General features: G+C 42.8%; 1 protein-coding gene across 2 annotated transcripts; it reads left to right on the top strand.

Moving 5' to 3' along the window:
* Positions 1-2,761: 2,761 nt before the first annotated feature.
* On the top strand, positions 2,762-51,211 carry LOC132892064 (nectin-4-like). Of its 2 annotated transcripts, none has more exons than XR_009655397.1 (3): positions 2,762-2,818; positions 32,510-32,618; positions 49,243-51,211. XR_009655397.1 is itself a non-coding variant. In XM_060930427.1 (3 exons), the coding sequence occupies exons 1-3, from the start codon at positions 24,497-24,499 to the stop codon at positions 49,412-49,414; spliced, it is 363 nt and encodes a 120-aa protein (XP_060786410.1). In that variant the 5' UTR covers positions 24,416-24,496; the 3' UTR covers positions 49,415-49,419. The 2 variants fall into 2 exon arrangements, 1 of the variants encoding a protein (XP_060786410.1); XM_060930427.1 differs by lacking the exon at positions 2,762-2,818 and adding an exon at positions 24,416-24,578 and having other exon boundaries at positions 49,243-49,419.
* Positions 51,212-72,089: the final 20,878 nt, after the last annotated feature.

Below are 72,089 nucleotides of genomic sequence, written 5' to 3' on the forward strand. Positions count from 1 at the left end.
GACAAAGGGCAGCCCTGCCGGAGTCCAACATGCACTGGGAACATGTCTGACTTACTGCCGGCAATGCGAACCAGACTCCTGCTCCGTTTGTACAGGGACCGGACAGCCCTTAGCAAAGAGCCCCGAACCCCATACTCCCAAAGCACCCCCCACAGAATACCATGAGGGACACGGTCGAATGCCTTCTCCAAATCCACAAAGCACATGTGGACTGGTTGGGCAAACTCCCATGAACCCTTGAGCACCCTATGAAGGGTATAGAGCTGGTCCAGTGTTCCACGACCAGGACAAAAACCGCATTGTTCCTCCTGGATCCAAGGTTCAACTATTGGCTGAATTCTCCTCTCCAGTACCCTGGAGTAAACCTTCCCTGGGAGGCTGAGAAGTGTGATTCCCCTATAATTGGAGCACACTCTCCGGTCCCCTTTCTTAAAAAGAGGGACCACCACCCCAGTCTGCCACTCCAGAGGCACTGTCCCCAACTGCCACACGATGTTGCAGAGGCATGTCAGCCAAGACAGCCCCACAACATCCAGAGACTTGAGATACTCAGGGCGGATCTCATCCACCCCCGGTGCCTTGCCACTGAGGAGCTTACTAACCACTTCAGTGACTTCGGCTTGGGTAATGGATGAATCCACCTCTGAGTCATCAGCTTCTGCTGTCAAGACATGACAGTGGGATTGAGGAGATCCTCGAAGTATTCCTTCCACTGCCCGACAATGTCCCCAGTCGAGGTCAACAGCTCCCCACCCACACTGTAAACAGTGTTGGCAGAGTACTGCTTCCCCCTCCTGAGGCACCGGACGGTTTGCCAGAATTTCTTCGAGGCCGACCGATAGTCCTCCTCCATGGCCTCACCGAACTCCTCCCAGTCCCGAGTTTTTGCCTCTGCAACTGCCCGAGCCATGGCACGCCTGGCCTGCCGATACCCATCAGCTGCCTCAGGAGTCCCGGAGGCCAACATGGCCTGATAGGACTCCTTCAGCTTGACATCATCCCTTACTTCCGGTGTCCACCACCAGGTTCAGGGATTGCCGCCACGACAGGCACCGGAGACCTTGCAGCCATAGCTCCGAACAGCCGTGTCGACAATGGAGGCGGAGAACATGGTCCACTCAGACTCAATGTCCCCCGCCTCCCTCGGAAGCTGGGAGAAGCTCTCCCGGAGGTGGGAGTTAAAGACCTCCCCGACAGAGTGCTCAGCCACACGTTCCCAGCAGACCCTCACCATACGTTTGGGCCTGCCAGGTCTGTCTGGCTTCCTCCTCCGCCAGTGGATCCAACTCACCACCAGGTGGTGATCAGTTGACAGCTCAGCCCCTCTCTTCACCCGAGTGTCCAAGACATAGGGCTGGAGAGCCAATAAAACGACAACAAAGTCGATCATTGACCTCCGTTCTAAGGTGTCCTGGTGCCATGTGCACTTATGGACACCCCTACGCTCGAACATGGTGTGCGTTATGGACAAACCATGACTAGCACAGAAGTCCAATAACAAAACACCACTCGGGTTCAGATCGGGGAGGCCGTTCCTCCCAATCACGTCCCTCCAGGTCTCACTGTCGTCACACACTTGAGCGTTGAAGTCCCCCAGTAGAACAATGGAGAACCCAATCTGAGCACCTCTCAGTACCTCTCCCAGGGACTCCAAGAAGGCTGGATACTTTACACTGCTATTCAGCCCGTAGGCACAAACAACAGCAAGAGCCCTCTCCCCGATCCTAAGGTGCAGAGAGGCGACCCTCTCATTCACTGGGGTAAACTCCAACACATGGCGGCTGAGCTGGGGAGCTATAAGCAAGCCCACACCAGCCTGCCGCTGTTCACCATGGGCAACTCCAGAGAAGTGGAGAGTCCAGCCCCTCTCGAGGAGCTGGGTTCCAGAGCCCAAGCTGTGCATGGAGGTGAGCCCGACTATCTCTAGCCGGTACCTCTCAACCTCCCACACAAGCTCAGGCTCTTTCGCCCCCAGCGAAGTGACATTCCATGTCCCAACAGCTAGCCACTGTGTCCGGAGATCAGGTCGTCGAGGCCCCTGCCTTTGACTGCCGCCCAATCCACACTGCACCAGCCCCCTACGGCTACCTCTGTGGGTGGTGAACCCACAGAAGGTCGGGCCCACGTCACCACTTTGGGCTGAGCCCGGCCGGGCCCCGTGGGCAAAGGCCCGGCCACCAAGCGCTCGCATACGAGCCCCAACCCCGGGCCTGGCTCCAGGGTGGGGCCCCGGCTGCGCCATACCAGGCGACGTCACGGTCATTGATAGATTGTTATCCATAAGGGGTTTTGGTGAACTGCTCTTAGTCTGGCCTGTCACCCAGGACCTGTCTGCCTTGGGAGACCCTAACAGAGGTGTAATGCCCCCGACACCATAGCTCCTTGGATCATTCAAGCACACAAACCCCTCCACCACAATAAGGTGGCAGTTCTAGGAGGGTTATTTATTTATTTATTTTAATTTTTTTTTTTCGGAAAGTGAGTTCAGTTGCACCAGTCCTCCCGGAATGAGCCGAGGGTTGTTGCTAAAACCCGGGACGGAATGGGACGGAACATATCGCTCGGGCAGTGACCTCCCTGCAGTTGTTGCTAAAACCAGTGACATCCCGCTCTGTCCCGGGATTTAGTAATTGCCTGAGCAGAGCAGTAATGGCGGAATACACCGTATGAAGAAAAGTGAATGAGTGGAGCAGCCATCTGATTTCTAAACTGGATTTTGCTGCTATCTTACCCTTATATGGAAGAAGTGAATGAACGGAGAACTGAAAGTCAGATTGTTTCAAAACAATTGGCCTTCAAGAAGCGAGAACACAGACAGGTAAGCTCTGACTCTCATTTGGATAAAAAAAAAAAACACCACGTTGTTTACCTGCCTTTAGATTAATACATGTAACTTGTATTGTGTTTAAGTTAGCGGTATAAGGTTATTTAATTTGCTTCAGAATGTGATTGTCTCAGTTCATCTGATTATTTAATTAGCCTTTTACGTTTTATCAGTGAAAATGCATGCGTGTACATGTATGCTGCATAAGTTATAACACCCATCCTGTTTTAATGAGAGTCAACCCACAATCAATGAAGTCAAATCAGTCTTTGTTGAGCAAGTCGGTAACGCTATTTCTTACTTTCACCATAAATTTTTACTCATATAGCTTTAGTCTATAGCTGTAAAAGGCCTCAGCCTTAAAATCGGTTCCTGCTGTGACGTCCCGCACTCAGGGCTGACGTCAGCTCCAATGCCAACTTTGCACTCGATTTGGTAGCAAATTTGAATTTCCTTCCGGGGATTAATAAAGTAATTCTGGTTCTGATTTTAACTCTCAAAAATATATTTTTTATTCCCATTTATGCAGCATACAAGAGTCAAGGATGGAGATACTATCCATTCAAATTAATTTAAAAATAAAGGCTCTGCGTATCTCCTTTAAGGAATTGGTCCCATTACATGTATTTAAAGTGATTTTAAATGATTTGCAGACAGAAACATCCAGCTGTAGGTGTTTTGCCTAAACTTTTTGGAATACTATTTTTAATGAACATTTGTTGATTACTTTTAAATTATCTTTATTGTGTAATTTATTCTGTAAATTGTTGCATGTTGTGTGTGTGTGTATAGATGTTTGTATTGGCTGTATATTTTGTTAACTGTGCCTCTGCCTGTCTTGGCCAGGATGCTCTTGTCAAAGAACATAAGCTTTCTTGTAATCTTTCCTGGTTAAATAAAGGTTAATAAATAATAAATGATTTCTCATAGGGAAATAATAATATAGGAACTCTTCTTAATAGAGAAAGAGAAAAGAATTTAAAAAAATTAAATTGGCATAAATTGGCTCCAACCATTTTAACAAAATTTCTTGTATATTTTACCCAGAGTAGTGAGAACATGCTAAAAATGTACCTTGTAAGGTTATTTAACCTAAGAAATAAAAAAAAAACAACTTTATTCATAAAATTTATGAACTGAAACTACAGGAGTCCGTGGTGTGTATCGTGTGTAACACGGTCATCATTTTGTTTGACGGACTACGACTTTCACCTACCTTGTCGCCATTGCATGCATCCCGAACGTCTCGCGCAGTGACATCACATGAGTCTGTCTGGAAATCCGCATGGCCTCGTGAGCTCAGTCTTAACACTTCCGAGTAGGAATTAGCGGGCACGCGTTACACGTGTAACAGTTGGACAAAGGGTTATGACCAATGGTGGTACAGTGTTTAGCACTGTCACCTCACAGCAAGAAGGTCCTGGGTTCTAGCCTGGATGGCTGGATGGATGTCAGAATTTTTTTGCCAAATAACTCAATAGCAGTGAGATGTACTGTATATCTATTTAAAACACACATATTCCCAGCTTTTATTTGATTTAAAAAAATCCTTTGAAACACTATCTGAACGATCGTAACTTAGATCTACAGAGGATGTTACACGCATGACGCAATTTTTGATTGGCGCTTATGTGGATCTAGGAAGAGTTACGGTACAATGAAAATATTTTTCTGTGTTTAACTTCAAGTTTAAGCCTTTCCATCAGTACACTGGAGTAAAATTTTAATTTTATCTTATTAGAGTGATACTGGATTCAAGTACCAGCACCAATTTTGTCATAAAATGGGTCTCCAAAACAGCGCGTTATTTGACGAAAACATTGATTTTTTTTTTTTTTAATTCAACAGGATGCCTTGCTCATTTTATCAATACTATCTAACAGACATGCACTTATGTGCAAAATAATAGCAGTGTGTTTAAAACAACTGAGAAAAAGCTCAATCCTCATAATAGCATTTATTTCCATATACACACAGGCACTGGGAGCGCTGCACATTCAATTCCAAATTAAAACATGAACAAAATATCAATTTTAAACTGAAAATGAAGAAAAAAGAATAATAGGCTGTTCAAAAAAAAATAGCAGTGTCTGCATTTTCGTTTACAAACTGGAATGTTTACAGTATAAACTGAAATTTGTTTACAGATTTAGCTTTTCTGTTAATCACTGGACTAATATTTAGTTGTATAACCTTTATTCCTGATAACTGCTTCAGAGCTAGTTGGCATGGAGTCAACTAACATCTGAGATCTGCGAAGAGATATTCCAGCCCAAGCTGACTAGACTACATTCCACAGTTCTTCTGCATTCTTGGGTTTTGCATCAAAAACAGCATTTTTGATGTCACTCCACAAATTCTCAATCGGATTGAGGTCTGGAGATTGGGCTGGCCACTTCATAACACCAGCCTTGTTGGTCTGGAACCAGGATGTTGCCCACTTGCTGGTGTGTGTTTGGAGTCAGTCAATGTCTTCCTGAAACACCCATTTCAAGGGCATTTCTTCTTCAGCATAAGGCAACATGACCACTTCCAGTATTTTGATATATTCAAACTGGTTCATGGTGCCTGGTATGCGATAAATGGGCCCGACTCCAAAGTATGAGAAACATCCCCAAACCATTATGCTTATACCTCCATGTTTTACAGTCTTCACAGTGTACTGTGGCTTGAATTCAGTGTTTATGGGTCGTCTCACAAACTATCTGTGGCCTTTAGACCCAATAAGAACAATCTTGCTCTCATCTGTCCATAGAATGTTACGTCACTTCTCTTTAGGCCAGTCAATGTGTTCTTTGGCAAACTGTAACCTTTTCAACACATCTTTTTTTCACCAATGGTAGCTTACAAGGGTTTCTTGCAAATAGTTTGGCTTCACATAAGCATCTTCTGATTGTTGCAGTACTCACAGGTAACTGAAGATCTTTGATTTCCCTGGAGCTAATCATTGGATGCTTCTTTGCCATTCTTGTTATTCTATGATCTACACAGATGGTAGGATTTCTTTTCCTACCACGTGTTTTGGGTTTTGTTTGCCATTTTAAAGCATCTGAGGTCATTTTAGCTGAGCAGCCAATTCTTTTCTGCACTTCTTTATATGCTTCCCCTCTCCAATCAACTTCTTGATCAAAGTTCTTTCTCCTTCGGTACAACATCTGGAACGACCTGTTTTACTCACTGAGCAAGGGCTAAAACCAGCAGGTACAACATTTGCTGCCCTCCTTTAAATAAGGGCCATAATTGACACCTGTTTCTTCACAGAATGAATGACCTCATTAATTGAACTCCACACTGCTATTAATTTGAACATGCTGCTATTAATTTGAACATGCCCCTTTCATTAAATGAATCAATTACACCCAATTAGCAGAGTGCATGTCATGACTGTTGATTCTGTTGGTTGCCCATTACTCGGCTACACCTATTTTTTCCCTATGTTGTATTATCCTTTCTGCCAAAATCAATAATTAAACACATTAGTAATGTTAGACTGCTATTATTTTGCACATAACTGTACAATGACGACAAAAATATAAATAATAATAATCTGTGGGAGGGCAGCACGGTGGTGTAGTGGTTAGTGCTGTCGCCTCACAGCAAGAAGGTCCAGGTTTGAGCCCCATGGCCGGCGAGGGCCTTTCTGTGCGGAGTTTGCATGTTCTCCCCGTGTCCGCGTGGGTTTCCTCCGGGTGCTCCGGTTTCCCCCACAGTCCAAAGACATGCAGGTTAGGTTAACTGGTGACTCTAAATTGACCGTAGGTGTGAATGTGAGTGTGAATGGTTGTCTGTGTCAGCCCTGTGATGACCTGGCGACTTGTCCAGGGTGTACCCCGCCTTTCGCCCGTAGTCAGCTGGGATAGGCTCCAGCTTGCCTGCGACCCTGTAGAAGGATAAAGCGGCTAGAGATGATGAGAATGAGAATAACCTGTGGGTGGTAGAAATGGGCAAGTGGACTTGCTTGAAGATTCTTGAAAATGTTTCACCTCTCGTCCAAAAGGCTTCCTCAGTTCTGTCTGACTAATAGTCACTCCCTTTTAGTCACTCCCTATTAGTCAGACAGAACTGAGGAAGCCTTTTGGACGAGAGGTGAAACGTTTTAAAGAATCTTCAAGCAAGTCCAGTTGCCCATTTCTACCACCAACAGTTTACTATGACCTGGATGATTGAGAAACTTCACAGACAAATAATAATAATAAGTTCAATTTATATAGCGCCTTTCACAAACCCAAGGACGCTTTACAAAAGAATTACCACCAAAAAAAAAAAACTAGGAAGAATAGTGTGAGGTAAAGAGAAAAGTTTTCAAGTTGGCTTTGAAGGAAGAGAGAGTGGAACAGTCACGAAGCGATTGTGGTAACGAGTTCCAAAGTTTAGGAGCAGCAACACTGAATGATCTGCCACCCATAGATGCCGGTTTAAAACATGGAACAGTCAGAAGTCCACAGACAAGATCTGAGGGAGCGGGAGGGACAGTACAAATGAATTAGCTCACTGAGATAGGAAGGGGCGAAACCATGAAGAACTTTATAGGTTAAAAGCAGGATTTTGTATTTGATCCGGGAGATAACTGGCAACCAGTGCAGTTGCTGTAAAACAGGAGTGATGTGAGCAGTGCGCTTGGTGAGTGTGAGGACTCTAGCTGCTGAGTTTTGGATGTACTGCAGGCGATTGAGCAATGTGGCAGGGAGACCATAAAAGAGAGAATTGCAATAATCAAGACGAGAAAAAATAAATGCAGTGACCAACATATTGGCATCAGTTTCAAAGAGAAGAGGGCGGAGACGTGCAATATTGCGGAGGTGAAAGAAAGCATTCTTAGTAATTAGTTAAGGAGTCAAAGAGAACTCCAAGGTTTTTTATAACTTGGGAAGGATGAATAGACACGCCATCAACATCAATAGTAAAACTGGAGAAATTCTGAACCTGTCTTTTGGTACCTACTAATAGAACCTCCGTTTTGCCAGCATTAAGTTTAAGGCAGTTCTTATGCAGCCACTGCTTGAGGTCAGTGATGCAAGTCCTCAGCAGCTGAACAGAGGCTATGGAAGGGGTGATAGTGATGTAGATTTTAATATCATCAGCATAACAATGAAAGTTAAGGTCATGGTTGCGAATAATCTGGCCTATAGGAGAAACATATAATATAAAAAGAAGGGGACCAAGGACAGAACCCTGAGGCACACCTTGAGCAACAGTAGCAGTGGATGATTTATGAACACCAATAGAGATGAACTGTTGCCTGTTTGCTAGATATGACTGAAACCAGGATAAAGCTAAGCCAGTAATACCAAAAGAAGATAGTCTGGAAATGAGTCTCTCATTATGTACAGTGTCAAAGGCAGCTGTGAGGTCCAAGAGAACAAGGACATTGAGATGACCAGCATCAGTTGAGAGCAGGAGGTCATTAACAACTCTTAAGAGAGCAGATTCAGTGCTGTGCAGATTGCGAAAGCCTGACTGAAATGGTTCATAGAGATCATTATGAACAAGGAAAGTATGAAGCTGAGAGGCTACAACTCTCTCCATTACTTTAGCTAGGAAAGGGAGATTTGAAATGGGTCTGTAATTGGACAGTGAAAGAGAATCTAGACCAGGTTTCTTTGGTATTGGTGTAACTGAAGCAATGTTGAGGGAGATGGGAACAGTGCCTAAAGCAAAACACTGATTAATCATATGAGCAATATAAGGGGAGATAGCAGATACACAAGATTTAAGAAATGCAGTGGGTGCAGGGTCCAGCAGACATGAGGAGGAGGAGGACTTAGTCATGATTTCCGACGCTTTAGAAGAATCAACAGGAGAGAAAGCAGAGAGACAGCAGTCAGCTTTATGAGAAAGAGCTACTAGCGGGACAGAAGAATGAATTTCAGAATGAAAGTGTTGGTAAATACTGACAATTTTATCCTTGAAAAAATCCAAAAAAGCCTGACACTGAGCAGGAGAACTAGGAATGGTTGAGGAAGGAGGCTGAAGAAGTTTATTTATTGTATTAAACCGAGTTTTGGGTCTATGATTGCCATTCTTAATGACGTTGGCATAATAGGAGGATCGGGCAGCATTAAGAGCATCCTTATAGACCCCTTCGCATGTTTGTAAACAAGCCGACCGTTGCCAGGATGCGCGCGCAGCCTGGACCCAGAAACAATGGCGCTGCCCATAGACCGGCATTATGAGCTGTCAGCAGAGGTGGAAAGAGTACTAAAATATTATACTCAAGTACAAGTACTGTTACTCTGATGAAATTTTACTTAAGTACAAGTAAAGTTACCAGACAAAAAATCTACTCAAGTAAAAGTAAAAAGTAGATCATTTAAAATGTACTTCGAGTAAAAGTAAAACGTTACTTTTAACAATGGGTGTTTTCTGCCTCCATTGTGTTGTGCAAAAATGAAAAAGAAGAGGAAACAAGGATATATGTACATCTCAACCCAGATGTTTTATTTAAAGGAAGTGTATCAAATTGAATGCTTAGGATAATGCTGCATTAAAACTGAGACAAACAAAAAAGGTCAGTACACACAGTCATGTCGTTTACATCGCCCTGACCACACACAAAGCATTGTACACAAAATATGAAAGTGAAATGTTGCACCGAAATCTCATAGCTTGCCTGTGTGCACTGTGTGTTATTGAACAATTCAATTCAAACATTATTTGTTTTGCTTAGTATTCCTTTCTGGCCTGTTGGATGTAGAATGGTAGGAGGACTGATCACGTCAGGTTGGCGAGCTAACTTGCTTGCATGATTAGCCAACCGAATAACAGACTAGTTACCGTTATGTTACAGTACCAACAGGTTGCTACTTCAACATTAGCAATGCCATCCACTATTTTTGGAATATAACCAGCCTATTGTCGGTTTTACTATGGAAAGGAAACATTATGATCAGGGGCGCAGATATGTTTTTTGAACTGGGGGGGACAAAAAACTGGGGGGACAAAGCTGCCAGCAAACCAACCCCAACCCCGATATGCCTGTCAAACTTGTTGTGGGTAACCATAGCAACCAAGCTCGAGCTCGAAACCTGTGCAGTCTGCGCAACTCAACCAACCGAATATCAGTCTTTGTTTTGTTTTATGTGAGTTGTTGCAACTATGTATACACTGCTGTGCACCTCAATAAACCGAATGGTAATTAGTCTTTTGATTTTTCCGTGAGGTTTGCCTTATGCAAAGAAAGACAGCATAGACGTTTTTTCCTCCCTATAAGTGGGGGGGACCGAACGAGGTGAATTTAAATCTGGGTGGGACGAATCCCACCCGTCCCACCCTCTATCTGCACCCGTGATTATGATGCCAATGACAATACTTACCTCAACATGCTTGCGCAGATTAGACGTTGAATTTTTGTATGCCACAATGGTTGTCTTCTTGGGCACACAATCTGCATTGCACAATGAAACTGTCACCCCTTTTCTCTACGAAGCTGAAGTGATCACGTATGTAGGGCCAGGGGTGCACTTCATTACTGGAAGAAATTGCGTTTTCTGCAGGGTCATCCACCACAGGTTCCTCGGTCTCCTCCATGTCCGCAGGGGCGCTTTATCAACACCCGTGGCCCAGGGGCTAGGCCCCTCATAGGCTACCTGTCAACCCTACCCTTACCGTTGGCCAGGAAAACACTCTTATTTTATTTGCAATACGTGTCAAGCATTTACAGTGTAAGCTCGTAATTAGCCTAGAAGCCTACGATAGGTTACGTTTGGCTCAGCGTAGCTGCGCAAGGCCCACGCTCACATCGCTCAACACATCCGACCACAGAGGGAGAGAAGAACGCGCGCATTATCATTACAGAGCCAGTTCTGATTATTACCACGGACAGGACAGTGATACTGCGTAACTTTCACGCAGGGGCATGGCCAGAGATAACCACACAAGCGCGCGTGCGCTAATGTAGACCTATGTGTTGTAAACATAAAACACAAACACCTACAGACAAGTCCTTTTAAAAAATAAAATACATCGGCGGCATGAAAACAAACATTCACTGCAAGACAAGGTGCCCTAGAATCGCCATCAGTTTTTAATATCTATATGGACTTTGTTGTCAGGATTGCACAGCATGAGATATCAAAACTGTACCCAGATACAGGCTTCAAGTTCAGATATTGCATTCCAAATGAGGTATCCACAAGAGAAATGCGTACGAAAGCACAAGCATCAGGAGAGGGTTGCATAACAGAGATTCTATACGCAGATGATCAGGCCATACTCGCTGGATCCATCGAGGAGCTTCAGAATATTCTTCAGTTGTATGATAAGACCTACACCCGCTTTGGTTTACAAAGATCATATGTCAAAACAGAAACAATGTCTTTTAACGTCAATGAGGATATCAAATGTAAACCAAGTATCATTTCCCTTGGCGGCACTAATATTAAAAACGTCCACACCTTTAAATATCTTGGTTATAATGTCAGCAACTGTGATGAATCCTCACACTTCCTGCATGCTAGGATAAGTGCTGCATTCATGAAATGGAATGAACTGAAACACGTTCTAACTGACCACCGAATGCTACTAAAAACCCGTATAAAGTTCCTAGTGGCATGCGTTCGATCTCGTCTCCTGTACAGCACACAGGCATGGCAACTATCATCCAGTGAAATTCACAAAATTGAGGTAGTGTGGCACGGCTTCCTAAGGAAAATGATTCAAGGTGGATATAAACGAAAGAATGCCCCTGACCAAAAGAACACTACAAATGAAGATATAGACTGGAGCTACAAGATGTCCAATGCTGACCTCCGGAAACTGACAGGAACCCAAGATATAAAACTATCCTGCTACGTACAACAACTAAAATATATTGCTCACGTTTGCCGGATGGGCAATAACCAAGTGCAAAAGCAGCTCCTGTTTGCCAAAAATGGTTACAAATGGACGAAATGGGAAAATCTGCTGGGCATAGACACCCAACAGATAAGACGTATGATGATGGACAAATCAAACTTTGAGCAATTGCTACAGCAGAAGCACCCCTAGAGAGTTTAACTTTTGACAGGGGAACATGATGATGATGATGAAGGTACTTGGCTCGGCGGCCACATGAAACGTAAACACCATGGACAGCGGCCAAACTCATAACTCTACAGACCGAAATACACGAAACCAAGTCCTACTAGGGTCTATTTTACCGATCTATGTTCAAGCATCATGCAAGTCTTCCTTCTCCTTGAATAAGACCGTGCATTCAACTGCCTTTTTGACATGACTGCATCGAAATACCACTCAACAATATTTCACGCACTCCATCAAGAAAAAAGTTAAACATGATTGTTGCGTGTATCGAGTGTGGGTGGAGCACAGAGGACGGCAGGACAGCGTTTGGAGGCAGACAAGGTGATTTATTTTTATAACTTTTCAGTCTAATAATCCTATTCATTCACATTCACATACACACACACACACTCGTCTGGTCCCGGGTTGCGCTCCCTCTCCTCTCTCTCTGCCTCCTTAAATAGGGAGCGGTTACTGGGAAAAAACACACACAAACAGGTTAATTATCCTCAGGTGTCACGATTCTGCCACTCACCTTCCCCGGCTCCACCCTCCTGTCACAGACCGGCGCTTGACCACGCCCCCGCTGCCACATACCCCCACCGCCCGACTCAGGCCAGGCGCTCATCCGGCCCGCAGCCGACTCCCCCCCCCTTGACGGGACAGGAAGTCCGCCACGACCATCTGCGCCCCCGGCCTGTGGACCACCTTGAAGTTGAAGGGTTGGAGTGCCAGATACCAACGGGTGATCCGCGCGTTGGCATCCTTCATGCGGTGGAGCCACTGGAGGGGCGCGTGGTCCGAACAGAGAGTGAAAGAGCGCCCCAGCAGGTAGTAACGGAGGGCGAGGACCGCCCACTTAATCGCCAGGCACTCTTTTTCAATTGTGCTGTAGCGCCCCTCACGCACTGACAGCTTCCGGCTGATGTACAGGACTGGGCGGTCCTCCCCCTCCACCTGCTGGGACAAAACGGCCCCCAGCCCTCTGTCCGATGCATCGGTCTGCAACACAAAAGGGAGAGAGAAGTCAGGGGAGTGTAAAAGTGGCCCCCCACACAGTGCAGCCTTTACCTCAGAGAAAGCCCGCTGGCACTGCTCTGTCCACTGGACCGGATCTGGCGCCCCCTTTTTAGTGAGGTCAGTCAGCGGGCTGGTGACGTCCGAATAATTAGGTATAAACCTACGATAGTAGCCAGCCAGCCCCAGGAACTGCCTCACCCCCTTTTTGGTCTTGGGCCTCGGGCAGGCCGCAATCGCTGCTGTCTTATTAATTTGGGGACGCACCTGCCCGTTGCCCAAGTGGAAGCCCAGATACCGTACTTCCACCCGCCCAATCGCACACTTCTTCGGGTTGGCAGTGAGTCCTGCCCGCCTCAGCGACCTAAGGATGGCCCTCAGGTGTTGTAGGTGCCGCTGCCAATCATTACTATAAATGATGATATCATCTAGGTACGCGGCCGCATAGGTGGCGTGGGGCCGGAGGACCCGGTCCATCAGCCGCTGAAACGTAGCGGGCGCCCCAAACAGCCCAAAAGGAAGTGTGACGAACTGGTGTAAGCCGAACGGTGTGGAAAAGGCCGTTTTTCCCCGGGATAATGGAGTCAAGGGGATCTGCCAATATCCCTTCGTCAAATCCAGTGTCGAGTAAAAGCGAGCCGTGCCTAGTCGATCGAGCAGCTCATCAATACGAGGCATTGGGTACGCGTCAAATTTAGACACCGCGTTGACTTTCCTATAGTCCACACAGAACCGGACCGAGCCGTCGGCCTTGGGAACCAAGACCACCGGGCTGCTCCAGTCACTGTGGGACTCCTCGACGATGCCCATTTCGAGCATGGCCTGAAGTTCTTCCCGAACCACCTTTTTTTTGTGTTCGGGTAATCTATAAGGACGGCTCCGCACTACCACCCCCGGGGGCGTCTCTATGTGGTGTTCTATGAGGTTAGTGCGACCGGGCAGGGGCGAGAACACATCCGAAAACTTGGCCTGCAACTGGGCGACCTCCGTGAGTTGGGTCGGGGAGAGGTGGTCTCCACAGGGGACCGGAGAGGTACGTGATCCCAATGACCCTTTTTGGACCTCCGGCCCCAGCTCCGCCTTCTCCGGAACTACCGACACCAACGCCATGGGGACCTCCTCGTTCCAGCGTTTCAGTAGATTGAGGTGGTAGATCTGTAGTGCCCCCTCCCTGTCCGTTCGCCTAACCTCATAGTCGACGTCCCCGACTCACCGTGTGACCTCAAAGGGTCCTTGCCACTTGGCGATTAATTTGGAGCTCGACGTGGGCAACAGGACGAGTACCTTATCTCCCGGAGTGAACTCTCTAAGGCGTGTGCCCTTGTTGTACAGGCGGGCTTGCCGTTCCTGGGCCTGCCGCAAATTCTTCTGAGTTAGGTGTGTGAGCGTGTGGAGTTTTGCGCGCAGATCCATAATGTACTGAATTTCGTTTTTGCTCGGTGAAGGTCCCTCCTCCCAATTTTCCCACAGTACATCTAAGATGCCGCGCGGCTTCCGCCCATATAATAATTCAAACGGGGAGAACCCCGTGGAGGCTTGGGGGACCTCTCGCACTGCAAACAACAAGGGTTCGAGCCACTTATCCCAGTTACATGCGTCCTCACTTACGAATTTTTTGATAATATTCTTGAGGGTGCGGTTGAACCGTTCAACTAAACCGTCCGTCTGTGGGTGATAAACGCTGGTGCGGATCGGCTTAATACCCAGTAGCCCATACAGTTTGCTCAGTGTTCGTGACATAAACGAGGTGCCTTGGTCAGTCAGAATCTCTTTCGGGATTCCAACCCGGGAGATGACGTGGAAGAGGGCCTCCGCAATACTGCGTGCTGAGATATTGCGAAGAGGCACAGCTTCCGGGTATCGCGTTGCATAGTCCACCAGAACCAATATAAAGCGGTACCCTCGTGTTGACCGATCTAATGGCCCGACGAGATACATCCCAATTCTTTCGAACGGGGTCTCGATTAATGGTAGGGGGCGCAAGGGCGCTTTTGGAATGGCCGCTGGATTTACTAACTGGCATTCGCGGCATGCCGTACACCACTTACGGACGTCGCCGCGAATCCCCGGCCAACAGAATCGGGCCATTATCCGGGTGAGTGTCTTATCCTGCCCGAGGTGTCCAGCCATGGGATTAAAGTGAGCCGCCTGAAATACCAATTCCCGGCGGCTCTTTGGAATTAGCAATTGGGTGACCCGCTCTTTCGTCTGAGTGTCCTGTGTCACTCGGTATAACCTATCCTTCAAAATGGAAAAATAGGGGAAGGAGGGGGTGGCGCCCGGCTGGAGCGTCTGACCATTGATTACTCTCACTTGGTCAAACGCGTGTCGCAGAGTCTCGTCTCGTGATTGTTCCAGTGGGAAATCCGCGAGGGATTCCCCAATAGAAAGAGGAGGGGCCGGTGGCTCCTCACTCTGTCGCGGAGATGACGTAGACGGCTCTGCGACCGCAGCTCCAGCCAAAGCGACACCGGGACCCTCCCCTGTTAACCGGCAGGACCCACTCTTTATTAGGCGTGCCATTAAACCCCGAAATCCCGGCCAATCAGTCCCCAAGATCAAAGAGTGGGTAAGGCGAGGATTAACCGCCGCCTTCACTATCGATTTCTCCCCTCTGAAATGTATGTGGACCGACACCAACGGGTAGCTGTGAATATCCCTGTGCACACACAACACCTTCACCCCTTGTGCTCCCCCCAATGCCTCGTCTTGCACCAGGCTTTGGTGGATCGAGGTCTGATTGCAACCTGAATCCACCAACGCCTGATATGTAGCCCCTTGTACACTTACCGGTATGCGATACGCTCCGGCCCGATCGAGGGCAGCCTCTGGCGCGTCGGGGATCCGCACCACCGCCCCCACCTCCATCGCTGCACACTGTTGCTGCAGGTGGCCCGGATCCCCGCAGCGCCAGCAAACCGGCCCGGGCCTTCCCTCTGCAGCTGTGTTCTGGGGCTCACTCACCTGAGGGGGGGGAGAGACAGACACAGAAGGGAGAAATGGGAGGGCACCACGGGTGCGGCGGGCCGGCTGGGGTGGAGCCGGCCCCCGCCTCCGCGGTGGGGGAATGGGGCGAGGACGGGACACGGGAGGAGGGGGGGAGAAAGAGAGAGAGAAGAGGAGAAAGAAGATGCTGTCGTCCGCTGTCCTGCTGCCGGAACAGCCGCCAGATGATCCTCCGCCAGTCCCACGGCCTGATCCAGCGACGCCGGGCGGTGGCACTGGACCCACTCCGCGGTTCCAGCTGGTAAGCGGGCGATGAACTGTTCCAGTGCCACCTGGTCAATGATTCCCTCGGCGTCACGATCTTCGGCCCTCAACCACCACCAGCAGGCGTCCCGGAGCTGCTGGCCGAACGCGAACGGGCTGCCGACTTCCTCCATCCGCAGCGCGCGGAAGCGCTGGCGCTGCTGCTCCGGCGTGCGCCCCACGCGCTGGAGGACAGCCCGGCGAAGGTCGGCGTAGGCCAGCCTGCGATCGGCAGGGAGCTGTCGTGCGGCCAGCTGCGCCTCTCCCGTGAGGAGGGGGAGGAGGCACGCCGCGCGCTGCTCCATCGGCCACCCCGAGGCTTCGGCGACCTGCTCGAACAATGTGATGAAAGCCTCGGGGTCGTCCTGCGGGCCCATCTTTGTCACGGTGAGGGGAGATGGGCCCGCGGCCGGGGCGCTGGTGGACCCCGCCGACGCGAGGAGACGCCGGAACGCCTCTCGATCTTCCTGCTGGGCCAGCACCAGGGCTTCGAAGCGGCGCTCCTGCTCCTTTCGGAGCGTGACAAGTGCCTGGTGCTGGCTCTGCTGAGCCGTGGCGAGGGCGTGGACCAAGTCCGCGAACGGGGAGGATTCCATGGGGCTGCTGTGTTGGTGCTCCACCTTGTCCCGGGTTTCGGCACCACTGTTGCGTGTATCGAGTGTGGGTGGAGCACAGAGGATGGCAGGACAGCGTTTGGAGGCAGACAAGGTGATTTATTTTTATAACTTTTCAGTCTAATAATCCTATTCATTCACATTCACATACACACACACACACACACTCGTCTGGTCCCAGGTTGCGCTCCCTCTCCTCTCTCTCTGCCTCCTTAAATAGGGAGCGGTTACTGGGAAAAAACACACACAAACAGGTTAATTATCCTCAGGTGTCGCGATTCTGCCACTCACCTTCCCCAGCTCCACCCTCCTGTCACAGACCGGCGCTTGACCACGGCCCCACTGCCACAATGATGAACACGGGCATACTGTTTTGAGCATACGATTTTTTAAAAAGAAACTAGCTACATCAAAGTCCTTCAATAAACCCATCCTTTAGCGCAAATGAGCTTAACCTAGTTCAAAGCATGACGCTAGCAGTAGCTGCATAAGGCAAAATCATGTGGGCCTTTCGTCAACAACAAGCCACGGCGGGCAAACATTAATAATCAAGCGTCCTTACCTTAAAACGCTGTCTTGACCACAGAACTTCTCAAGTATTTCACTTAAATCCACACGGGTTAACAACACACCCAACACAGCTAGCGAGAAATGTGGATATGCGCTAGCTTTGTATTGCTATTCCCCTCAGTATGCTTACTCTGTCTGCTGCCCGAACTGTGAAAATTATAGGCTACAATCTTTTCATCAATTTCTTCAGTAGATGCCGTTTTAGACATTTTATTATCCCCATTGAAATATGCTATTATACTAACAGGATTATAACTCAAATCACACGACACGTATTCAAATCACAACTGATTTATTTTACTGTTGGACAGATCATAGCATATCTAGCCTAGCTACACATAGCCTAGCTGCTGGTAGGCTGATAACTAATAAGTAGCTGATATTCTGAACAGATTGGTGATCCTTACCTTAAAAAAGTCTGTGACTTTAGGCAACGATTCTATCATTACCTGCATCTCTCTCTTTTTTCCTTTTATGCGCCCCGCTAACATGTGAACGCTTCATCTTTCAAAGCCTCTAAATTTGTGTCTCAGTAGTCTGCAGTCTTTGGCGCGCTTTCGTGCGTGACGTTACATTTTGTTACATTTTATTCTGGTCCAGTTGTGGGTGTTCGTTTCGCGAACGACATCCACCATGTCTCTTACAGCAGGCTACTGTGCGCTCATTTATTTCTAACCTTATTTCTATCCGTACATTAATGTAGGCCCACGATTCCGACAGTTTATTATTTTATTAATATTACAAGGCCCCTGATTGGCTGTGGCCCAGGGGTTTGAGCCCCCCGAAGCCCCCCCCCTTAAAGCACTGGTGCATGTCCGCCATCGTCTGCGTGAGACTCGCGCGCGCGACAACTGTCCTTCCCGTGATTCATTTCCAGAACGCATTTCCCCAGGGGCGTCAGAAGCATTTTTAATGTGGGGGGGACACACTGGCGGGGGGTCCTCCGCCAGAAAATTTTTAATTAATTTTCAACAATAAGTCCTCATTCAGCTAGTCCATATATTCATCAGCCTGTTTTTAAACCCACCGCTACGCCTAAGATAATGAGATGAATGTGACACAATTTATCACCAACAATGACTTTATGGGTGCATTTTACTTTTTATTTTGTGTTTTCTATTTAGTTTTAGATGTAACACAACATGCCACTGGGCCAAGCAATAGTAACACTCAACTGTATGTTTAAAAATAAGAATATTCATAATCTCACACAATGAACAGGCATGACATGGCATCATGCAAATTTCATAACAAAATCACACTGTGTCAAGCAACGGTGACGCATAAAAAATAACTTCACACAATGAATAGGTGCAATTTTGTTCACCACCAACAGTGACTTTAGTGGGTGCATTTTACTTTTTTCCGATTTAGCGATACTCGTAACAAAAATGGCATGGCATCATGCAGTCTTCATAACCCAAAATTACACTGGGTCAAGCAATGACACATAAAAGAGAACTTCACACAATGAACAAGTGCAGTTTTGTCAACCTACATGCAATGGTGGTGCTACAGTAACATTTACAAATTAGTATAACAAATAGATTTATAGATATAACTCCTTCTTATATTGGTGCCACCACAATTTCTACCACTTCATAACTTTTATCCCCCTTTCCTTCACAATCCACCCGGAATAACATCCATCTCTCTCCATCGCTTTCTTTTCTACTATTCCTTCCCCATACACTGATTTCCCATCTTACTTTCCAGAAAACTGCCAAAGACCAGACAAAACAAGGAATCAGTAAATATCATCAGAGCAGACTTGACTTCATTCTTGGCATTACAGTAAGGCAGGCCTACTGGGTTTGAATGAAATGATAGCTAACGTTAAGCTAGCTGATACGTCTCCTAACATTGACTAGCCAGCTAACTGCACTAACATTTCCATTGGGACAAAAAACCCTGTCCTGTGGGGAAATTCTGACTGACTTTCCGCTTCTTTGTAAAGAATGTCCTTATGTCCATTGTGTCTGGGGAGGAGCAAATACTGCAAACAATCCATCATCAACCAAGAATGCCCCATTAGGCGAAGCTTATTTCACTGTTTAGTTGAACATTAATTTAACGTGGCCTAGGGTTAATTTTGAAGGCAGATAACAAAAGAATAAGGTTTTAGCAAAAGCTAGACATTGTGAGGTTGCAATGGGGATGACGTCACCTCCTCCACTTTCCAGCAGCTGCACCAACATTTCTGTGCTCGTGCTGAGATTCGCTTCACTCGCGCGCGGTGAGCTGTTGTAGGTAACGCCCAGAAAACCCGGAGTGGATTTTCAGTGCTCTGTGTTTTCTCTTATCGATCAAGTGGAATGGATTCTTTCACGAAGCAATAGAAACGGCGCTGGGTGAACTCATATTTTATGTTAAATGTGGGGGGTCCAAACGAAGAATTATGAAATGTGAGGGGGACATGTCCCCTTCACATTCAATGGTGGCGACGCCCATGCATTTCCCCTTCTCCGTTTTAGCCTTTTTTTATTTTATTTTTTTTACTCAGTAACGGTTGTGATGTAAAATGTACCGAAGTACACTACTTAAAAGAAAACATACTTAAGTAAAAGTAAAAGTACACTCTTTAAAAATTACTTGAAAAAGTATAAGTACACAAAAAAGCTACTCAAGTACAGTAACGCGAGTAATGTAATTCGTTACTTTCCACCTCTGGCTGTCAGATTATGCCAAACAATTGTCGTTACAAGATCGAGAATGCTACATAAATAAGTTAAGGCCCGGTCCCACTTGCGGATGGACAGAAAACGTATGCAAAAAGGACACAGCGGACGAGCAAAATTTCGGGGGTGGCTCTATCTGTTTTCATCCGCTCCAGAAATGGACAAAATTGGCGAAAATTTGCGAAAACAGAACGGAAAAGAACGGACGTGGGTAGTATATAGCGGGGATGTTAAACGCATGTTCATAGGAAGCCTAGCGGATGAAAGCGGACGGAAGTGGATGACAGCTCCGAAGGGGTTACCGGTGATAACTGAGAAGCGGACGCATAGCAGAAAGAGCGGATGCATAGCAGATGAAGGGAATGCATCACGTACGCCTAACGGAAACAAAGGGGATGTTGCGCGGATGTATATTGGATGCAGACCGTTCACTGCGCATGCGGGGGGTATGAATTGCATCTGCTCCGTGGATATAAAGGGATGCAGCACGCACGCCGTCAGCATAAAGCGGAAAGACGTGCTGGCGGCTACATCGATACATCCCTACTACTAGATGATTTTCTCCCCCTTTTTATACAAAATATCGATTGTCCGCTAGGTGTCCTTCTACATACTCTAGACATACTCCAGACATCCTAAATATACGAGATACATCCCAGATATAAACGCTTTGTCCGTTTTGAATACTTTATATACGAGATGCATACGCTTACATCCTTTCTATTTCCGTGCTACTAACGATGAATAGACGTTTCATGTACCTTATCTTTCCTCCCTCTTTCCGTTTTCAGCTGCAGCGGATGTGAGTTGCGAGGATGCCCAGAGGATGCAGAGAGGATACAGCAGACGTTTAACGGATGATAATGGACATAGAACGTTTGTTGCTCGTATATGTCGCGGATTTACATCGTACACGGCGGAAAGTTCATCCGTTCTAAAAGTTTTGTGCAGCTCAAAACTTTTTGCGCGGATGAAATCACAGTGGACGGATGCTCGATGGATAGAGCGTATGAAGCACGTATGCAATGAGTACACAACAGATGCATAGCGTTTTCCAACGGATGGCAAAGATTTTTTTACATTTTACATCCTCTTTGCATCCATAAGTGCAGTGGGACCGGGCCTTTAACTCTAACAAGTGGACATCGCCTACCGGATCTGCATTTAATTAAAGAGTGGACGGACGATGTTAGTAAGTTCCCTGGTATACAATGGCCAGATATATACTCGTAGCTTATTGACAAGACTTCAGTGTACACCCACGAAAAACTTCGTGCCTACAAGTCTTTAGACGCATAGGATTATGTTATGTGTGGGCATGTACAGAACGTGTTTTACACTGAAATTGTTTTAATCAAATTATGCCAGTGCTGTGATGGCAATGTGGCTTTAGCTACAACAGCAAATACCAACACTAAACAGCAATTTGCAGGAGGTGATGGCATGAAAGGAATGATAGTGTAAAGAGTGCAGCTAAGAGAAATCAGAGCTGCGTAAAAAGCGAGAGGCAGAGAGCAGAAATGAAACTGAACGGGGCGGGAGCTAGGTTAGAGCAGTCAACGTGAGTTGGCATTTAGAGTGAGGGCACACAATTTTACCTTTCCATCCTTGCTTTAAAATTGTGATTTTCGGCATACGCAAATAATGATGGCACAAAATCTGGACTGCTTGAGTCAAGCGAGACCTCTCCGACAAACACAATTGCATGCAAAGCTAACATGCTAACAATATTCATTACATTGTGTAACTATGACCCAGCTAATCAGACAAACGTTACCAAAGTATTTTGCTACATCAATAAACGAAGACTAGAAAGAATAAAAAAGAAAGATTTAATAAATAGCCTGATCTTACCTGTGATGAAGTGGGCGCTGCATTTTTGATGGTGTTTTCATCCCAGTCTACACGTTTGATGGCTTGTAGTCATAGACGTCGGTGATTTTTTTGGAATGGGTGAGATCCTGCTGGAATTCTGTACATTTTAACCCCATCACTGCTACGATTCTGACACCCGACAACACAACAACTAGGCATTTCTGAGTCTTTTTTGGGTCCAGGCTGTGCGCGCAATTTCCGCTTACGTATGAATGACGTTTACTGCGAAGGGGTCTATACTTTGCGATGTGTTCAGAGAAGAGTGAAAGATGAATAGTAAGGCCAGTTTTCTTATAAAGGCGCTCTAGCCGCCTTCCCTTGGCCTTCATGGCCCTAAGCTCAGAGGTGAACCAAGGAGAGGCGCGATTTGCGGAGACCTGTCTAGTTTTAAGGGGAGCGAAAGTGTTAAGTGTGTTAGATATAGTATTACTGTAAATAGAAACCGTATCATCAGGAGAGGAAGCCTCAGCAAATTTACAAAAAGAAGAAGAGAGGAGAGAGGCAGAGAAAGAATGCACATCGATAGTAGAAAGATTACGGAAAGAGATAGTAGAACGCAGAGGAAGTTTAGAAGACGGCACACTGAGACAACACTCAATCAACTTGTGGTCAGTAAAACCTCCATCAGAACCCGATACAGATACAATTTTTATACCAGTAGAGCAAACAAGTCAAGTATATGACCATGATTATGTGTGGAAAAGTCAACATGCTGAGTTAAACCAAAACATTCAAAGACAGTCAAGAGCTCATGAGTAAGGGAGTAACTAGTGTTAACATGAATATTAAAGTCACCCAGAAGAATGATAGCAGTACAGACAGATGAGGCTACAGTTAGCAGTTCATTCAGTGCAGACAGGAAAAGAGATGGTGATGATTTGGGAGGTCGATAGATTAAGAGCAGCAACATCGGTGTGGGAGTGGAGGTTTTCAGAGCCAGATATTCACAGGATGTAACATCATGACAAACAAACAAACAATCTCTAAGTTTCAAACCACATCGGAAAACTGCAGCTAGACCTCCACCCTTCCCTGTGAGACGGGGCTTCGAAAAATATGTGTCTCCAGATGGTGAAGACATTTAAATGTAGATAGTCCTCAGCCTGTTGCCATGTTTCCACCAGCAGAACTATGTCCAGGGTGTTTTGGATAATTAGGTCATTAATGAGTGACGCTTTGTTGGTGATGGAGCGGGAGTTTAAAAGGCCAATCTTCGCAGGAAACACAGGTGGCAATCCAGAGACAGCAGAACCTTGCAGTTTCCCAAGTGAGCAAAGAACAACGTGATTAACTCCATGAGCATACTTGTTGACCTTGGCAATCCGATTGTGAGTCCGAAATTAACCAAAAAGAAAAAAAATGTGTATCATCTCATTATCTCTAGCCGCTTTATCCTGTTCTACAGGGTCGCAGGCGAGCTGGAGCCTATCCCAGCTGACTACGGGCGAAAGGCGGGGTACACCCTGGACAAGCCGCCAGGTCATCACAGGGCTGACACATAGACACAGACAACCATTCACACTCACATTCACACCTACGCTCAATTTAGAGTCGCCAGTTAACCTAACCTGCATGTCTTTGGACTGTGGGGGAAACCGGAGCACCCGGAGGAAACCCACGCGGACAACATGCAAACTCCGCACAGAAAGGCCCTCGCCGGCCACGGAGCTCGAACCCGGACCTTCTTGCTGTGAGGCGACAGCACTAACCACTACACCACCGTGCCGCCAGAGCCATACATGAATAAAGAAATACATAATCCAATTTGAATGAAATGAATTAAATTCAGACCTCCCAATGAATCTCACAGACTTGATTACATCCACATCAGGAGTCTATACGCGTAGAAGATGTAGAATTCCACGATACTATAGGAGGTGATGGTTAATACAGTTAATATATTAAACAACAAAACAAGCAACAAAAGACAAGTCTTCAAATACTGACTTGCAGCACATATGCCAGTTATTGCTCAATGCCAGTCCACTGCAAGGCATTAAGTGCACACACACACACAGACACACACTCATTCACACCTATGGGCAACTTATTGTTGCCAGTCAACCGACTGTCATGTTTTTGGGAGGTGGGAAAAACATGAGACTCAAGAGACAATAACCTGAGACCAAGGCTTGCACTGGGATCCTGGGATTGGGAGATGTCGGGTGTGTGTGTGTGTGTGTGTGTGTGTGTGTGTGAGAGAGAGAGATTATTGGCACTCCTTGTAAAAAGGGTTAGAAAAAAAATCCACTTTGTGCTGAAGTTGCTTTATCTCCCACTGAAAAAATGAGAAAAATCCAACCTTTAACTGAAATACATTTATTCAAAGAAAAACAAATCTCTCATCAAGGGGGAAAAAACACCACCACATGCCACTTTTATTAGCATCTCTACATTTAATATTGTATCCAACCTCCCTTTGGTGATAAAACATCACAGAACATTTTAGAAGTTCAGAGAAAAGTTAATGTTTCCAAATAAAAGTAGTTCAGGTTTCAACGAGTACAATTAGTTAGGTAACCAAATAATTGTCAAGGAAGTTAGAAGTGGCACTAAGTCATTGAGTCGAGGGCGATATATACAGGAACTACAAGCAGAGCTCACACTCATTCAAGCTTTCACTCTTGCAGAGATACTTGCACACACCCATACTGATACACAAGCAAGTCATGAAACTTCCTCAAGCTAGCATGAACGTTTTATGGAGGATGGTTTTACTTTTATTTTATTTGCTCTTTGTAACAACCCAGGGTAAGTCTGACAACTTGAAACTTGTGTTTTTTTTTTCTTGTCCTATGTAGATTGATGGAAAATTAGCTTAACAGAATTGTGCATAAAATGCTGTAAAAGCAGCACATATTGTCAGAAGTATACAAGGACAGCCCCATGAGGACAGTTGAGGGTTATACCTGTTAAAACTGTTAATATTATAGTCAGGCTGTCTGTTGTTGCCCAAATGAGTCCGGTTCCTCTCGAGGTTTCTTCCTCATGTCGTCTGATGGAGTTTTTCTTTGCCACCGTCGCCACAGGCTTGCTCATTGGGGATAGATTAGGGATCAAATTAGCTCATGTTTTAAGTCGTTCAAATTCTGTAAAGCTGCTTTGCGACAATGTTTATTGTTAAAAGCGCTATACAAATAAACTTGATTTGATTTGATTTATATTTTTAATATATATGGAATTAATTTGGTTTTATTTCAAATGCATACTGTATGTCGTTTGAGTATGTGTGTGTGTACATTGTGCCTGACTATATACAGTACTGTCTGTTCATCATGTAAGTACACGAATATGTGAAATTCTTTGGTTTGTTGTTTCAGATTTAGAAGTTAAAACTGCCGTGGTATTTTATCAGATGCTTGCTCGTTTTGTTGAGCCAGTACATGTGATACAGGGTTTTGAAGAACATTAAAGCATATGGGTGGTTGACATATTTGGCCAAAAAAAAATTTTTATTTTTTTTTTTAAATCTCAAATTTAAGTCATGGAATTAATTGGATTATATTCTACCAACTCTTATATTTCCAAATATATATGTGGTCTTGCAGATTTTGTCCTGAAATTTACATTTATTCACTAGTTTACGGACTTAGTGATTAAAATTGTCATATGGTGTGACATGAACGTTATTGTGCATTAAATTAAAAAAGGGTATAATGTGATATTGTAAGTCAATTTATCCTGATTCTTTGTCATTACTATATAAAAGTATATCATTTCTTATGTGGGCGGCACGGTGGTGTAGTGGTTAGCGCTGTCGCCTCACAGCAAGAAGGTCCTGGGTTCGAGCCCCGGGGCCGGCGAGGGCCTTTCTGTGTGGAGTTTGCATGTTGTCCGCGTGGGTTTCCTCCGGGTGCTCCGGTTTCCCCCACAGTCCAAAGACATGCAGGTTAGGTTAACTGGTGACTCTAAATTGAGCGTAGGTGTGAGTGTGAATGGTTGTCTGTGTCTATGTGTCAGCCCTGTGATGACCTGGCGACTTGTCCAGGGTGTACCCCGCCTTTCGCCCGTAGTCAGCTGGGATAGGCTCCAGCTCGCCTGCGACCCTGTTGAAGGATAAAGCGGCTAGAGATGATGAGATTTCTTATGTGCAAATATGTTAGATTTTGATTGTTTTACTTTATCAACACTCATAGAAAGACGATTACGCGTATTCAATATACTTCAAATTAATTTGGGTATACCTTGTTATAAAAGTACCAAAATGCTTGTAACCTTTGCTGGCACTATTCCTCATTTGTCACACTGATGAATTTACGATTAATAACCAAAAAGCCTTTTTTTTTTTCAAAATTCTGAATGTCACCCCAAATGACATGGTGTCACACCGTATGCATTTACTTTGCATTCAAGAGTGACTGAGTGAGGCTGCATGCATGTCTGAATGAGTGTGTGTGTGTGTGTGTGTGTGCGCGAGTGTGCCTACTCGTGCAAGCGTGTGTATGTTTATCTGTAGAGCTTTCTTTGAGCCGAGTTTTTCCAAGTATAATGTGCTTTTCACCTTGGTCTCAACATAACTGCACATTGTACAACTGGCATAGGCTATTTGATGCAGCCCCCTGCATCACTATCAATAAGTTGCTCGTCTCTTCCTCAGGACCTCCTCTCTCCTTACAGAATCTGCATTTAATCTCTCCCTGTATTCCCTTGTTCTTTCTTTACTCGCCATCTCTCGCCATCTGCCTCAAACTGAAAATAAATAAATAAAGGGAAACATTTAAGTGGCAAAATACTGTAGTTTAACATGTATTCAGCTTCAAAATGGGATCTTATGGAAGCAGAGATTCACCAAATTGAGCTGGTGTATAAATATTAAATTTGTGAATAATATAGTAGCAAAATGTGTTAAAAGGACAAAATATTCAATAAACTTAACCATTAGCTATAAAATATGTATCTAAGGGCATTATTTATGTATATAAATGCAGTTCATATCATATAGTGTGACAAAATAATCATATGATGTGACAAGAAAACCCTGTCACACATTATGATGTTGTGTCACACCATATGAGGTTTCATGTACTTAGCATGATATTAAGCAATGTGCCTTTATGCTAAAACCATGCTAACTACAATATGACGATATAGTTTTAAAGATAATATTGACTGAAAAGTAATTTCATTTTGGCACTTTTGTGTAAAATGAGTCACACCAAAAGACAGTGCAAAAGGGAACTGAAGCAGGAGTGCCGGATATACTTGATTTTTTTTTGAAAACATGAAGAGAGATAACTCACCTTCTAACTTTCAGTGTCCTTCTGAGGTGTTGTTCTTCCTCCTGAAAGAAGGAGAACACCCACTCCCCAAAGGTCTCCAAACAATTGCCCATCTAAAAAAAGGAATATGGTGGCACACCATATGGTATCCATTTTTGGGACGAAATGTTTTAGTTAAGGGTGGCTTCAAAATATTATATCTGAACTTTTAGCAAAGTAGTCTCACAAGTAGACATCCGGGTTATCAATATATGATTGAATAAACAGAAAATGAATTCATTTTTTTGTTTTTATTCAAAATCAAACTTTGTGAAATGTGCTTGGGACAGTCATGCCATATGAGTTTTTTCCTGGTTAGGTTGAAAATTGTGAAAAAATGGAAACTTAATCACATGAATGCTCTGTATGTTCATATAAAACAGCACTTTCTGAACAATATCACCACAGTTTTTGACATATTTTACTATAATTTACTTATCTTTGACACAGTGGACCAAAAAAAGGCCATGTCATGTCAACCACCCATATACGCAGAACCATGGCCTCACTTTTTGTTTATAAATGCCTTGAGACCTCAAGAATGGCACAGGAATAGTTTTAAGCGTTAACAATAAATCTAATATAGTAATTTTTGCAATTAAAGTGATTTATATAGGTAGTGGTCTGAGTGAATGACCTTGACTTCTGTAATGTCACAATAGGAAGTCTATCGGTCTCATCACCATTTCCGCTATACTAAAACACAGCTGACTGCAACTCCGATCCGCCATTTTGAGCTAATTTATCGCCATGCCACATAGAAATGTCAAGCACCACCATGCTTCACTGTAGGAATGGGGTTCTCAGGGTGTTGGGTTTGTGCCACACATGGCATTTCCTATGGTGGCCAAAAAATTCAATTTTAATCTCATTTGACCAGAGAATCTTCTTCCATGTGTTTGGGGGGTCTGCTGTAGTAGAGAGTGCATGCACATCCAACTTTGTACAGGTTCAGGGTAAAAAAGTCCGTCAATTAAAAAGAAAAAAAATATACCCGCACACCGTCGCTGCTGCTCTCAGTGATTTTATTGATAGATACACAACGTTTAAACCATAATAGGTCTTCGTTGGGTGTTAACAGGAACAAAGGGTGGGAGGGGATATATACCCATGAGACTAGGCATTGCTCTCAATTATCCAATCAAGGAGTAAGTAGTATTCATAAACTTATGAGTGTAAGAGATACATACATACAATACATTTTTTCTCATTCATCTCATTATCTCTAGCCGCGTTATCCTGTTCTACAGGGTCGCAGGCAAGCTGGAGCCTATCCCAGCTGACTACGGGCGAAAGGCGGGGTACACCCTGGACAAGTCGCCAGGTCATCACAGGGCTGACACATAGACACAGACAACCATTCACACTCACATTCTAGGCTGTAAGGTGAACCCCGTTTTCGTTTCATCTCGCTCCGACGTCTCCGAACTACGAAATATTTATTTTAAAACTAAGAATGAGTACTAGAAAGTGTGGCGAAAAAAGTTCTCACCTTATAATCCTGTCAATTCCTCGCACCGAGCGATCGCGTGGCGAACTATTTTCCTCTAAAAATGACGTGTCGGGACATCACGTGACCGGTCTGGACCAATCGCGTTGCCGATTTTTGACCACAGATCAGCTGACAGCTTGCGTAATTACAGTCACATTAGTAGAAAAAGTCTCCAAAACACCCTCCAAAGTGGGTGAAATGTCTTCTAAGTCCTAAATAGTGCTTTAACCCTTTGGTGACTGACCCCTTGAAAATGGTTCCTCCAGGAACGATGACGTTTCAGTTGTCAAGACAACGGAAAAACTAAAATACAAAAACAGAAAGATACGTCACAATGCTCTTGTGCACAAAACAAAATGCTCTTGTATTTGTATTTTAGTTTTTCCGTTGTCTTGACAACTGAAACGTCATGGTTCCTGGAGGAACCATTTTCAAGGGGTCAGTCACCAAAGGGTTAAATACATCACTAAGACAATATTGCATATATGTGGTATATTGAAGTGTTTATATTATTATTAGAATAAAAATAATTTTTATTATCACCATTATTATAGTACAAAATATGGTGTAATGGTCTAATGACTAGGACCATTCATGCATTCATTCTCTTGGGTTATTAACTATAAAGTACTGATCAACCATAAAACAATTTGCTTGAAAAACAGACCTACAATGTTACACAGGCAGTAATGGAATAGAGTATTGACTCGTCATTGTGGGCTATACACACCATGGATTAGCCATAAAATGGCATATATAATATATAGGCAATGCGTGTGATTTCAGATCAAGATTTAAGAAATTGTGCAGGAAGGAGAAGAGTCCATAGGAATAATAATACACAATAATAATAATAATAATACAACCTATATATAATATTGCAGTTCTATTGCTCAGTTCAGAGGCACAATGGCAGGGATTCAAGTATTCACTACCTATGCAGTGGCACAGTAGAGGTAGGTAAACGCACTAGGCAGCACTATGCACCTGCAGCAGCGGCAACAAAGAAGATGCAAGACTGAGTCATCATACATCACACAACAGAACTATGTGGCAAATTGCAAACTTTAATAGAAAATGTAAACAACAAAACAGTGATATATACACATTACAAATGCAAATTTATATATACACACACAAAAAAAAAAATATATATATATATATATATATATAATAAAAGTCCTGTGGCACGGTGCAAAAAGGCAGGGGTCACACACACAGTGCTGTGACTAATTGTCTTCACATTGAACAGTAGCAAGTAGCATTCTATGGTCATGTATGAGAAGTTAGGGGGGCGTCGTGGCTCGGGTGGATGGGGCGCCGTGCCATGGATCCGGGGACCCGGGTTCGGTTCCGACCCGAGGTCATTTCCCGATCCCTCCCCGTCTCTCTCTCCCACTCATTTCCTGTCTTTACACTGTCCTATCCAATAAAGGTGAAAAAAGCCCAAAAAATATCTTTAAAAAAATGTATGAGAAGTTAGTACATGGCTTACTTGTCCTTCTCTTGTCTAGCAGGCTCATTCAGAAATCTGGTGTACTGCTGGTAGCAGCTCTTGTGGTACTGCATCTCCAGAGCCACACAGTCTTTGTCCTTAATGTGTACCAGAATACTGTGGTCATCTTTAGTCTCAGCAGCAGTCTGCAACTTGCCTTGCCAGACAGAAAGACATGCTTATTACCACATAGGAATTTAAGTTTGCCAGTAGCATATTCACATAAAGGCACACATGTTACATGCATACAAACATTGAAACATAACATCCATGCATGCAAACACACTTGCAGAGGGAGATAGCACTGTAGATAATCATCCGTAATAGTGACCCTTTGTGTGTGTGTGGGGGCGGGCAGGGGGGTTGATCAGTGATTGTGACCCTTTGTGTGAGTGTGTGTGTGTGTGGGGGGGGGGGTTTGCTTACCTGCTGTTAAGGTCTCAGCTTTTGAAAGAGCTTCCCTTTGTCATTTGCCTCCCTTTAAGACGAATTTGAGTTTTGTTTTTTGTTTTTTTACATATAATGCACAGGGGTGGCACGGTGGTGTAGTGGTTAGCGCTGTCGCCTCACAGCAAGAAGGTCCTGGGTTCGAGCCCCGGGGCCGGCGAGGGCCTTTCTGTGTGGAGTTTGCATGTTCTCCCCGTGTCCGCGTGGGTTTCCTCCGGGTGCTCCGGTTTCCCCCACAGTCCAAAGACATGCAGGTTAGGTTAACTGGTGACTCTAAATTGACCGTAGGTGTGAATGTGAGTGTGAATGGTTGTCTGTGTCTATGTGTCAGCCCTGTGATGACCTGGCGACTTGTCCAGGGTGTACCCCGCCTTTCGCCCGTAGTCAGCTGGGATAGGCTCCAGCTTGCCTGCGACCCTGTAGAAGGATTAAGCGGCTAGAGATAATGAGATGAGATGAGATAATGCACAGGGCAGGAAGGACGGGACCTGAGCTGGACATAGGCAGTGCTGACCTGGATCTAAGACTCTTAGTGCTGCCCGATGTTGAGGGGCCAGCTTCGGAGGGGGGGGCAGCTTCGGGGGGTCTTGCGGCGTCTTGAGTTTCATCTCCCCCTTCTTTCTCGCGCACCATACGCTTTCCCGCTCGTTCAATAGCAAGTTTGTCCGTAAACCTGCGGTAACATGCAGGGTGGAAGGCAGCATCCTCGGGTATCTTGTCAAACTCTAATCGGCTACTCTCCTATTCTCACCGCTCAACTGCAGCCACTGTCGGATACTGTCCCGGTATGTATTCCACCGTTTGAAGGTAAATTCCTGGGTCACTCTGTGCTTCACAGAAGCTATATGCATATAGCACTGCTTACGTGCAAGAAGTTTTCTCCTTTTTGCCGTTATTTCCAAACTTTCCTCTCCTCCACTGCTGCTAGACGAGGCTGTGGCGGCTGCCATGTTGGTCTCTTGTTTACGAAGTGGGGCTACGTCAGCAACCGTGGAACCTGTTCTGTAGCGAAATCTTATTCCGCGGTGCCAAAATATCATTCCGCGCCGATGACATTAGTTCGCTTTTTCAAGCCTTCATGCGAAAAATTGACAGCATTACAAGGTGAGAACTTTTTGATGACATCATTTCATAATACATCCATTTTTAAGAATTGGATATTATGTAGTTCGGAGACGTCGGAGCGGAATCTTGTTTCTGAAAGACTTTTCGGGGTTCACCTTACGGCCTATTCACACCTACGGTCAATTTAGAGTCACCAGTTAACCTAACCTGCATGTCTTTGGACTGTGGGGGAAACCAGAGCACCCGGAGGAAACCCACATGGACAACATGCAAACTCCGCACAGAAAGGCCCTCGCAGGCCACGGGGCTCGAACCCGGACCTTCTTGCTGTGAGGCGACAGCGCTAACCACTACACCACCGTGCCGCCATTGGGCAAACTCCAAATGCATTTTCTAAAGCAATGACTTTTTTTTGGCCACTCTTGCATAAAGCCCCACTCTGTGGAGTGTACGGCTTAAAGTGGTCCTATGGACAGATACTCCCATCTCCGCTGTGGATCTTTGCAGCCACTTCAGTGTTATCTTTAGTGTATTTGTTGCATCTCCTTGCCCGGACTGAGTTTTGGTGGGCGGGGCCTTCTCTTGTCAGGTTTGTAGTGGTGCCATATTCTTTCCATTTTGCTATAATGGATTTAATGGAGCTCCGTGAGATATTCAAAGTTTGGGGTATTTTTTATAACCCAACCCTGATCTATACTTCTCCACAACTTTGTCTCTGACCTGTTTGGAGGCTCCTTGGTTTTCATGTTGCTTGCTTAGTCAGGGTCCTTCCAGAACAGGGTGATTTATACAGACATCATGTGACAGAGCATGTGACACTTTGATTGCATAAAGGTGGATCTTGGCAAAAATGTTTAGTGACACTTTAGCAGAGTGTGTTCTTTTGCCTTAAGTCCATGGCGATGTCTTTTTCTTTTCCTCACAGGTTCCCATCAGCTCGTTCACGTGATTTCTGTTGATAATCCGACACATGAACAGGAGTATCGATGTGTAACAGAACCGGAAGTGGAAGCCACAGAATACAGTTGGTACAAGTAAGTGAACGCAAGTAAATTAATGGAAATGAACTGGAGAGGATTTATAACATTTAAAACAGGAAAGGATTTTAGTTTTCTCGTGATTTCACAACACAGATGTGCCACAGTGGCACCATATAAGGACAAGTTTGCATTTATAAAACATCTTTGTTCCTTGGTGCAAAATAAATGGACAGATAAAGACATTCCTGTCTTGTCTTTCCAGAGGAGCTTTACTTAATAATACTGAAGGTACTTTCAACAGAAACATGTTTATTTCACCACTTGTCCACTCACAACCAGGGCATTATCTGAAACTGAGAAACACTGAAGAAGGCTTAAGTTCCGCCCGCTCAGGACAATAATGAAATGCCTCACATCCTTTTTTACAGTAGATATGAGTGTTTTACTGGGGAATACACCAGTCATATTTTCCATGCAAACTGCATCTGGGAAATTGAGTCACATATTTTGCAATATCTTCACTCGTCAGGAAATCAATGAATTGTTTTGATAAATTTGGGGACTTTTTTTGTTTGTGAATGTGTCAATATAATAAAAAGGAAAATACACACAGGCTTGAAGATATGAAATTTATCTTCTCGTGTTGAAAAACTCGTATTTTTCAGACAAAATACATCGCAGATCTGAGGTACATATTTCCAGATATTTGACTCCAATGACGTCACTCCCAGTGCTTTCCCAATGACTTGATTGATACACGTTGTCAAAATGGCAAACCGGTTCACAATTAAAATTCTTTTGATTAACTTGTGTATTTTTTTGTGGATGTGTCTATATAATATAAAGAACATCACACGGTTGCGTGAAGATATGAAGTTTATCTTCTCATGTTGAAAAATATATCACTCTTTCGCTTCACCCATTTGTGAATATATACAGTACATTCACCACTTGAAGATAAACTTCACATCTTCACGCAACTGTGTAATATTCTCGATATATAAGCATGTTAAACATCATATCAACATCCATCCATCCATTATCCATAACCGCTTATCCTGTTCAAGGTCGCAGGCAAGCTGGAGCCTATCCCAGTTGACTACAGGCGAAAGGCAGGGTACACCCTGGACAAGTCGCCAGGTCATCACAGGGCTGACACATAGATACAGACAACCATTCACACTCACATTCACACCTACAGTCAATTTAGAGTCACCAGTTAACCTAACCTGCATGTCTTTGGACTGTGGGGGAAACCGGAGCACCCGGAGGAAACCCACGCGGACACGGGGAGAACATGCAAACTCCACACAGAAAGGACCCTGTCGTTGCTGGGCTCAAACCCAGAACCTTCTTGCTGTGAGGTGACGGTACTAACAACATAACTCAAAGTAATGAATGGACTTTGATAAAATGTTGAGGAAAGGTGAGCCCTGGCCCAAGGAACAATTAATTAGATTTTGATGCAAATCCAAATGTATGCAGATTCAGGATTTTTTTTTTCTGTTCCCAATGTAACTCAAAAAGTAGTGAACGGATTTGGATGAAATTTGGTGGACAGGTTTAGTATTATCCTAGGTTCAAGTGATTTGGGTTTGACGTTGATACTACAGTATGTGGCTTGGTGGCGGTATACACTCTACCGACTGAGTGCCCTTCTAGTTATTAATGTATTTAAATTCAATTTTATAGTGAGAAATGGTATAACATGTTTTTGTACAAGAGTGCACATTGTATCTTTTATGGTTAAACATAAAGAAATCATTTAAGAAATCATTTTAAATTAAAGGCGGAACGGTGGTGTAGTGGTTAGCGCTGTCGCCTCACAGCAAGAAAGTCCGGGTTCGAGCCCCGTGGCCGGCGAGGGCCTTTCTGTGCGGAGTTTGCATGTTCTCCCCATGTCTGCGTGGGTTTCCTCCGGGTGCTCCGGTTTCCCCCACAGTCCAAAGACATGCAGGTTAGGTTAACTGGTGACTCTAAATTGAGCGTAGGTGTGAATGTGAGTGTGAATGGTTGTCTGTGTCTATGTGTCAGCCCTGTGATGACCTGGCGACTTGTCCAGGGTGTACCCCGCCTTTCGCCCGTAGTCAGCTGGGATAGGCTCCAGCTCGCCTGCGACCCTGTAGAACAGGATAAAGCGGCTACAGATAATGAGATGAGATGAGAATTCTACCAACATCAAATGAAGATGTTAAAGAGAGGGGGGTTTTTTTGTAGGGTTTGCATGTTTAAAAAGACAAAGCCTTATTTGTATGAATAAATATGCAAATGAAAGAGTACTAATACAAATAATATTTGTGAAAATTCAATTGGCAATTCTTGGTTTTGATACTGTATTTATTGCTTTAAAAAGTAATCCTGTTCACCTGTCACATCTTGCCTTAAATCAACTTAAGTTTGTTTGAGGTCAAGGTTAGATTAGCAGTTGAGATGGCAATGCATAGACAAACTCCGTTTCGTGAGAGAGAGAGAGAGAGAGAGAGCAGGAAGGTGAAGGAGTAACATTTCAAAGTCATCATATGACCAAGAAAGGAGGAAAGCTTCACTGTAAAAAATTTTACAGGCGGGTGTGGATTGAACATAGATTTTACATATCATTTGACTCAGAAATGTCATTTTCACTTACAACCAACTAAACCAGGTCGGCCTAATACACTTTCTCTCATTGTGATATCATGTTGAGCTATCAAGAATTTTAACATCCAAATATCAAAGATATCCTTGTTGATAGAACTAGCTGCAACCTGTTGCAACGCTGCATGTTGGAATCCTTGTTGGTAGAACCAATGACGCATATATACACGTGCTGTATGGGGTTTTCTTACCTCTGTGCAGGGGAAATCACATCAAGGAGGAACGTGCTTGTATTATTTTGTCAAGTCCAAGTAGCTGATGCAGCCTGAGTACTTGTTTCTGTGATGCAGCCTGAGCATTTTTTTTTATTGTGATGTAGAATTTCAGTTTATTCCAGAACACTTTATACTTTTAAAGACCTTAATCATTCAACAAATGTTTGCAAAATTTCAAATCATAGTGTGTAGTTTTATTTATTTATTTATTTTGAGGATAACCCCTTGAGATGTGGCATCTCATTTTCAAGGGGGTCCTAATAACAATACAAAAAAGAAAAGAAAAAAAAACAGAACTTAAATACACACACTAAACATATACACATATACACAATAGACATATAGACATATACACATAAACACACTCGCCAACGTTGCTCTCCAAACTACCCCACTACCCCCACCCAGCATACTACAGTAATGTCATTTATATACGGTATCATACGGTATCAGTACAACTAATCCAAAAAAAGAGGAACTGCAAGAGTTCAACATCTAAAATGTCACACAGGTCTCTTGACATCCAAGCAAGACATTGCTGATAAACTTGCAGAGACATTTGAAAAGAATTCCTCTGTGGAAAACTGCAATCCTGAATTTCAAGCCATGCGCAGAAAGGAGGAGGCCAAAGCCCTGAATTTCTTATCAGACAACACCGAACCATACAACCAGCCATTCTCTATGGATGAACTCCTATGCGCCATAAGAAACTGTCATGACACTGCAGTGGGCCCTGATATGATTCATTATCAATTCTTGAAACACTTACCGTCCATTGTGCTATTTCATCTACTTGCAATATTTAATGTGATTTGGGAATCAGGAACAATACCTGAGTCCTGGAAGACAGCATTTGTGATTCCTATTCCAAAACCCGGCAAAGATCATACTGATCCTACCAATTACCGTCCTATTGCATTAACCAGCTGCCTATGCAAAACTATGGAAAGAATGGTGAATAAAAGACTTGTGTGGATGATCGAGTCAGAACGACATTTGAGTGCATTTCAATGTGGCTTTAGGCAAGGAAAGAGCACCATGGACCATCTTATTAGATTGGAGGCCTATATACGGGATGGATTTGTCAAAAAGGAACATGTTATAGCAGTGTTTTTTGACCTTGAAAAGGCATACGATACTACTTGGAAATATGGCATTTTAAGGGACTTGTATTACATGGGGTTCAGAGGTCGTCTGCCCATTTTTATCTCAAATTTTTTGTCTAATAGATTTTTTCAAGTTCAATTGGGTACAACTTTCTCAACACCACACTTGCAAGAACAAGGAGTTCCCCAGGGAAGCATCCTTTCAGTCACTCTATTCAGTATTAAAATCAATAGTATTGTGAAGGAAATCAACCCAAATCTTTTTTGCAGCCTGTATGTTGATGACCTCTGTATTTGTTATAGAGGAAAATACATGAGTATAATCGAAAGGCAACTCCAGTTGTGCATAAATAAAATCAGCAATTGGTCCATTGAAAATGGCTTCAAATTCTCTAAGTCCAAGACTGTTTGCACTCATTTTTGCCAACTTCGAGCTTTACATCATGACCCATTGCTGTATATGGAAGGTGCCACAATCCAAGTTGTGAAAGAGGTTAAATTCCTTGGTTTGATACTTGACAATAAACTATCCTTTATTCCACATATAAAGACTCTTAAAAAGAGATGTTTTAAATCTTTGGACATTTTAAAGGTACTGGCAAAGACAAAGTGGGGGGCAGAGTGGACTATACTGCTACGCCTGTATAGAGCACTTGTAAGATCCCGTTTGGATTATGGCAGTATTGTCTATGGATCAGCAAGACAATCTTACATTATGATGCTGGATACTGTTCACCACCAAGGTTTAAGACTGGTCCTAGGGGCCTTTAGAACCTCTCCAGTGCAGAGTCTTTATGTAGAAGCAAGAGAACCATCCCTTAAATTGCGACGCTTGAAACTTGCACTTCAATATGCAGTCAAAATCAAAGGGAACAGAGATAACCCGGCATACCCCACTGTCTTTCAGCCACAGTATTTGGACTTTTATGAAGCCAGACCGCGGACTATCAGACCTTTCGGATTAAGAATTAAACCTTTCCTTCAGGATCTGAATATTGATCTGGATGGACTAATATCCTCTTCCCTTTGTTCCATTCCCCCTTGGACCTTGAGAAAACCTGTAATTGTGCAGGACCTGAGTCACAGAAAGAAAGCTAACACACACCCAAACGAGTACACTCCGATCTATACTGATGGCTCAAAAACTGATACCTGTGTGTCCTCAGCAATGGTAGTCGCCTCTAATCAGTGTGGAATACGCATCCCAAGTCTGTGCTCAATTTTTACAGCCGAAGCCCAAGCCTTGCTCTTAAGTCTTGAATACATTGAAGAGTCCAAACTGCAAAAAGCCTTGATTTGTACAGATTCTAGATCATGCCTACAGGCATTGGAGTTCTTAAAGACTGACCACCCTCTTATTGTCAACATACTTGAAAAAGTGGAATACTTAACTAAAATCAATATGGACATTATTTTTTGTTGGGTCCCTGGCCATGTGGGTTTGACTGGTAATGAAAAAGCAGATAATGCTGCTAAAGGAGCCCTGAATGAAGAGATTTCTGAATGCCAAATCCCTGTCTCTGATATCAGACCTATTCTTTCTTCCTACATAAATGACAAATGGCAAGCCGATTGGACTAACTGTGCTGGCAACAAGCTGAAAGAAATATGCACTAATGTGAAACAAGTGACTATTCAATCTTTTTCATGTAGACATGACCAAGTTGTCTACACAAGGGGTAGAATTGGACACTCTAGACTAACACATGGTTTTCTGTTAACTGGAGGTGAACCTCCACTTTGCGATCTTTGTGGTGATCTCTTATCAATTAAGCACATTTTGTCTTGCCCTGCTTTTAGAATACAAAGGCAGAAGTTTTTTAAAGAAAGCACAATGCTAGATATTTTTAATAAGGTTTCACCGTTAAAGGTTTTAAACTTTTTGAAGTGCATTGATGTGTACAAATGTATTTGATGTATTTATTTATTTATTTATTTATTTTATTATTGGTTTTAATTTTATGTGATATTTATTACCTGTATTGGCCATGAAATAGCCATAGATGCTTAAATGGCAATAAATATAAACAAACAAAACAAACAATCCAAAAAAGAGAGAAAAAACAAACAAACAAACAAGCAAACAAAAAACAATCAGAAACAGGAGCAAGATGTTTGAAAATGAGTAATTAGAGATAGGGGAGAGCGGGGTAAGATGAGCCACTTTTTACATTTTTCATCATAACTACATGTTAAAGCCATTTTTGCTTCCAGTCTACACACCATACCAAATTTCAAAGTGTACTGTTACTATCTGAGCAAAACACAATTGATAAGCTCTTATGGTTAGAGTGATATTACCTCTTGAAAAAAAAATGTCAAGTGGCTCAACTTACCCCATGCACGGGGTAAGATGAGCCACTGTGTGGGGTAAATTGAGCCAACACAAATCATGTTAGGTTAACAAAGTAAACAACTTTTATTATTAGAAATGCAATCAATGAATCAAGTCAAGTCAATCAAGTGGGGGATAGGGCCGTTGCATAGAGAAGGGGAGATGAAGAGAGAGGTGATAGAACGAGATGGGATAGGGAGGGATAGATAGATGGATAGAGAGAGAGATATGCGTAGATAGATAGAAAGAGGGATGGTTAGAGAGGGAATGAGAGATATACTATATTATAGAAATTACTAAAACAGTAGAGCAGTGCCAAAGAATCTTATTTCTTTCAGTAGGTTAAAACATTGCTAAAACATGCAGCAATCATTCCATCAATCATTTCATCATTATTCATTGTTCCAAGCGTTCAAATTGCAAGGGAACACCATTTGCCTCTCCCTCCGTGCTGTCCCCCCAACAGTAAAGGGGCGGGGCAATTTTTTCACAATATCCTGTCTTGACAGGACAGCCTCATCTTTCTCTTTGAAGACAAAAGTTGGCTTTCTTGCAGAGCCATGGCATGACCGGCTTCTTTTGAGAAATCTTGCCTCTATTTCGAAGACATCCAATTTGATTATCTGGCCAATGAAGAAATGCACTTTCACCAACTTGGTATAACCTGTCTCTACCTCTCCATTCTTTATCTTTTCAATGAACCTAGTCAGAGTCATCCTGTCCAAATGCATATCCCTCGCCACAGCCCGAACAGGCCTGCCTTTCCTGACTTCCTCTGCGGCTCTCTCCAAAACTGCACGGGACTGTGCGGCCCTGTCTGTTTTTCTTTTGTATGAGTGTGGCATCATGCACATCTGTAATAACAGAGGGCATTATTTTATTTATTAAAAACGTTTTAAACATATTATTTATATTAACATGTTATTTATTTGTTTGTTTATTTGTTGTTGTTGTCATATATGACCAGCAAATGTGAAAACTTAAGTGTCATCCATATTGGGTAAGCTCAGCCACCAATGGGGTAAGTTGAGCCAGTGGCTCAACTTGCCCCACATCTAATGGCTCATCTTACCCCGTGGCCACCATTTTGTAGAAAAATGCTAATAAAGGGGATTAGGCTAATCAAAATTATTTTTATTAGCATTCATATCATAGCTTAGAAAGCCACTAACTTAACCCTAATGTGTCTAAATATTATTCTACTTTTGTCTTCTCTAAATCATCTTCACTGTGGACAAACATGGAATTGACTTAGAAAGCACAAAAACACATTTTTATAAATATGTCCCTCACCTAGTTTGACATGTGGTGCTCCTCTCCACAAGTGTAAGTAAATGGTCCCGCCCCCCTTTGAATGTGGTCACATGGTCACATTTGTTTACTGTTTCTTAGAAACAGGGGGTGGCTCATCTTACCCCCTGGCTCATCTTACCCCGCTCTCCCCTAATCTAAAAATGTGAAGGGAAGAAATGGACCTGAGTGTTGAAGGAAGGCTGTTCCAATCTGATGGTGCTTTAAACTTAAATGCACGACGACCAATTTCTTTGCGAATTCTAGGTGTAACTAGAAACAAATGGTCAATGTGCCATAAACTGTAAGGAGAGCTTAAAGGAGTTAATAACTGTTTCAAGTAAGGAGGAGCCTTTAAGTGAATACATTTGAAAATTAGGGTTGACCAATGGAGCTGCCTTCTGATCTTAGGAGCTGGCCAGTCCAAAGTTTCATACATCACACAGTGATGTGTCCTATACGGACATCTAAGTACAAATCTACAGAGACTGTTATATAATACATTAAGAGGGCGAAGATGTGTTTCAGAGGTGTTGCCATAGACAACATCCGCATAATCAAATATTGGAAGAAGTAACGGAGTTACAATTCTTTTCCGGACTTCTTGTGAAAAGCAGTCTACTGAACGATAAAGAGATTTTAAACAACCAGTTATTTTTTTGGAGATTGCATTAATATGGGGTTTGAAGGATAGCTGAGAGTCAAGCCAGACACCTAAGTATTTAAACGCCTCCACTATTTTAAGTAATGTTCCATCAAGAAGAGTAATTGACCAATTAGTCAATGACAGAGAGCCAGGTCGAGTACAAAAAAGCATACTGTACGATTTTTCCTTATTCAGGAGTAAGGTGGGGTTTACATTAGACTGTATCAGTGGATCATCAGATTAACGTTTTCAAAACGATTAGCGTGTACACAGCAACGCCAATACACGATTCGCGTGCACACAGCAACGCCAATACGCGGATATGCTCGGCTCCGCAGGCATCCTGCGCTCCAAATCACTCCTCCCTGAACAGCGAGTGCCCTCTGGAGGGTGCGCACTCCGGCCCTGCGCAGCTCACAGACCGCGCGAGTGAAGCGCACGAGCAGTGATTCGGGACTGAGCCGCTGTGTGTGTGATCCCAGTGCATATCGGGCATGCGCGTCACTTACCACTTGCAAGTGGAAGGATGGCAAGCCTAAAAACAATCATAACTACACAATGGGCAGTATTTGCATCAGTATTTGCAGTATTTTCATACTTTTATACTCTTTAATGAAAGGTGATACAAGGCGGAAGTCCACGCCATTTTTCAGCAGTCGCGTCACATGACCAACGCCAGCGAATCAGGAAGGTGGATGTCACAGTGACGTTGTCCAATGACGACGCCAGCTAGAGCTCAGCACAGCGTATCCGCGTATTCTCAATGTTTACACAGCACCGGACCAGACACGATCTGGATTGAATACGTGGACCCTGGCGGATTCCCGTTTCCCGGCATTTCCAGGCGTTTTAATGTAAACGGACAGTGCATCCGCGAAGAAAACGAGACAGATACGGTCTAATGTAAACTTGGCCTAAGTGTGTAGTCCATATATTAACACTGACGCTCAGCTGTGAAGGTTAACTTGATTTGAATACTCAGGTAAAGGTTTAAGGTTTTTTTTTTTAGTTTTTTGTCGTAAAATTGAATTTTGAAATTGACACAGCAGTCACAGTTAGTTTATTTTGTCAAGTGCAAGTAGCTGATGGAGCCTGAGCACTTGTTTGTGATGCAGCCTGAGCCCCTTTTTTATTGTGGTATAAATGTCAGTTTACTCCAGAACACTTGTGAAAGACTCATTCAACAAATGTGTTCAAAATTTCAAATTATAGTCTGTAATCCAACTTGACTTTAATGTTCAGGTACATTTCAACAAAAGGTCTGTAGTTCTTCATTCTAAAATTGAAATGTGAGATTGACATGTAGCAACATGTCTGGAAGTGGATCACTTTTTTCCTGCACATTGCAGAATTCTTTTTCATTTGCAAGAGACACAGTCTTACAAATAAAAGTGTTTTCCTTTGACAATTATTTGTAAGTGTCTTTTTTGCGCCAGTGATTTATTGTATGTTTTAAGGTACAGGTAACTTGGAAAAAAAATCATATGAAATGTAGAAATACATGTTATTATAGCAAACATTTATTTGTTATTTATAAGAGTAACCTAATTTGGGTAACAGCAAAAATACATTGGTTGAAATCAAATGTAAACTCAAATTTTCTAGGCAACATGATGCAAGAGAATTTTGAGTTGAGATGGTCAACAACAAGTAGTACGTTGGCTGAACTCAAATTTCAACTCAGAAATCCTCGTTGACTTAACAAGGATCTTTGTTGACTTAAGAAGGATTTTCGTGTTTAAATTTGAGTTCAACCAACTTACCTTTTGTTGTTGACCATCTCAACACAAAATTCTCTTGCATCATGTTGCCTAGAAAATTTAAGTTGAGATGGTCACTTTTTTTTTTTTTTAACAGTGTTGCAGGATGGTAACAGGTGTGTGTTGGTATTAAAGTACAAGGAATAAAACCTGGCTTCCTGCCTCAGGATACGAACATGTGACTGGGGTAGTGAGTGTTTGGTAGTGTCATGATTTTTAGTTCTCGTAATTTGCTTGTACTTGAAATTGTATTCTGTATGTAAAGAACATGAAAGTCCTAGTGGTTTCATCCAGTTCATGAAAGACAGAGACGTAATGAGAAGTTGTAAATTTCACATGGAAATGATTCAGGATTTTTACATATTTACATAATAGTTATGATAATTATTATTATGTGATTATTCAACGATCACCCCAACCAGTGTTGTAGTCGAGTCACTAAACCTTGAATCTGAGTCCAGTCTCGAGTCCCCAATGTTCACATCCAAGTCAAGTCCAAGTCATTAAAGAAAATTCAAGTCGAGTCCACTATTGATCCGAATCGAGTCCGAGAACAAGACTCTAACCGCACCATGTGACGATGGCTGTTTCAGCACTATTAACATTAGTTTGTTCCTGAACATGCCGTATGAACAGGTGAATGTGCTTCTCTTTATCAGGGAGTGTGAAGTATTCTGTCAGAGATGGTTGGGAGACAGATGTAAGTGCAGAAGGTGTGTTTATTAATACAAGTGAAGACGGTAAACAATCCAGAACGGCAGGCAAAATCGTAAAACAGTGAAACAGGCGATAGGTTGAGCGAGACACAAACAGGCTATCGTAGACTCAGCAGAGTCAAGGGATCAGGAAACCAAACAAGGAAATAAGGCTCGGTAATGTGTCAGCAAGGCAACTCAATACTTTGCAAAGTAAGTTTGTTTTCACAGTTTTTATTTCGGCGCACTGATTGCACCTTAAAGTGCATATCACGGGTAAATTCAGGAGCAAGATCAATGTAATTCTCCTATTTTATATTAAACTTTGGTCAAATATCTGTAACATTCTGCATTTTGTGCAATTGTTTTACCTTGCGCAATACCAGAAAAATTCAGTTGAAATCAAGCCATTTGAGGCGAATTGGTCCGCCTCTGAAAAAACTTGGCGTTTGGATTTCCCGGCAAACATTGATTTTCATGATGTGGCGTGCGGGACGCCTCCCTCTGAATCCTACGCCAGCGCTGGTTTGTTTATGAGAAAACGACCTGGTGGTTTTCTGCAAATTTCTTCAACGTTATCGCGTAATTATTAAAATGGTTAACAGATGTATCGTAGGAGGGTGTAGCAACACCAATCTTGATGGGATTAGTACTCATCGTTTTCCAAAAGACCGGACAATGAGAGAGAAATGGGAGCGCTTGGTGTACACAGGCTGTGCACTGAAACCGTGCAAAGCTCGTGCAGCCTGTTGGCGCTTCCGCAGGTAACGTCACGAATCTGGCTGTAGACTCCCTTGGGATTTTTCCAGACATGTTTTGTTATTTTATTTTTTTCTGCTGTAGACAGACGGCCTTGTGCAGAATTACCCTTCTGGATGAGTGTGTAAAGGGACATACTTTCATATAAAAAAAAAAACGAAATTGGTTCAGGATATGCATTTTAATCCTGTGCACGTATGTGCACGAAAGTCCGCTTGATGCGCATGCTGTCTGAAGCACACCCAAGAGTCTATCTGATGCACGCGCCAAGGAGCGCAAGTGTGACACTCTTGCATGAAATTAGTACAAAAAATAATGTAGCTATAAATATCTTATGCCAAATTATTATGGCATGTTACAAAAAATAAAGAAAAAAAAATCAGAGTCCTCGTCTCCAATTTATGAGTTCGAATGCAGTTAATGCACGAGTCCGAGTCATCAGTGCTCAAGTCCAAGTCGAGTCATGAGTCCTTAAAATTAGGGCACGAGTCAGACTCGAGTACTACAAGCCTGACTCCAACACACACACACGGGCACACTCGCACCAACTCTAATTTTGCCTTTGAGTTGAAGTTGCAACTTGTAATTAAATCCCCACCTACAAGCACAGAAAATGTCCAAAAACTCTCAACCGGGGTAATCTCCTCCTACCAGTGCCTTCCGTTTACAGAGTGATATCAAATCAACTTGGCCGCTCACAGTGTGAACAGTGTAAAGTCTCCTTTCTTTGCTTTCAATGAATTTATAGAAGCATTGGGTTTAGATCAGTTAATATACAGACATATAGCATTGGCCATACTAATCGCTGTTTTGAGAAGGTAATTATCAATGTTTGAGTTATCACTACCATACGAAAAAAAACAGTAAAGAACTTATAAGAATTTACCACTGTCTTAGTAGTAAATCCTTATAAATATAAGGATAAATCCTTATAAGGAGTTATAAATAAATAAATATATGCCATGTATGATTTACTCCTGAAAGTGGCCCCTTTTGCATTTTCCTCATACAAATGTTTTATGAAAATCTAGTATGTATGAAGTGAACATTGTGCATGGTTTTTACAGATAATGTGTATGATGAATTACACCGTCTTTGTATGCTTCATGTAATGTTTGTAGTTTTAAATTATATTTTACAGTTTAAAATGTATATGCCTTTTATATGTAAATCCAACACAAACATATATGTTTTTGTTTGAATTGTGGATGTATCGTAAAGGTATTCTATGATGGCTCTCTATGTTTTTTATATGTCAACCTATTGAAAAAGACAGGTTTATTGTATGACTTCTTTAGGTTTATAGATGTTTTTATATGTCGATCAATTACTATAAATGTAAAAATAGAAGAGGTTTTTTGTATGAATTGTTCAGGTTTATCTATGTTTTTAAAATGTCAACCAATTACTGTCAATGTAATGTTGACATATAAAAAACATAGAGAGCCATCATAGAATACCTTTACGATACATCCACAATTCAAACAAAAACATATATGTTTGTGTGGATTTACATATAAAAGGCATATACATTTTAAACTGTAAAATATAATTTAAAGCTACAAACATTACATGAAGCATACAAAGACGGTGTAATTCATCATACACATTATCTGTAAAAACCATGCACAATGTTCACTTCATACATACTAGATTTTCATAAAACATTTGTATGAGGAAAATGCAAAATGGGCCACTTTCAGGAGTAAATCATACATGGCATATACATATTTATTTATAAATCCTTATAAGGATTTATCCTTATATTTATAAGGATTTACTACTAAGACAGTGGTAAATTCTTACAACCCCGATTCCAAAAAAGTTGGGACAAATTGTAAATAAAAACGGAATGCAATGATGTGGAAGTTTCAAAATTCCATATTTTATTCAGAATAGAACATAGATGACATATCAAATGTTTAAACTGAGAAAATGTATCATTTAAAGAGAAAAATTAGGTGATTTTAAATTTCATGACAACAACACATCTCAAAAAAGTTGGGACAAGGCCATGTTTCCCACTGTGAGACATCCCCTTTTCTCTTTACAACAGTCTGTAAACGTCTGGGGACTGAGGAGACAAGTTGCTCAAGTTTAGGGATAGGAATGTTAACCCATTCTTGTCTAATGTAGGATTCTAGTTGCTCAACTGTCTTAGGTCTTTTTTGTCGTATCTTCCGTTTTATGATGCGCCAAATGTTTTCTATGGGTGAAAGATCTGGACTGCAGGCTGGCCAGTTCAGTACCCGGACCCTTCTTCTACGCAGCCATGATGCTGTAATTGATGCAGTATGTGGTTTGGCATTGTGATGTTGGAAAATGCAAGGTCTTCCCTGAAAGAGACGTCGTCTGGATGGGAGCATATGTTGCTCTAGAACCTGGATATACCTTTCAGCATTGATGGTGTCTTTCCAGATGTGTAAGCTGCCCATGCCACACGCACTAATGCAACCCCATACCATCAGAGATGCAGGCTTCTGAACTGAGCGCTGAGAACAACTTGGGTCGTCCTTCTCCTCTTTAGTCCGAATGACACGGCGTCCCTGATTTCCATAAAGAACTTCAAATTTTGATTCGTCTGACCACAGAACAGTTTTCCACTTTGCCACAGTCCATTTTAAATGAGCCTTGGCCCAGAGAAGACGTCTGCGCTTCTGGATCATGTTTAGATACGGCTGCTTCTTTGAACTATAGAGTTTTAGCTGGCAACGGCGGATGGCACGGTGAATTGTGTTCACAGATGATGTTCTCTGGAAATATTCCTGAGCCCATTTTGTGATTTCCAATACAGAAGCATGCCTGTATGTGATGCAGTGCCGTCTAAGGGCCCGAAGATCACAGGCACCCAGTATGGTTTTCCGGCCTTGACCCTTACGCACAGAGATTCTTCCAGATTCTCTGAATCTTTTGATGATATTATGCACTGTAGATGATGATATGTTCAAACTCTTTGCAATTTTACACTGTTGAACTCCTTTCTGATTTTGCTCCACTATTTGTCGGCGCAGAATTAGGGGGATTGGTGATCCTCTTCCCATCTTTACTTCTGAGAGCTGCTGCCACTCCAAGATGCTCTTTTTATACCCAGTCATGTTAATGACCTATTGCCAATTGACCTAATGAGTTGCAATTTGGTCCTCAAGCTGTTCCTTTTTTGTACCTTTAACTTTTCCAGCCTCTTATTGCCCCTGTCCCAACTTTTTTGAGATGTGTTGCTGTCATGAAATTTCAAATGAGCCAGTATTTGTCATGAAATTTCAAAATGTCTCACTTTCGACATTTGATATGTTGTCTATGTTCTACTGTGAATACAATATCAGTTTTTGAGATTTGTAAATTATTGCATTCCATTTTTATTTACAATTTGTACTTTGTCCTAACTTTTTTGGAATCGGGGTTGTATAAGTTCTTTACTGTTTTTTTTTTCATATGCACGGGCGCAGATAGAGGGGGGGACGGGGGGATTCGTCCCACCCAGATTTAAATTCACCTCGTTCGGTCCCCCCCACTTATAGGGAGGAAAAAACGTCTATGCTGTCTTTCTTTGCATAAGGCAAACCTCACGGAAAAATCAAAAGACTAATTACCATTCGGTTTATTGAGGTCCACAGCAGTACATACATAGTTGCAACTGCGCAGACTGCACAGGTTGCGAGCTCGAGCTTGGTTGCTATGGTTACCCACAACAAGTTTGACAGGCATATCGGGGACAGCTCCTCCTAGTTCAGGACCCCAACACGGCATGATGACGGGTGCCAAAAGGCAGAAAACGATTGCATCATTTAAAAAAAAAAAACGACTGTAAGTAAACTGTGCCTTACTTTATCATATCACCTTGCAATTTTTTGATAGTCTGTTCAAAGTAATGTCGTAGTGAAAGTAAAATCGTACGGAGTAGAGATGCCTTTCTGGTAGCTTCCTTCTTTCGGTGGCAGCCTGTAGATACAGTGCTCAGAAGGCAGTTTTAATGTTTAATCTGGCGTTCCCTGCCATGATTTCAGCGAGCATATTGTTTCATAAGGAAACTTTGCGAAGAGTTGTTGACTGACTGCCGCTCACGCAACACACAGGCATAGCTAGAAAGTCAGGATGCACCGGTTTACACTTTACACACACACACGTAGCCCAGCCTCTCGCTATGTTTAACAGTTGGAACTTAGCGGTTTTAAAACTAGTTTTGCAGTTTCTGTGCGTGATGATAATGTGTAAACTTTGGATTTCCATAGGCTATGTTAAAATGTTATCATTGTCCTGGCCTGCAGGTAGTTCCTGGTGATGGCAGTGAGGGAGGTGAAATAACATGTATACACACTACCGTTCAAAAGTTTGGGGTCACCCAGACAATTTTGTGTTTTCCATGAAAAGTCACACTTTTATTTCCCACCATAAGTTGTAAAATGAATAGAAAATATAGTCAAGACATTTTTCTGGCCATTTTGAGCATTTAATCGACCCCACAAATGTGATGCTCCAGAAACTCAATCTGCTCAAAGGAAGGTCAGTTTTATAGCTTCTCTAAAGAGCTCAACTGTTTTCAGCTGCGCTAACATGATTGTACAAGGGTTTTCTAATCATCCATTAGCCTTCTGAGGCAATGAGCAAACACATTGTACCATTAGAACACTGGAGTGAGAGTTGCTGGAAATGGGCCTCTATACACCTATGGAGATATTGCACCAAAAACCAGACATTTGCAGCTAGAATAGTCATTTACCACATTAGCAATGTATAGAGTGGATTTCTGATTAGTTTAAAGTGATCTTCATTGAAAAGAACAGTGCTTTTCTTTCAAAAATAAGGACATTTCAAAGTGACCCCAAACTTTTGAACGGTAGTGTGTGTATATATATATATATGTGTGTGTGTGTGTGTGTGTATATATACACACACAAAATGGAATCATTTGCTGACAGCTCAGTCCCCCCCAGTTCAAAAATCCTATCTGCGCCCCTGTTCGTATGGGAATGTTAACCGGCTAGCTTGTTGCTAATCTACAGAACCAATAACAATTTTTTTTCTTTTTACTATAAAAGTGCAGTTAAAGTAGGTTTTTCTGAACTTTACGTGCTCTGACAGTGCAAACAAATGACACACTCTCATGGTGTCAATGTTTTTTTCAACTCATGTCAAATGTGCTGAGGTGGGAAATTACGTTATTACAACCTGTAAATTCCCACTTACAAGGCACCACATGAACACAAGTCATGCCTTACTTTTTTCTGTCTTTCTAACTAGGCAAGGCTGGGCTGGGCTTCCAGAAGGAGTGAAGGCAGAGGGAGACAGACTGCATTTCATCAAATTTACCACTGATCTCAATGGTGTATATATCTGTGAAGTAACAAACGAGAAAGGTTCTGCAGCAGCTTCACTATATCTGCAGCAAATGGAACCTAAGTCAGAGCTCTAATAAGGGTAAATCAAACATAGGTGCCTACTGGATACGTCAGACGAATGTAAATGCTTTAATAAGATGCAAATATTTTAGGGCTGCTCTGGTTTTAGACACTGCTATGAAATGGAGTTCAGTAGGTTCTAGCTAGACTTAAGGTTCTATATTCATTCATTGTTTCGTTCATTATCTATCTGTTGCGGGTCGTGGGTGGACTGGAATCAATCCCAGCTGATGTAGGGTGAGAGGCGGGGTACACCCTAGACTTCAATGACTCACATGATGGCAGAGAGAGCCAATGACCAACAGATCACTGTAACGACCCTCTAGGCTGCTAACACCATTCACGTCCAGCCTCCAGTGACCCTAACAACCTACAGGATGATCCAGAACGGGAATTCCTTCATGCCTGCATTCACTTCCTGGTTTTCTCTGCTGTTATAAAAACGCCGTTCTCAGACAGGAACTTTGCCAGAACGTCTTGCTTTGCTTCTAGCCGTTTCTGTGCCTCTGTTATGTTTCATGGTTGTTTGCTCAAGCTCATTTTTCTATTTCATGGTTTTTGCACTAAGGGTTTATTCTCGTTCATGGTTTTTTGCACAGGTTTTTTTTTTCTTGTTTTTGTTTTTTTTGTCCTTGCCTGTTTCGTGTTTTTGTCTAGTTTTCTGTCTCTTGTTATCTGGATTATTTTTTGCCATTTGTTTTTGTCCCGTTTGTTTACCCTTGTGCCACGCCCTTTTCCCTGGATTAAATCTCTCTATTTATTTGATTACTGTCTGTGTTCTGCTTGTGGATCCTTATCCCACCATACCTCCACGACCCCTAACATTTCAAGCAAGTCCAGTTGCCTTCTTTAGCACAGACAATTTACGATGACCTGGATGACTGAGAATCTTCAGACATTCACCCTGGACAGGTCTCTAGTCTATCCCAGGGCTAACATGGAGACAAATAACTATTCACACTTACATTCACACAAGATAAGGATTTAAATAAATAAATAAATAAATAACCACTCTTGAAAACCATGGAGAGCAGAAAAGCATCCCTTAGCAAAAAGTAGTATACTTAAAGTTCATTTTATTAAGTATGCTTCAGTATAAGTATAGCAAGTATACTACAGACCATGTACTTTTAGTGTACTAGAAAGTATACAAATTTAATACTTTTTCGGACTAAATTGGAACATTTCAAGTTTATAAAAGTATACTTTAAAGTTCATTTTAAGTTTGCAAAAGTACACTCATCTATATACTATCAATGTACTTGGTATATCCCTCTTGCATGCTTAAAGTATACCACAAGTACACTTATCGATATACTTCTTTTTTTGGGCTTTTTTCACCTTTAATGGATAGGACAGTGTAGAGACAGGAAATGAGCAGGAGAGGGATCAGGAAATTACCTTGGGTTGGAATCGAACCCAGGTCCCCAGACTTATGGTATGCGCTTTAGTTGACTGAGCCACAACACCCCTTAGTTACAGACTTCAAGTCCCTATTTTTAGTTTATTATTGTATACTTTAAGTATACTGTTATAAACGTTGGTTATTTCACTAGTTTACTTGTTATACTTTAAGTTTGCTTGGCATATTACTTGTAGCTTACTATTTATATACTGCAAATATACTCCTTAATGTATTCTTAAAGTTTACTCATACTGTATGTACACAAGAGTGTGATGCATTTACAAAATCACAAGACAGAATGTTGAAAACAAGTTTGATATATTTTCAAACATTTCAAAAATAAAGACCTATGAAATCAAGTCCTTCCTTACTGGAGAAATTGATCAATAAAGTCAAGTCAAAAGTTTTTCTGTTTTTGTGTATGATTTTAAGGTACATAAAGATAATGCAATTGAGCACACATACTATATACTGTAAAGTTTTAAACTCCAGCATTATATTATATTAATATATAAATTAAATGTTAAGCATGAGTCAATGACTTGACCTTATTATGCACTTGGAGCAAGATATACTAAGTATTAGTACTTTGTGGCAGAAAAACGTGAAAAGTATACTAAAGTATACGTTTTAGTATTAAAGTATAAGTCTTAGTATTAATGTACTTAGTCTTAGACTTTTATTTATACTTTTCAGTATAAGCCAAGTATACTTCACTATACTATTCTTAAGTATATAAAATATAGTTTATAAAAAGTCAACTTCAAGTATACTTCTGCAGTTTTAGTAAAAAAAATAAGTATACTCATAGTACACTTGAATAAACTTCTTTTTGCTAAGGGATCTCAGAACATGCATGTTGAAGACTACAATGGGCACAAGCTGCCTGAAACTGGATAGCTGAAGAATGCAAAAATGTCACCTGGTCTATTTCCATTTTTTTAACCGTCTAGTTCCAGTGAACCTGTGCCCACTGTCGCTTCAAATTCCTATTCTTGGCTGATGGACGTGAAACCTGTTTTTGTGTTGTTGTAGCCTGTCAGCCTCTTTTACATTCTGAGATGCTTATCTGCTCACCACGGTTATAAAGAGTAGTGATCTGAATTACCATAGGTTAAGGTTAAGGTTTTTTATTTGTCATTTCAACCATATACAGTTGATCCAGTATACAGTTAAAACGAAACGTTTCTCCAGGACCATGGTGCCACATTAAACATCACAGGACTACAATCTACAATACAACAAAGTGCAAGAGTGCAACACTGCAGACAATAAACGATACAACAGACAATAAACAGGCAATGAATGACACAAACAACATAAGGTGCAGAGTTGAGTGTGCATATTGAGGTAGTATGAAAAGGGAATAAATAAATGTAAACCGTGTGTGTGCGTGAGAGAGAGAAACATTGTAAGCATCCATCCATTATCTGTAGCTGCTTATCCTGTGCAGGGTCGTGAGCAAGCTGGAGCCTATCCCAGCTGACTATGGGCGAGAGGCAGGGTACACCCTGGACAAGTCACCAGATCATCACAGGGCTGACACATAGAGACAAACAACCATTCACACTCACTTTAGAGCCACCAATTAACCTAACTTGCATGTCTTTTGACTGTGGGGGAAACCAGAACACCCAGAGGAAACCCACACAGACATGGGGAGAACATGCAAACTCCATACAGGAAGGACCTCGTTGACCACTGGGCTTGAACCCAGGACCTTCTTGCTGTGAGGCGACAGCGCTAACCACTACGTCACCGTGCCACCACTGTGCAGATACTGCAGTGGGAGTGGTGTGTTCAACAGTCTGTGAGAATCAGTCCGGTCCCTTAGAGTTGAGGAGTCTGATAGCATGTGGGAAGAAAGTGTTACAGATCCTGGCTATGAAGGCCAGAATGCTTTGGTACCTTTTTCCAGATGGCAGGAGGGTGAAGAGATTGTGTGTGGGGTCAGCCACAGAGGTGGAAAAAGTACTGAAAAATTGTAATTAAGTAAAAGTATCTTTACTTTGCTTAAATTCTACTCAAGTAAAAGTAAAAGTACCCATCTAAAAATCTACTCAAGTAAAGGTAAAAAAGTACTCAATTTAAAATGTACTTTGAGTAAAAGTTACTTAGTTACTTTCAATTATTTGATGTAAAAAAAGAAAGGACAAGTCTCATCTCATCTCATTATCTCTAGCCGCTTTATCCTGTTCTACAGGGTCGCAGGCGACCTGGAGCCTATCCCAGCTGACTACGGGCGAAAGGCGGGGTACACCCTGGACAAGTCGCCAGGTCATCACAGGGCTGACACATAGACACAGACAACCATTCACACCTACGCTCAATTTAGAGTCACCAGTTAACCTAACCTGCATGTCTTTGGACTGTGGGGGAAACCAGAGCACCCAGAGGAAACCCACGCGGACACAGGGAGAACATGCAAACTCCGCACAGAAAGGCCCTCACCAGCCACGGGGCTCGAACCCGGACCTTCTTGCTGTGAGGCGACAGTGCTAACCACTACACCACCATGACACCCAAAGGACAAGTCATAAATCAAATTGTTTTAATGAACTATTAGTCCACATAATAACCTTTCAGGCAGTATAATGTATAAAGCTTTGTTTGGATTACCCCATCAAACATTTTCAAGTACAAGTGGCATAACTTGTAAATTCTATCATCCATTTTTTTCTTTACTGACAAACCCCTGCTATTTTTATGCATACTTTATATATATATATATATATATATATATATATATATATATATATATATATATGTGACCCCTCACTGAATCCAGGGACACATGTCGGCCGAAACGAATCCGAGATAATCGCAAAAGAAGCATTTTTTTTCAAAATTTGTGATTTTTGTTTTTTTCCATCATGTGCAAGTTGAGATCTTGAAGAATGCAATCAGTATTTCAGATAATAGATTGTTTTGTTGGAAAAGCATAAATTTTTTGTTGCAAATTGTCTCGTTTTTGTCAGGACTGTAGCCTGCTGGGGGGTGTGGGTAAATTACCATATGGGCCATTCACATGATGATTTAAGTCATTTGTTTGTTTGTTTTTTCCGCGAATCAGCTGTATGATACGAGTTGAGCGCATGGCTACTTAACTGCATACAGGCGTGTGATTTCACTATGGAATGAGTTACTAAACAGAGCGCAGAGGAGCAAACACCGCGAAGCGAACAGACACTCGGTATTTACATCGGAGATCACCATTTCTAGCAAAAAAACCGCAACCTCGTTTTCCAGATTGAATGGAATACTTGAATGACTGGATGATACACGGACCGTTCTAGGATTATATTCCATCGGAGGCATTGGTGTGTGCAAGGCGCCGTTTCTCTTTCTGATGGGGTGAGTTTATTAATCTAAGGCTGTGTGGTTATTTTTGCATGTAACGGAGAGTGTTGTGGTTTGGTTAAGCCTAGGTCACAACCGGACGTACGATTTTTTTGGCCGTGTGATTTTTGGCGTTTCCCAAATCGCTGCGTTTTTTTTTTTTGTTCACGGAGAAAGACGCGCGTTGGCCGTAAGTTTGTCTTGCAACTTGAAAAAAACGTAAGCGCCCGTAGAGTTTGTTTGACATGACAAAGAACCTCTGCGGCCGGTCTGCGGCTCGAAAATCAGCACATCACACGCGCGCTCTCGTGCTTTTCATGCGCGTTCTCCGTGTGTTTCTTGTGTTTTTTTGCGTGTAGGCCGGCTGTAGGAGCACGTACAGCCGGTTGTGACCAAGGCTTTACATGAAACTAGTGTTGTGTTAGTTGTGTCATCATCGTGCTATCTTTCTTTCTTACGGTGTGAGTAATTTTTCAACCACAAAACGTTAAAGTATACTTTAGGACTTATTTTTGCACTTCATAATTGTGTTGGGCATACTTTGCATGGAAGGAAAATTGACGTGGTGATCTTTGTTTACATGAAAGTAGTATCGTGCTAGCTCGTAGGGGGTAGGGCTTTCCTTAATGTCATGCAGATGAGCAGCATTATGTGCCCGCCCTACACCCAGAGTAGCTGAGATGGAAAACTTTGAGGGCGATTTTCTCCCTTTTCTGTTTTAAGAAGTATACACTTTCAAAAGGCCACACATTCTTCAAATATTGTCAGATCTCCACATGGAAGGCATCATTGGAAAGCTTAGAAACTGTACTTTCTGAATCTGTCAATAACTCAAAATGCCCCCGGGCCGACATGTGTCCCTGGATTCTGTGAATATATATATATATATCATTCATCTCATTATCTCTAGCCGCTTTATCCTTCTACAGGGTCGCAGGCAAGCTGGAGCCTATCCCAGCTGACTACGGGCGAAAGGCGGGGTACACCCTGGACAAGTCGCCAGGTCATCACAGTATATATATATATATATATATATATATATATATATATATATATATATATATACACAGAGTCTACCTGTAATGTGCAATTTTTCCGAGCCTCTCAATAAGGCAATTTTTCTATACTTTTTCACGGTAGATAATGCAAATAGCCCTCTGTATTTAATCCTTCGTTTGTCTAATTTGTATTTCAGTTTTATTTGTTATCTGTTTGACATTTTCTTGCTACTGTAACACGTGAATTTCCCCGATGTGGGATGAATAAAGTGAATCTAATCTAATCTAATATATTAAAGCCGCTAAAGCAGACTTACTAAATGACACATATGAAACGTAAACCAACCAAACTCAAAGTGTCCAGGGCTCTCACGATTTAAAGACAGCTAAGCGATTCCTTAGCAACACTGTGCTCTTCCTTATATAGAAAATATAATTGACAAATGAACTGCATAATGTTTACAACCTGTCGAGAGGTAATGTGCAAACTATTTTGAGACTACCCCATAAAACATTTTTAAGCAAAGTGCCAAATTCTGAATTGTATGGTCCAATCAAACACCACAATAAAAAAAGAAAAGAAAACCAAACTCCAACAAAGTATCCAAGACAGTGAAAATGTTTTGATGGCCTATCAGTGACCTCCCAAAGCTCTAGTCTAGGCTACAGCTAACAACCCAGGAGCGAGTCTATACATGAATTAGGATTTTTTCATAAGTGACCAATTGCAACTAAAACCATGCACCCGTATTATTTCTGACTGTCGTTCTGATAAAACAAATTTGTAAACGTGAGGTGATTCATTTCATTTAGGCTACTTCACTTGAAACGTTAGTGATCAGTATGGATGCTAGGTGGCCAAAAGAATTGATAATGAAGGCACATTTTACTCAACAGTGGAAGGTTTTAACCCACTGGTGCCATGGTGGCGGCCCGCGGGCCGGATCCGGCCCGAATGAACATCTAATCCGGCCCCCTTGCTGATGGCCCTCTAATCGTTCGGCCGGCAGAGAGCCATCAATGTCTGCCGCACCCCATCGAACAATTATTACAGAACAATTACCTGTCTTTCACTGCCGATCGCATTGACGTCAGAGGCGGAGATTTGCCTGATGGCCCTGCCATTTGCATCGGTCCAATTCGCGCCACAGACTGTTTAAATTTTAAATTATATTGCCACTGTCAATTTTATCAGAGCGAGAGGGCTCAACCACCGGCAATTCGATGCATTTTTATCTGAAAATGACATCCACCAGGGCCTTCCCTATCACACCGATGTGCGTTGGTTGAGCCGAGGCGCAGTGCTCAAACGGTTCTACAAATTGCGCAAAGAGATAGCCGAGTTCATGCAGGCTAAAGGGAAGCCTGTGGAGGAATTGGATGACACCGAATGGACCAGGGACCTTGCCTTTTTAGTGGACATTACTGAACACCTGAACTTATTGAATGTTAATATGCAAGGTCGCAACAAACTCGTTACTGAGTATTATGACGGTGTCCGTGCGTTTCAACGTAAACTTGCGTTATGGAAGGCACAGCTCTGTCAGCGCAATGCAGCCCACTTCCCCTGTTTGAAATCTCTGTCTGTCAGTCATCAGAGCATGGACAAGTATGCAAACTTGCTTTCCGGTCTCATGCACGAGTTTGCCAATCGATTCACGGTTTTCACTGAACTGGAAAAGGACTTTGCGTTTTTTGGCTCTCCATTCACCATGGATGCTTCCGAGGTCCCCGAGGCGATGCAAATGGAACTGATAGACTTGCAATGCTGCACGCGGTTGAAGGACATGTACAAATCTGTTGGTATTGAATCATTCTACCAATCGTTGCCACCTGAGTACCCGACTATCACTGCATTTGCAGGTAAAATACTCTGTATGTTTGGGACAACATATTTATGTGAGCAGGCATTTTCAGTTATGAATATTAATAAATCGAAAATGCGCAATCGTATGACACATGGACATCTCAATGATGTCATGAAAATAGCCACGGCCCAGAGCCTGTCCCCCAATGTGGACAAGCTGGTGAAAAATAAAAGGCTTCTGGCTTCGACATGTAAAATGTAGCTGGCTTGTCTGCCCATGTAACATAGTGCTGTGAAGTAATGATTGGGAGGGTATGTTTGTGGGAGTGGGAGTTTGTGGGAGTTGTTTAAGTTAATGTACCATCTGTTATTTATGTCTTTTTATTATTAAGTTCTAGTGAATATTTAGTCACTTGGCCTGTTGGTGGAGTACTTAACCTTGGCACATCTTTTGACTTCTTTAGGGCTACTTAGGGCCATCTTTTTTAATTGGCCTAATTAGGCCTGTGTATTGACATGGTTTTATGTGCAAGTTGTCAATAAATCTGATCAAAGTAATTTACAGTTTAGTTGTGTTTTTATGTGTCCTTGTCCATTTTGTTGTTTTTTTATTATTTAAAAAAACAAACATTTATAAATAATATTTATATTCATAAATGATATCAAATAGTATGTCTATTTGTTTAGTGTTTGGTCTTGTCACGCCGGTAATGCGGCCCCCTGAGGTCCCACTTGAAAACAATCTGGTCCCCTGACCAATTTCACCCTGGCACCCCTGTTTTAACCAAACAATAAATATAACGTCTGGGATACACAGGTAAATGCACATATCTACTTACCACCACATGCTTCCGCAGATTTGATGTGGAAGTTTTGTAGACTGATAGCTCTGTACGGCAGGGCAGGCACATTTTGCATTGCATTATTGTTATTGCCTCATTTGCATTTGAACGCAAAGTACTGGCTGAGATACGGCCAAGGATTTCCCTCGCTGTCCGGCACATCTGTGCCACGGAAATTCTCTTCTTGGCAATCCTCAGCCTCCTCCATGACCTCCTCTATCTCTTGCTCGGCTACCTCGGCACCAGCCATCATCCAACCATACATGTAGGCTAATATGGATATTCCGTGCGCGTGCCTGCGCCAGTTTCCTTTCAGTTCAGGCCAATTGTTTTTTTCCCCCTGCATTTAATTTTTTTACTCAGTAACGGGCGGTTTTCGAATGTAGCGAAGTAAAATACTTGGTTCAAAATGTACTTGAGTAAAAGTAAAATTACCCATTTCAAAAACTACTTAAAAAATTACAAATTACACAAAAAAATCTACTTAATTACAGTAACGTGAGTAAATGTAATTCATTACTTTCCACCTCTGGTCAGCCACAATGCTGGTGGCTTTCCGGATGCAACGTATGGTGTAAATATCCATGATAGAGGGAAGAGAGACTCCGATGATTTTCTCAGCTGTCCTCACCATCTGTTGTAGGGTCTTGCGATCCAAGATTGAGCAATTCCCAAACCAGACTGTGATGCAGCTACTCAGAATGTTCTCAATAGTCCCTTTTGTAGAATAGTATGAGGATGGGAAATGGGTTTTCCTGAGCCTCCGTAGGAAGCAGAGGAGCTGCTTGGCTTTCTTGACTATGGAGCTGGTGTTGAGGCACCAGGTGACCATAGATTTACCAGTCTGACCATTTTCCTCTAACCATTCTCATCAATGAGGCATTTCCATGTGTAGAACTGCCACTCATTGGATTTTTTTTTTCTCACACCATTTCTGTGTAAACTCTGACTGCTGTGTGTAAAATTCTCAGAAGATCAATCCAACTTATCTGGAACCAAGAGTCAAAGTCACTGAGATCATATCCCCTCGTTCTGATGTTAGATGTACGGTAAACACTAACTGAAGCTCTTGACCTGAATCTGCATGATTTTTATGCACTGTACTTCCACCACATGATTGGTTGACTTATACAGTGTAATTACATGAAGGTGCAGGTGTACACACGGTCCTCATAAGGTGAACAGTGAATATACTGAATCTAATGAATCTGTCAGTATAGTACGGTAACATCTAATAATTAAATTTGATATAATATCTAAATAGGGCGGCATGGTGGTGTAGTGGTTAGCGCTGTCGCCTCACAGCAAGAAGGTCCGGGTTCGAGCCCCGTGGCCGGCGAGGGCCTTTCTGTGTGGAGTTTGCATGTTCTCCCCGTGTCCGCGTGGGTTTCCTCCGGGTGCTCCGGTTTCCCCCACAGTCCAAAGACATGCAGGTTAGGTTAACTGGTGACTCTAAATTGAGCGTAGGTGTGAATGTGAGTGTGAATGGTTGTCTGTGTCTATGTGTCAGCCCTGTGATGACCTGGCGACTTGTCCAGGGTGTACCCCGCCTTTCGCCCGTAGTCAGCTGGGATAGGCTCCAGCTTGCCTGCGACCCTGTAGAACAGGATAAAGTGGCTAGAGATAATGAGATGAGATGAGATAATATCTAAATAATCAATATTATGCTACAGATAAGACAATTGCAGATGTGATGCAAATCATTAAAGTTCCTTATTTGCTATCTTTTTAATAATAATAATAATAATAATAATAATAATAATAATAATATCAGAGTTTCCACAAATATGGCTCTTCACCTGATGTAAAAGCTAAATATACAAACTCTACTAATATTAAAAATCCTAACTACTAATTGTTAAAGTTATAATATCAAATATTAAAGATATAAGATAATTTCCTAGCCTGAGATACAAAAAAAACCAACAACTTTACTTATAATACTAAATATTAAAAAAAGAACTGTGTAATAAGAAACAAATTAATAATAATAATGAAAGCACTAAGATACTAATGGAAATTATATTCATAAAGTTAAACTAGATTACTAATTATTATAGTTTGTGCAACGGTTTCATAGGACTCTCTCTTGGGAAACCTAGCATCTACACATGATACAAGTATTTTAAAGCGCATCAATTTTAGTGTTTGAAGAGCTCGGTGGTGGATCTGGTGAGCATGATTAAAACTTTTTATAACCACTCTGTATGAATACAATATACTGTACCAGTGTATGTAATGTAATCATGTCATGTACAGAAGCCTGAAAGACAAGGGTTTTTTTTTTGTTTGCTTGTTTTTTTACATCCCTTTAGACAGACTGTGACGAAACAAATGAAACACAATTGTTTATTATTCAGCTGTTGTGTACTGAGGCCCGATTTCAATGCCATTAAATACTTTATATGTTTGCCCTTCAACAAAAAAGGCTCCCAGTAATGTTCAACCAGCCCCCACCCCTTACTATCCTCTTTCTCTTTCTATTCGGCATATCATTGCAGTGACGTGGCCGCTCTGACCGCTTCTTTTTCCAGGGAAGAATTACAGACATGGCTGTTTGGACTGTTGCCATAACTGGATTATTATAGAGGTTTCTTCTTCTCAGCTGTTCATGCACATAGGTAATTTAGAGTAGCCAGTTAACCTAACTGCATGTCTTTCAACTGTGGAACTTTTCTTTATTCAGAAGACCTACATCATACAATATGATTTTCAGTAGGACTCTGGAAAAATTTGAAAAAAAATTCTAATAAATAATATAATAAACATGGTAATGACAATAAATAACAATGTTGATAAAATAAATATATTCATCTCATCTCATTATCTCTAGCCGCTTTATCCTTCTACAGGGTCACAGGCAAGCTGGAGCCTATCCCAGCTGACTACGGGCGAAAGGCGGGGTACACCCTGGACAAGTCGCCAGGTCATCACAGGGCTGACACATAGACACAGACAACCATTCACACTCACATTCACACCTACGGTCAATTTAGAGTCACCAGTTAACCTAACCTGCATGTCTTTGGACTGTGGGGGAAACCGGAGCACCCGGAGGAAACCCACGCGGACACGGGGAGAACATGCAAACTCCGCACAGAAAGGCCCTCGCCGGCCACGGGGCTCGAACCCAGGACCTTCTTGCTGTGAGGCGACAGCGCTAACCACTACACCACCGTGCCGCCCTAAATATATTTTAAAAAAGAAAGAAAGAAAGAAAATTAATTAGGTTTTGTTTTCTTTCTACAACCCCGATTCCAAAAAAGTTGGGACAAAGTACAAATTGTAAATAAAAACGGAATGCAATGATGTGGAAGTTTCAAAATTCCATATTTTATTCAGAATAGAACATAGATGACATATCAAATGTTTAAACTGAGAAAATGTATCATTTAAAGAGAAAAATTAGGTGATTTTAAATTTCATGACAACAACACATCTCAAAAAAGTTGGGACAAGGCCATGTTTCCCACTGTGAGACATCCCCTTTTCTCTTTACAACAGTCTGTAAACGTCTGGGGACTGAGGAGACAAGTTGCTCAAGTTTAGGGATAGGAATGTTAACCCATTCTTGTCTAATGTAGGATTCTAGTTGCTCAACTGTCTTAGGTCTTTTTTGTCGTATCTTCCGTTTTATGATGCGTCAAATGTTTCCTATGGGTGAAAGATCTGGACTGCAGGCTGGCCAGTTCAGTACCCGGACCCTTCTTCTACGCAGCCATGATGCTGTAATTGATGCAGTATGTGGTTTGGCATTGTCATGTTGGAAAATGCAAGGTCTTCCCTGAAAGAGACGTTGTCTGGATGGAAGCATATGTTGCTCTAGAACCTGGATATACCTTTCAGCATTGATGGTGTCTTTCCAGATGTGTAAGCTGCCCATGCCACACGCACTAATGCAACCCCATACCATCAGAGATGCAGGCTTCTGAACTGAGCGCTGATAACAACTTGGGTCGTCCTTCTCCTCTTTAGTCCGAATGACATGGCGTCCCTGATTTCCATAAAGAACTTCAAATTTTGATTCGTCTGACCACAGAACAGTTTTCCACTTTGCCACAGTCCATTTTAAATGAGCCTTGGCCCAGAGAAGACGTCTGCGCTTCTAGATCATGTTTAGATACGGCTTCTTCTTTGAACTCTAGAGTTTTAGCTGGCAACGGCGGATGGCACGGTGAATTGTGTTCACAGATAATGTTCTCTGGAAATCTTCCTGAGCCCATTTTGTGATTTCCAATACAGAAGCATGCCTGTATGTGATGCAGTGCCGTCTAAGGGCCCGAAGATCACGGGCACCCAGTATGGTTTTCCGGCCTTGACCCTTACGCACAGAGATTCTTCCAGATTCTCTGAATCTTTTGATGATATTATGCACTGTAGATGATGATATGTTCAAACTCTTTGCAATTTTACACTGTCGAACTCCTTTCTGATATTGCTCCACTATTTGTCGGTGCAGAATTAGGGGGATTGGTGATCCTCTTCCCATCTTTACTTCTGAGAGCCGCTGCCACTCCAAGATGCTCTTTTTATACCCAGTCATGTTAACGACCTATTGCCAATTGACCTAATGAGTTGCAATTTGGTCCTCCGGCTGTTCCTTTTTTGTACCTTTAACTTTTCCAGCCTCTTATTGCCCCTGTCCCAACTTTTTTGAGATGTGTTGCTGTCATGAAATTTCAAATGAGCCAATATTTGGCATGAAATTTCAAAATGTCTCACTTTTGACATTTGATATGTTGTCTATGTTCTATTGTGAATACAAGATCAGTTTTTGAGATTTGTAAATTATTGCATTCCATTTTTATTCACAATTTGTACTTTGTCCCAACTTTTTTGGAATCGGGGTTGTATGTAGCAGGCTTGTAGTACTCAAGTCTGACTTGTTCCCTAATTTTAAAGACTCGTGACTTGACTTGGACTTGAGCACTGATGACTCGGACTCAGACTCGTGCATTAACTGCATTCGGACTCATAAATTGGAGACGATGACTCTGATTTTTTCTTTATTTTTTGTAACATACCATAATAATTTGGCATAAGATATTTATATCTACATTAATTTTTATAAGAAGAAACCTTTATTTGTCACATGCACACTTCAAGCACAGTGAAATTCATCCTCTGCATTTAACCCATCTGAAGCAGTGAACACATGCACACACCCAGAGCAGTGGGCAGCCACACACAGCGCCCGGGGAGCAGTCAGGGGTTCGGTACCTCGCTCAAGGGTACCTCAGCACCTCAAGGGCCACCCCATGTCAACCTAACTGCATGTCTTTGGATTGTGGGGGAAACCGGAGCACCCGGAGGAAACCCACGCAGACACAGGGAGAACATGCAAACTCCGCACAGAAAGGCCCTCGCCGGCCACGGGGCTCGAACCCGGAACCTTCTTGCTGTGAGGCAACCGTGCTAAGCATTTATGCTAATTTTTTTCCAAGAGAATGCACATTCACCTGCTCATACGTATGTCATGTTCAGGAACAAACTAACGTTAATGGCACTAAAATGCCTGGAGAGACGCGCCTAGGATTGTCCACTTTGCTTCTACAGACTTCTCGTGCAGTGGAAAAAAATGCACTGCTATGTGTTCCATATGTAGAAGAACTATCGAGGAGACGACGGGGACAACCTCGAAATTCAATCGTCATTTGGTAAGACTCCACCCAGAGAAGGAAGTGACATGCTATGTTCATTGCTCTGTTGACAGCAGTGCTTGCTTGCTGAGCGATGAACTAGCTAGTGTTAACCCTCTCTCATGCTATTTGCCCTGTTGATAGTGGGCGGAGCTTGCTGAGCAATGAACAAGCTTTTTATCTGTAGCCTGTTAACTAAAATGGGGCGGTCGAGCAGGAACGTTAGTCCGACACAGTAGCAGAGACGCTTTCACGTATAGGCAGCAACAGCAATCGTCAAATGGTGCGGATGGAGTCTCGGACTCGACTCGAAATTTTCTTCAGTGACTTGGACTTGAACACTGAGGACTCAAGACTGGATTCGGACTTGAGGTTTAGTGACTCGACTACAACACTGCTATGAAGGAACTTTTCACCACTCTTTTACATTTCTTAATAGTTGGCAGCGATTGAATATCATCCAGTAAAGAGTTCCAGCTGTGTAGGCACAAAATTTGAGATCTTAACGGACCCCGGTTCACGTTGGATTTAACTGTCCTCAGCATATTTTTATTGTGCGTATTGTACTTGTGGAAATCTGTGCCTTTAGAGAAACTTGATGTATCTTCAAATACTTTGTTATACATGTAAACACAGTGATGGCATTCTCTTCATTGAAAGGTTCAGCCATTTGAGTTCTTCAGTAGAGGAGGACCACAGTGATCAATTAAGGATTAATTTGGCCACTTTGTTATGAAGTACTTGGAGCAAGTTCATTTATGTTTTATTGCCATTGTCACCCCAGACAACGGGCGAATAATCAAATAGAGGGACTGTGAATGTCATGACAGAGTTTCCTTGTGGGAGAAACCAGAGCACCTAGAGGAAACCCATGCAGACAACACACAAACTCCACCCCGTCAGGTGTCAGGTTTGACCCCGGAACCTTCTTGCTGTGAGGTGACAGCGCTAACCACTGCACCACCATGCTGCCCTCCCTTACTATTACATAGTACATATCATTTAAACAATAATTGTTGGATTCTTTAGTGTGTCTCCATTTATTTATGAATACCTAAACAGCTCAAAAGGGGTGGCATGGTAGTGTAGGGGTTAGCACTGTCGCCTCACAGCAAGAAGGTTCTGGGTTCGAGCCCAGTGGCCAACGGGGGCCTTTCTGTGTGGAGTTTGCATGTTCTCCCTGTGTCTGTGTGGGTTTCCTCCAGGAGCTCTGGATTCCCCCACAGTCCAAAGACATGCAGGTTAGGATAATTGGTGGCTCTAAATTGAGCGTAGGTGTGAATGTGAGTGTGAATGGTTGGCTGTGTCTATGTGTCAGCCCTGCGATGACCTGGTGACTTGTCCAGGATGTACCCTGCCTCTTGCCCATAGTCAGCTGGGATAGGCTCCAGCTTGCCTGCGACCCTGTAGAGGAAAAGTGGATATGGATGGATAAACAAATCAGGGCTTTGGAACAATGACAGCAAATATGTTGTACTGACTATTGTCTTACAAAGTCAGTTGCATTTTGTTTACTTTGTAATTTTTTGTGTTTTTCATTTCTTTTTCTAGAATCCATGAAGCGGCTTCCAGGAAAAATGGGGAAAAACCTCTTCATAAGATAGAAGAATTATTCATGTTACTTTTTTTTGCTTCCAGTTATACAGTTTCCATATTCAACCATTATCTAAAGTTGCTGTATAGTTTTGGCTGTAATTATCTACTGCACACATACATTACCCAGGTGTGATCCATAATTATGTGCTGTGCTTTTTTTTGCTTTTATTTATTTGTATAAAGTGTTTTGCATAAGTATACACACCCCATATTTTGAACTTCATATTTTGTAGCTCTGACTGGCCCATTATAGCACTTTCATGTTCTTGGTTTTGAACCACTCAAGTGTAGCATTGTCAATATGTTTCGTGTCGTTGATTGAACATCTGGGAAAAGTCTCAAGTCTCTTACAGACTGGAACTCTGACCAGTTTTCTACTCCCTGCTGTTGAAAATCCATCCATCTATTATGTATACTGCTTACCTGTCAGGGTCCGGGGGGAAGCTGAAGCCAATCCAGCTGACTTCAGGCAAGAGGCAGGATACATCCAGGGCAGGTCACCAATGTATTCCAGGGCTAACACAGACAAACAACTATTCACACACATGGGCAAGTGTAGCCAGTTGACTTCATCCACGTCTTTGGAATATGGGAGGAAACCGAAGCACCCAGAAGAAAGCCACGCAGGCACAAGGAGGACATGCAAACTCCATATAGAAAGGTCCCAGTCAGCTGTAAGGTTCGAACCAGGAACATTCTTGCTGTGAGACAACAGTATGCGAGGCACCACTGCGATGCCTGCTGATAAAAATCATTCCCACAAAAAGATGCTACCACCATCATTCTTCACTGTAGGGATGAAGATCTCAGGGTGATGAGTAACGCTGTGTTTCTACCAAGCATAGCACTTTGTGCCAAGTCCAAATAAGTTTGGTCTCATCACACTACAGAAACCTTTTCCACATTTGCTGAGTCTTTAACAAGCCTTTTGTCAAACTCTAAATGGGATTTGGTGGATTTTTTTTTTCAATATTGGCTTTCTTCTCACCACTCTTCCATAAAGTCCAGCCTTATGGAGTGTTCATTTGTCCTTTTGAAAAGCATCTTCCATCTGAGCTATGGACCACCCTTGACCTTAGTTGTTTCTCTGACTAATCCCAGTCACTTTACCCAGTCAGAGAGTTTTAGTGGATGGCCTCCTCGAGGCAAAGTTGTAATTGGGCCATATTGTTTACAAATCTTAATAGTGGATTTTATGGTGGTTCATTGGATGTTCAGAGTTTACCTTCTGCCACCCCACCCCACCCCACCCCACCCCACCCCCAGGAACAGGTGTATTTATATTGTGATCATATAACCTTTTATTTGCCCACAGTTATTATCCATTCAAGCTAATTCAGACTTCTGATGGCTAGAACTAAGTAAGGGGTCTCACAACAATGGGGGTTGCATGCTTATGGAAATGCATTTATTTGTTAATCCTCTCACCTTGAAATATAATGGGCTGTTTTATGTAGATGACAAAATTCCTGTAAATAGTGTATCTAGTTAATTTCCTGGTTCACCTCAAACTTCCTAAAACTTAACAGCGACAAAACTGAAATTCTTCTCCTTGGCACAAAATCCACACTATCCAAAATTGACAGTTTCTGCATCACAATCAACAGCTCCTTAGTTTCCTCCTCCCCTCAGGTTAAGAGTCTGGGTGTCATCCTCGATAGCTCATTATCTTTTCAATCTCACATCAGTAATATAACCCGGTCTGCATATTTCCATCTTCGTAATATTAATTGTCTCTGCCCCTCCCTCACCCCCCATACCACATCTATCCTTGTTCACAGCCTTGTCACCTCCCGTATTGATTATTGAAATTCTCTCCTTTTTGGCCTCCCTCGCAAATCCCTCCATAAGCTTCAACTGGTCCAGAATGCAGCCGCTTGCATTATCTCCAAAACATTACCCCTGTCCAACAACAATTCCACTGGTTCCCAGTTAAGTACAGAATTGATTTCAAAATTCTCCTTTACACATTCAAGGCCATCCACAATCTTGCCCCCCCCCCCCAATCTGTCAAATCTGTTCCATATCGCAACTTCCACCCGTTTGCTCAGATCCTCCTCTTCCACTCATCTCACCGTGCCCTCTGCCTGCCTTAGCACCATGGGGAGCAGAGCTTTCAGCCGCTCTGCTCCCAAACTCTGGAACTCCTTCCCACTTGATATCCTTAACATTAACTCTTCCTCTTTTCAAATCTAGACTCAAAATGCACCTGTTCAAAATAGCCTATTCTTTGTAACTTGCATTGTTTTTCTCTCTTTTTTCTTATGTTTGCTGTTTAGTTTCTATCTGCTGTTTAGCTTAATTCCCTGTAAATTGCATTTTTCCCCTCTTCTTTCCATTTTATATTGTGTAGTTTTTATCTGGTAATTTTATCTGTTTTATTCTTGTAAAGTGTCCTTGAGTGTCTTGAAAGGCGCTTATAAATAAAATGTATTATTATTAATTTAATGTAGTTTATTTTAAAAATGAAGAAAAGTAGGTAGTTGTATCCAGCTTGTCATACCAGTAAGACACCAAGTGTAGCTGACTCACATGTTTCTACTCGGGTGGTGTCACATGATTTCACAATAAGGAAGCAAGCTGTAAGTGGGTGGCATACTGTATGGTATGCACGACAACTCACCTGCCAAAAACCTACAATGCTGGATATACTTACATATACTTACTTTTTACTACATCTCACATACATTTACATTACATGGCATTTAGCAGACGCTCTTATCCAGAGCAATGCACAATGAGTGCAAAAGTCAGGTACAAGAAGTGCTGAACTTCTAGACAAGAAAGTTCTAGTGACAACTGAACAAGTGACTTCCGTGCTTATTCTCCGTGCTTCCACGGAAGGCGGTCGCATTTCTCTGCCTCTCCCTCCCCTAATCTTTCCTGCTTCTGCTGTCTCATCTATCTATTGTCTTTGCTTTTTTTGAGATACCCTTTCCACATTGCTCTTCAAACCAAAAATCATGGATTTGATAAACTGGTCTCTTCACGCAATTGACACAATCTTCTCAATGAGAAGCCTGGGTTCGGGGGAACCAGCCTGTCCTGCCGGAACGTTCGCAGCTGGCTATACGATGGATGCGTGGGAGAGGTGGCCTGTTGTGTGCCTGGCGGTTCTTTCTGTGGAGGACATTGAGGACATCTACCTATTCGGAACCATGATTACAGGACTTTTGCTGATTGGATTAGGCATTGCCCTGGTTCATCGAGGAAATCAGAAAATGGTGACAGCTGTTCAAAGCCCCATACTGGTAAAACTGCCCGACATGATTGAAGCAGTGGGCAGAGCTGTCGGCACTCAGACTGTGGCTATTCAGAACTTGAACCGCACCGTGGATTCCATCTTGGAGAAGCTGATGGCTTTGCAAAGGAAAATGGACAAGCAGGGTAGTCAGAAAAAGAACACATCTACTGTACCCGTCCCAAGTCTAAACAAATTCCAATCTTATCTTCGGCTCTCTCAGCCAGCAATACCTTGGCCAAAGCCGTTGCTGGGGAAACAACTCCCCCTGAAGATCGCTGCAGTCAGACTCTCTCTGTATTCCCCCCCACCCCCACTTCCCACGGTCGCCGTTTTTTACCCCCAGTGTGTCAAGTCGGTAAGCGTCGTCTGGCTGCAGGACCGAACTGCTTGTTTGCGCTGGGTTACCTATACCTATCTGCCCCCCCTCCCCCCTGACCCCCTTCCATGATTGCCCCCCCTCACTCCCTTCCCCCTCAAGTCCTGAGTTTTCATGTTGTAAAGTGTACTTTTTTTGGTGTTGTGCTTATGTGCTGAGGTGTTTTTTTTAATGTTCCCACACTGTGCTTCCCTAGAAGCATAGTGTGGGGGTCATTTTGTTCTCCTCCTCTTCCCTCATGTTATTCTGTATTTTTCATCCATGTCTTCCTGTCCTGTCTACCCTATGTCAATTGTATGTATACGAGGCGTGTATGAAAAGTTTTAAGCATCAGAAAAACTAAAAGGGATAAGGGATTTTTGATGATTTATTTTTCAACATAGTCCCCCTCAAGGGCTGAGCACTTGCTCCAATGGTGCTGAAGCACTTTTATCCCGGTGTAGAAGAAGTCCTTTGTTTGGGACTCAAGAAACCCCTCGACTGCAGCTATGATGTCATCATCACTGGCAAAATGGCGACCAGCCAAGGCTTTTTTCATTTGGGGGAACAGATAGAAGTCGGAGGGGGCCAGGTCTGGCGATTAAGGTGGATGAGGAACAAGTTCGAATCCACAATCGTGAATTGTCACCATGGCAACCAATGAGGTGTGGGCTGGTGCATTGTCTTGGTGGAAGAGGATTCCTCTTGTGAGCATTCCTGGCCTTTTTTCTTTGATTGCTTCCCGTAGGTGCTTCACTTGTCCAGAATAATGCTGTCCAGTCACTGTGTGGCCCTTCTCAAGGTATTTGACCAGTATGACACCCTGGGAATCCCAGAAAACCGAAGCCATGACCTTGCCAGCTGAAGGAATGACCTTGGCCTTCTTTGGAGTCGGAGATGACGTGTGCTTCCACTGCTTTGATTGTTCTTTGGTTTTGGGTTGGTAGTGATGAACCCAGCTTTCATCCATAGTGATGAATCGAGTAAGGAAATTGTCTTCATCAGCTTCAAACAGTTCAAGATTGCTCGTGGACACAGTGCACCTGGTGCGTTTCTGTTCAGGTGTCAAAAGACGAGGGACCCACCTTGCAGAAACCTTTGAGAATCCCAGTTCTTTGGTCAAAATTTTGTCTGCTCACTCAATGGATATCCCAAGTCTCTCTGCTATCTGACGACATGATATCCGACGATCTTGCATGACCATCTGCAGAGCAAGGTCAAGGTTATCCTTGGTTGTTGCAGTTGGCGGTCTTCCTGACCTTGGGTCATCTTCAACACTGTCTCTGCCACGCTTGAATTCTCTGATCCAACATGTGACTGTAGCATATGAAGGGGCACTCTCGGCTAATGTTCTCACCATGTCTTCATGAATTTCTGAGGCAGTCATGCCTTTCAAATGCAGGTACTTAATGACTGCACAATTTTCTGTTTTCTCCATTTTTCACTAAATCGTTGACCCTCGCTTATTCAAAAATCTGCAGAAAAAAATAAGAAACATGCTAGAATCTCAAAAAGGAATACTTACAAAGGTCTGTACTTTCAAAAAATCATAGGTTTGATCATGCACCAACGCTTCTTCTACGCGATGCATAAAACTTTTCATACACCCCTCGTATATATATATATATATATATATATATATATATATATATATATATATGTGTGTACGGACAGGTTGACAGCTAATTTCGCTGGTACTTGTGACTAGTGACAATAAAGGGCTCATTCATTCATTCATTCATTCGACAATACTTAGTATAATGTGCTGTTGAAGTACCAATACCCAAACAGCCAAGGAAACAAACCAACCATATAAAGTACAACTAAATAGAGAACTCAAACAGCTAACCCCAGGCTAGACAGTACACCACCTGGGTTGGTCTAGACTGAAACACAGTTACACAGTGGGCAGGGAAGAAGGGGAGAGGTGCAGCCTGAAGAGGTGAGTCTTCAGTCTGCACTTGAAGGTGGTCAGGGAATCAACAGTTCTGACCTCAATGGGAAGGTCATTCCACCAATGGGGAACCAGGACAGACAGCAGTCTTGAGCAGGCTGGGCAGGAGCTGAGAGGAGGAGGGGCCAGGTAACCAGTAGTTGCAGAGTGTAGGGATCTGGCTGGCATGTTGGGGCGGATCAGTCTCTGAAGTTATGCTGGCCCTGACCACTTGACAACCTGGTAAGCTAGCACCAATGTATTAAATTTGATACAAGCGGCGATAGGTAGCCAGTGCAGGTTGGCAAACAGAAGGGTGACATGGGAAGAACAAGGAAGGTTGTAGACCAGGCAAGCTGCAGCATTCTGGATGAGCTGCAGGAGTCTGATGGCAGAAGCTGGAAGGCCAGCAAGGAGAGAGTTGCAGTAGTCCAAGTGGGAGAGGATCAGTGCTTGGACCAGGAGCTGAGTAGAGTAGGTGGTAAGAAAAGGGCAGATCCTTCAGATGTTGTAGAGGAGGAGTCTACACAGCTGGGTCTACATGTCCAGGTCACTGCAGCTATGATATACAGTACTATTTTTTTGATCAGCTTGATAAAAATTAAATTATGTAAACACACTGCTACTCAACAGTTTCCTCATGCTTCATAAAAATAGGCATGCAAAACAAGACATTTCATTATGGAGATCAAGTGCACAGGTATTAAAATGTTGTGCAACAATACACCAAGGAAACAGAAGCATTAGTCCAAAGAAGAAAGATGAGTATATCATAGCCTGCAGGAAAATATTAAACAAACATGAAGGCAAACCAAAAAGTTTGATCGAACAGAAATACAAGAGGTACAACAGAGTGGAGCTGGTGGAGCCCTGACAACTGTGACGTTACTGAGTCAACAAGGCAATGCTAGAAAAATATATGATACAGAAATTATACATACAAAATTCAGAATACAACATATACCCATGCTTCTTAAAGTGAAGTCTGGGGAATCCCAGGGATCTATGGATCATAGCCAAGAGGTCTATGTACTGCTTTTGTAATAGTCTGTTTGTAAAATAAATCTGTATGTCATGTCTGCATGTGCTCAAGCTTGGCTCTCATCCATGCATTCAAAGCATGCCAGTAGGACTAATTACATGCACCTGTCCCGGATAAGAGAAAATCAGACTCACAGATTTTGTGAAGTATACACGCAGTGCAGGTCGGCACGGTGGTGTAGTGGTTAGCGCTGTCGCCTCACAGCAAGAAGGTCCGGGTTCGAGCCCCGTGGCTGGCGAGGGCCTTTCTGTGTGGAGTTTGCATGTTGTCCCCATGTCCGCGTGGGTTTCCTCCGGGTGCTCCGGTTTCCCCCACAGTCCAAAGACATGCAGGTTAGGTTAACTGGTGACTCTAAATTGACCATAGGTGTGAATGGTTGTCTGTGTCTATGTGTCAGCCCTGTGATGACCTGGCGACTTGTCCAGGGTGTACCCCGCCTTTCGCCCATAGTCAGCTGGGATAGGCTCCAGCTTGCCTGTGACCCTGTAG

Source organism: Neoarius graeffei, chromosome 9, assembly GCF_027579695.1.
Source record: "Neoarius graeffei isolate fNeoGra1 chromosome 9, fNeoGra1.pri, whole genome shotgun sequence".
In the NCBI taxonomy this organism is placed as follows: domain Eukaryota; kingdom Metazoa; phylum Chordata; class Actinopteri; order Siluriformes; family Ariidae; genus Neoarius; species Neoarius graeffei.

Coding starts and splice junctions, on each gene's coding strand:
- LOC132892064 (XM_060930427.1), top strand. CDS start 24,497: ATGAAACTTCCTCAAGCTAGCATGAACGTTTTATGGAGGATGGTTTTA. Junction 24,579..32,509: donor GCTCTTTGTAACAACCCAGG/GTAAGTCTGACA, acceptor TTTTCCTCACAG/GTTCCCATCAGCTCGTTCAC. Junction 32,619..49,242: donor ACAGAATACAGTTGGTACAA/GTAAGTGAACGC, acceptor CTTTCTAACTAG/GCAAGGCTGGGCTGGGCTTC.